The 70,026-nt window shown below is 50.5% G+C and overlaps 2 protein-coding genes and 1 long non-coding RNA gene across 8 annotated transcripts in view; 1 reads left to right on the top strand and 2 right to left on the bottom strand.

The window, feature by feature from the left end:
- Positions 1-758, bottom strand: part of LOC131405308 (uncharacterized) — a 9,871-nt gene extending 9,113 nt beyond the window's left edge. Inside the window, exon 1 of the long non-coding RNA XR_009219959.1 lies at positions 248-758. This is a non-coding gene — a long non-coding RNA (uncharacterized LOC131405308). The remainder of the gene's footprint in view (positions 1-247) is intronic.
- Positions 759-14,518: 13,760 nt separating this feature from the next.
- On the top strand, positions 14,519-50,040 carry TCF7 (transcription factor 7). 6 transcript variants are annotated; one of them, XM_058540401.1, is made up of 12 exons: positions 14,519-15,558; positions 15,728-15,794; positions 16,301-16,425; positions 39,169-39,280; positions 40,139-40,229; positions 41,710-41,802; positions 43,368-43,487; positions 43,951-44,113; positions 44,224-44,331; positions 44,871-44,919; positions 46,107-46,179; positions 47,450-47,513. In XM_058540401.1, exons 1-12 carry the CDS (start codon positions 15,109-15,111, stop codon positions 47,451-47,453), a joined length of 1,455 nt encoding a protein of 484 aa, XP_058396384.1. In that variant the 5' UTR covers positions 14,519-15,108; the 3' UTR covers positions 47,454-47,513. The 6 variants fall into 6 exon arrangements, with proteins under 6 accessions (XP_058396384.1, XP_058396392.1, XP_058396377.1 ...); XM_058540381.1 differs by having other exon boundaries at positions 14,521-15,558; positions 47,473-50,040; XM_058540409.1 differs by lacking the exon at positions 46,107-46,179 and having other exon boundaries at positions 47,450-47,564.
- A 7,738-nt stretch (positions 50,041-57,778) lies between these two features.
- SKP1 (S-phase kinase associated protein 1) overlaps positions 57,779-70,026 on the bottom strand; it is a 14,953-nt gene continuing 2,705 nt past the window's right edge. The window contains exons 2-6 of the mRNA XM_058540422.1: positions 69,745-69,841; positions 64,073-64,146; positions 60,657-60,800; positions 58,759-58,899; positions 57,779-58,067 (exon numbers count right to left, since the gene is read on the bottom strand). Of these exons, the coding sequence (XP_058396405.1) occupies positions 58,032-58,067; positions 58,759-58,899; positions 60,657-60,800; positions 64,073-64,146; positions 69,745-69,841 (492 nt within the window). The 3' untranslated portion in view covers positions 57,779-58,031. The remainder of the gene's footprint in view (positions 58,068-58,758; positions 58,900-60,656; positions 60,801-64,072; positions 64,147-69,744; positions 69,842-70,026) is intronic.

Below are 70,026 nucleotides of genomic sequence, written 5' to 3' on the forward strand. Positions count from 1 at the left end.
TGAAGGCCTGTGATCCCAGAGCCTATGTCTGTTCAGGAGCAGTGGGCAAGCCAGGCTGGACTCCGGGCTCCGATCCTGCAGCATGATGAGCAAGGAGATCAGGCGCTGCTGGGGCTGCCCCAGTGGCGGGGGTAAAGCTCTGAGGCAGAGGGGAAACGGAGCCTGACAAGGAGAAGGTGGGAGGGCAGGGAGAGGAGGAGGGGAAGTAGACAGACCCACAGGAAAGAGAGAACTTGTTGAAACTTACCAGCTCGGGGCCTGTGTGCTTCAGGTTGAGCCCAGACTCTCAGGAGGGCTTTTCAGGGGACTGTAATTTGGGTCACCAGAAAAAGCCAGCACCTGTCAGAGCCTCGCTTGGGGGACTGTTCTTGCTTGGCCTCTGGTTGCCGAGAATTGCCCCTTGATGGGACTGGCCCTTTAACTTCTCAGAAGTCAAAGCCCGCCTGCTTCGCGGGGCCCTGTAGGCCCCCTTTGGAGATAGGTCAGGAGGCTAGGGGGCCCATTGGGTTCCTCTCACCCCCTTCCTCCCCACTTCCCCCATCGGCTCATCTTCTCATCTGAACAGCCTGGCACAGCCTGGGTGGAGCAGGGCATCACGTCTGGGGAGTCTCAGGGGCTCTGCCAGCTGCTAAACAGCCCCCCACCCCCTCCCTGGAGTCAGCCTTTCCCAGCCACCTTCCTTGTCTCACTAGAATCCGGGCCCAGGGGTCAAGGCTGAGGGGAAGGAGGCTGTCCCACATCTCCCAGGCCTTGCTGGTACAGCCTGGCCCCTTGGCTGGCCTTGGGTCTATCTAGCAGGCCCTGTGTGCCCAGCCCTAAGCACAGGTCACAGGTGGAGAAAACAGAAGCAGCAGGATGCTTTTTATTTGTTAATTTAGACTTTATGTCCCACCCACTTCTCACAAGGATTTGAGGCCCCTGAGGAGTACTAAGTGCCCAGGGGTATAGACCCTAGCAGAAGCCAGGCAGGTTTCCAGGAGGAGGAGGGAGTGACAGTGGATCTGCCTGAGGCCAGGGCTCTGCCTGGGGCAAGATGGGTTGAGCATTTTCTGGAAGGCACAGGCCAGCCAGAGCTAAGTCCCCTTCACATCTTACCCAGCGCTGGGCTATGAGGGCACCATCTCATTTGCACATCATTTGCATTCTATTTGCATGTGATGCAAAGGATGGAAAATCCCCCCCAACGCTGGGCCCCAAGATTACAGTCCCTAATGCTTTGCTCCCATAGCTATAGCACCGGGCGGCAGACAGGGGGTCCTGCCCATGATCTGGGCCTCCTGCCTAGAGGTGGCAGCTGCTCTGAAGGTGGTGACAGCAGTAGACACAGGCCTCACAAAACAAGAGACTTTCACATGTGACTCACACACTGAGGAACAGAAGCAAAATTACAGTGTGAAAACCAGAGCTGGCTGAGCCTTCTCAGGGGAATCCCCTCCAGCTCACACTCTCTGTTTCACGCCTTTAAAAGGCCTTGGCATGGCCTAGCACTCTGGAACCCTCCATGAAAGTGCCATGCTCTCCCAGGTGTGATGGGCAGGGGCCATGCCACCTAGGCTGGGTCCCTTGATGCTCTCTCCTGGGAATGTAGGTCGCGGAAAGTACGTCTAAGCAGAGAAATACACATAAGTGAATTCATCCCTGGGGCACCGGGCTATTTAGCAGCTGGCAGAGGCCCTGAGACTCCCCAGACATAATGCCCTGCTCCACCCAGGCTGTGCCAGGCTGTTCAGATGAGAAGATGAGCCAATGGGGGAAGTGGGGAGGAAAGGCTGAGAGGGACCCCATGGGCTCCCCCAGCCCTCTTACCTATCTCCAACTGCTCATACCTCTGAGGAATTGCTGCCTTCCAGGCTCCAGGGCTGCTCCATGCTCTTTTTTTCCCAGCCTGGCTGCCTCCTTCTAATCCATTCTGTGAGCCATCCCATATCCTTCCAATAAACTCCTATTCTGCCCAAGACCACCAAAGGTGATTTCTGTTGCTTGCATCTAATCCCACCTGGCACATTCCTGGAGATGGCAGGATGCCCCGGAGCCCTTAGCAAAGGCCACCTTCAGCTCCTAACACAGCCCAGGGTTTTCTGCCACCCCCGAAAGACCAGCCTGGCTCCAAATCCTGCTCTTGCCAGCTACCAGTGGCCTGACCTTGGGGAGGCACTTCCTCCCTCCGGGCCCGTAGTTCCCTCACCTGTAAAATGAAGCTGCTAATTAAGAAACATAGGATTGGGATCAAGATTAAGTGAGATAAGAGAGAGCTGACATATGAGTGGGACTCAGCAAACCTCAATTTCCTTTAATTGTCATATTTCTTTGCAATTATACCAACTATCTATTAATTCTTCTGATTGCTTTATTTCATTATTATTTTCACTGTTATTGTTAGAAGCAAGAATAGCATGGTACACTCACGCATTATCCTGTGAAGCAGCAAAGCAGTCACTATTATTCCCCACTTTACAGAGAGGGAAACTGAGGCCCAGAGAGAGTGATTCAGAAGGTGGGCTCCCAAGTCAGACACTCTGGGCTCAAATCCCATCCCCATCACTAACAAGCTGCATGACCTTGGGCCAAGTCACTTGTCTTCTCCGAGTCTACTTCCTCATCTGTAAAAGGGGAGCAGTAAGAACACCTGTCTCATGGGCTGAGGATTAGGTAACACCAGGGAATTATTACTCGTTTTCTCAGATGCAATAATGGCTTTGTAGTTTTGTAAGAAAATGCCCACAGTTTTAGAAATCCACACTAAAGCATGCAAGGGTGAAATGACGTGATGTCTGGGATTTGATTTACAATATTTAGTTAAAAAGAGGGAGACGGTAAGAAAGAAAGAGAGACAGGAAGGGAGGAAGAGGGAGGAGGCAAGGAGGAAAGAAGAAAGGAAGGAGGGAAGGCAGGAAGGATGGTGGGAAGGAAGGAGGGAGAGAGGAAGAAGGGAAACAGTTGTGAAATCGGGATGATGGGATACACATGGGATCATTATACTGTTCTCTCTACCTTTGTTGAGATTTTTCCTTAAAAAAAAAGCCCACCTCTGGAGCTGTGGCGAGGCTTCGCCTATGCCGGTGACAGGAGGCACTCAGTAACCCTGAGCTAACGTTGTTTCTGCCATTACCGCCATTATTGTCCGGCCAGCCTGGGCAGCTGAGCCAGGGTAGAGCTGGGACTCTCAGGGACCCCTCGTACCCTCCGTTCGCTGTGGGGCCTCACCAGCTGTGTGCCACAGTTCTGCCTGAACATGAAGGCGGGGGTCAGGCACGAGGCTCAGGAACAACTGGAGGTTGCCAGGCTCTCACGCAGCCTGTCACCCCCTTTAGGCCCCATGTGAGTGACTTTGCTCTAAAAGATCCCCCTCTGGGGCTCAGTTGAACCAGCACATCTGGCCACCAGGCCTGCTCCAGAGCCCAGGTGAGAATCCTGTCACAGCTCCCTGATGACTGAGGGAGATGATTCTGTCAGTGAGACCCAGTGCCTATCCTGTAGTTTCCAGTGGTAACAGCTGTGGAGGGAGGCAGGGACCCAGTGTCCAAGCCTCACCCTCCTTACTCCCGACCCCTGCAGGTCAGACACAGCCTCTTCCAGAGCCAGCCACCAGGGGGTGCCAGTGCTCAGGCCCAACTGCCCTCCAGCGGAATGGTGGCCACCCCAGGACTGAGTGGGGAGGAGGCTGTGGAGGGAACCACCTGGTCACCCTGCCCAGGGCAGTGAGTGAGTGAGTGAACTGCTTGCGATGGAGCAAGCTCCTAAACCCTACCCTACCCCAAAGTTTTTATTTCCACCTGCATTTTTTATAATGGTTTTTTTTTATTATAAAAGCAACTCATGCTCAATAGACTAAACGCATGCTTTGAATTGTTGTTTGTTTGGTTTTGCTGCATGTTTCAAGATTTCCTGAGCTTAGGGCAGATGGCTTCTAAATACTTCGGGCTATGGAGTAGAGGAAGGAGCTCAAACGGCCTGTGAGACGCAGGCAGGTCCCTGCCTCTCTGGGCCTCAGTTTCTCCTGTCTGCATGTATGGGGGTCCTGGTGATCTGAGCCTCTCTGAGCTCGAGCAGTATGGCTTTCCTTAGTGCTCAGGGCTGGTCCAGGGAAGGTAGGATGGGGGGATCACCCTTCAACCTCCTTGCCCCCCATCTCCCTTGCTCTTCAGTGTGTAGCTCTGGCGCGGGGACTCTCCCTGACCACCCTGACCCTCACTGCTTTCCTCTCCTCTGAGGGCCTGCACAGCCTCGACTCTGCTGTCCGGAGCACTTAATGACGCCAGGCCCTTGTCCATACAGCATAATTCTCTAACTTCTCACCAATGCTCACCTGTTCTCTGGGGGCTCTGGTGCCAGCAGTGAGCAAGACAGGCTCAGCCCTCCCTGCACTGGCATCATAGCTCAGCTCCCAGACTAGCCTGTGAGCTGGTGCCTGGGCACCTTGGGGACTTTCTGTGGGTGCCAAGGAAAGGCCAAGACAGCATTTCCCACACTGGGGTGCAGGCGCGCTGTGGGTCTGTCTCACGCATAAGTCCCAGCAACCAAAGAGGGTGAAGGGCTTTCCCCCGCAGATCTGAATCTCATCCTGCAGCACAAAACGAAATGCTAGAGCTCAGCCACACATGCAGGAGTAGTTCAGGGACCAGCCAGGTCTATAATTTTGTAGGGTGAGGAATTGGAGCAAAAAGCCTTGGGACTTCTGTCCCTTCCCAGTTTGGGGTCCTGGGCGCAGAGCTGGGCAGGAAGCAGGGAGCATTTCTCTGGCTCCAAGGCAGAGGTAAGAATTCAAGTGAATCTCTGAGAGCCTGACGGTTCTCAGCTCTACACTCCTGCCCTCCCAGAAACCAATCGCTGAACACCGGCCCCACAATCAGGATGGAAGGGCCGTCCCAGCCCAAGGCCTGCAACCAGGAATCCGTTGTAAAGGGCCAGTCACTGTGGCCCAGCCTGCTGCAACTGAAGAAACCCCGCCCAAACCAGAGGGGTTGTGAATTTCAGAAGGGGAGTTTTTGGCCACAGATGTGGTCTAACAATGACTCAAGATGAGCAGAGGGGCCCCACAAAAGCCTTTTCCCATCCCCCATCTTGTCAGGATCTGCTCTGTGCCTATTTTCCCAGGGCTCTACAGGCTCCCAGAATTAAGGTGACTTGCTTACCGTCAGTGGGCTCAGCTGTTCTAGAAGCTTCCCCCAGCAGTGGGGCAGCCCTGAGGATGGAGAATGTTGGAGGGAAGAATGGATGGGTCTTGGCACAAGGAGGCCTGTATGTGCAGGGCTAGATACGCCAAAGCCCCCACTTAGAACAGGAAAAAGAACCACAGTTCAAAGGGCGCCCTCTCCCCCAGATGCTGCCCTCAGAGCTGGGTCCACCCTGGGGCCCCTCAGGCCTGCTGGGGGCAGGAGCAGGGAGACAAGGGATGGAGGGGATGTTGTTTTTAAACCAGCCCCCCACCTACTTCCTGCTTCAGCATCTCCCAAAACCCTGGGCTAAGAGGAGAGAAGTTCTAAATTTATAAAAACAAAAGATGAAGCTTGACCAGAAGGGGAAACCCTTTAAGATGTCGGTAATAATACAGCAGTGAACAAAAAGTAAAAACAGCAAAGCTGACGAGGAAAACCGCAGTCGTCAGCAGAGGCCCACCATGACCCGAGGGTGAAGAGGCACACTTTCACCCCTGCAGGGTGAGGCTGGCTCTGCGGAGCTGGCCCGGCACCCCGAGATTCCAGCACAGCTCCAGAGGCTGGAGGGACCAGAAGGGGGGTCCTGGACAGTTCTCTGGTGCTCTGTCTCCAGGAAACAGAATGCTGTTCCCCCAAACGAGGCGATGCTCTGATGTGCCGCCTTTGGGACACGGACTCGGACCTACCTCCCTGGCAGAGAGCTCCTGAGGGCATAGATCTGTCTATCCTGGCTCCCAGGAGAGGCTGGATAAGAACTCGCTTCATGAGTAAATGACCGTCAGCATCCCTGAGCCCCTCCCATCAGAAACCCTGGAGGCTGTGACTCTGTCCCACGGTAGTCAATAACACCATCTCCGCTGACCGTTTCTGAGAAGCATTTCTGTGCTGAAGGAGGCCATGGGGGCCCTCCACCAACTAGGGACTCCTTCTGCCCTCCCACTGTCCTCACACAAGGAAGAGGGAGCCATCTCTGTGGGCTGCAGAGCTAATGTTGATTTGGAGCCCAGAGACCGGGGTTTGAGCTGTATGACCTTGGGCAAGTCACTTCCTCTCAGCGGCTGCAGTTTCCTCATCTGTAACTGGGTTAAAAGACCTACCTCTCAGGGCTGTTGTGAGGATCAGAGGAGATAACAGATGGGAAGGAGTTTTATAGACAGTAAAGTACAGTGTGTCCACTGTCCAGTGTCCAGTGCATTTTTGGGTCCAATAAATATTTATTGGACATCCCCTTTCTGCCAGGCCCTGGCTCAGCCCAGGGGACACAGTCATGAGCAAGACAGAGGAATCCTGCTGAGACAGAAGAGAAAGTGGGAGTAAACAGGACACCCTGGGTGCACAGCCCCACCCACACCCAGAGAGTAGGGAACCCAGGTCTCCCAGCTCCTGTTCCTTGTCCCTGGAGGCTCTCTGGGGTGGCCTGGCTCCCTGAGCAGTGTCACCGCCAAGGCAAACACAGCCAGCCCACAACTCCGGCTGCTTCCAGGACCCCACGATGGAGATTACTCAGCTGGAGGAAGCAGGGCTGCAATTTGTAATCGGAGTCACCCAGCAACCTTTCCACAAATTAGTCAGAGAAATCTCTCCCAGGCAGCAGCCAGGAGAGGGGGCTTCCTCTTGAGCAAGGCAGAGGCGGGTAGAGGAGCCATCTCTGCCCTGCTCCGACCCGCTGATCTGTTGTTGCCCTACTCGGTGGGCACTTGACCTCCCTAGAGAGGCCGCCAACACCTGGCACAGCAGAGACGAGTGGCTGAGAGCCCAGGTCCCAAAGACAGACCATCCTGAGTTTAAACCCTAGCTCTGCCTCTAACTCGCTGGGTGACCTTGAGCAAGGAACTTGACCTTCTCAAGTCACTTTACCTAATAATAGTATTTCAACCTCATTAGGCTGTTGTGAGGACTAAACAAGGTGATAAGGTAAAGTCCCTTACATAGAACTAGGTTAGGCACAGGCCAGTTGCTCAATTAATTTTTATCTGTTTAACAAATACTTACATGGTACTTCCTATAGACCACAAACAATAACTCACTTAACCCTTACAAGAACCCAATGAGATAGGTATTATTATCATTCCATCTTAAAGATGAGAAAACTGAAGCACAGAGAGGTTAAGTGACTTGTCCAAAGTCACAAAGCTACCAAGTGGCAGAGCCAAAAGGCTCTCTCCTCCTTTGCTTCTTTCCATCTCTCTCCTTCCTGCCCCTGGTTTTAGCAGTTGAAACAAGTGAGAGGAGAATAATTTAAGAAGAAGACCCCTCCTACCACGAATCTCTGTCCTCCCCAACCCCAGCAGGCCTGAGAGGGGTGCCTGGGCATAGAACAGGCTCAGGCTTCATGCGGCCAGCCAGTGCACTAAGCTGCCTGCCCAGAACGGTGAGATTGTTGTTATTAACCCCCAGTGAGATCAGCCTCTTACAGCAATGCCCTCTCCCCTCCAGCCTCCAACCACCAGCTCCAATTTGGAGCTAGAGGGTCCAAGCCTTTGCCCTCACACTCACCTCAGAGTCCACTGTTGCTCAGACACCTGCAGCGGGCTCAACTGGACCAAATGAGGGGCAGAGCCTTCCAGGAACTACAAGGGACTGCCCGCAGCCTCGGAGGAGCCTGGAGGGTAGAACCCCCTCCTCAGTGGCTTCTTTCCCTTGGGAGCCCCCAGCCTTTGCTCGCACACTTCTGGTGACAGGGAGCTCACTGCCTCTGCCAGCAGCCTGGGCGGGCCACAGTTGGCCAGCTCTGACTGGTAGACATGCTTCCTGAAGCCGAGATGAAATCTCTCCGTGTAATTTCCTCCCATTAGTCCTGTCTCTGCCCTCAGGCCCCACAGGCCAGCCAGCTCCCTCCAGCCTGCAGACATCTAGAGATTGCCATCTCTTGGCAGGAGGAGTCTTCACTCAGGCTGAACACTCGGTGGCCTCTGCCTGGCCTCAGAAGGCAGGGTTCCTGCAGCCTTCCCCACCCTGGTCCCCGCTCTCCACCCACGACCAGCAGGACTGCAGGATTGCAAGGACAGCCTCTGCTAAGTGCCTCTGCTAAGCATTTCTAGGGGCCTGGTCTCACACTCAGGCCTGCTGGTGGGGAACGATAATAATAATTGACTCTGGTCGCCACTTAACAAGCACCTCCTCTGCACTAGACACTGTGCTAAGTACTTTACAAGCAGGAACTCATCCCATCTTCCCAGCTCTTTGAGACAAGTATTATTATTGCCCCACTTAACAGATGAGGAAAGGAAGGCTCCAAGAGGGAGGTGACTCGCCCTAAGTTCCACCCACGAGGAGTAAGCGGTGAAGCCCCAGTTCACTCACAGGCTGTGAGTTTCAAGCCCAGCTCTTGACCACCAGAGGACAGTGACGCAGCCGAGGGATGGGAGACTCACAGGAAACAGTGACAGAACAGCTCAGGAGAAGTTGAGTGGCTCCAATTCTAAAGGCTGTGGAAGTCTGGAAGGGAGAAAGTCTCTGTGGACATGGCTGGTGGGAAGTCTTCCCAGATGAGGGTGAGACCAGAGGTGAGTCTTGAAAAAACAAGGCATCTCAGACACTGCAGAATTCCCAACTACCAAAGGGAATAGCTCCCAGGAGCTTGAGGAACTGAGTTGGGTTAGACCTTCACACAACAGCTCCATCCCACTGGCAGCAGGCATTTATTAAGCAATAGTATGCTTGGTCCATATTAGCACTCTGAAAGGGCACAGATGAAGGTTCTACAAGCCCAAGAAGTTGAGTATCCAGTAGGGAAGCAACGAAGCCTGCTTAGAGCTGTGATGACCCATTTGGGGTTCGACTATTGCTCATTTGCTCCATTTCAGGGACACAAATTGGAATATGTTTTGGATAAGGAGTGACTTTCCCTGCCTCCTGAAACCAGGGATACCAGCATTCCCCAAAAGACTTTCAGAAGAACAATATTCTTTGGAAAATCACACATGGAAAAATCTCCCAAAAATAAGTTTGGGAGACACTTGGCTAAAAGAGGCTCGAGAGGATTCCTCTGGTGCAGGACTTCTCAGAGTCCTGACTGGTGTGTACAGTGGGACTGGCAGAGACTACAGGATCTGGCACAAGTCCTCTTTAAGTCCTCCCTGCCCACCACAACCTGTTGTTCCTCCCCCTGCCACCCCAGCTGCTAGAAATAAGAGGGGGCACTCTCCACAGGGCACTGAGCTACGAAAGCCTTGCAGCCCAATGCAGGATGGTGGACTACGCAGCCAGGAGGCAGTCTGTTCTAGGAGAGGGGAAAAAACGGAGAAAGCCAGTGTCTGGGGAGGGGTACTTGGGAGGAATTGTCCCAGGTGGTGGAGATGGGGGGACTGTACGAACTGGGACATGAAGATGTGCCATTCTGAGCAAGGCTCAATAGATGGGCAAACCCTTCCCCAGGATCCTGGCTCACCGAGGCCCAGAGACCCCATGGGGTCAAAGTCCACCATAACACAGAGTGTGGCTACTGCCCCACCTGATGAAGGCCCTATCCTCTTAAATCCTACTTGCCTCCTAGGCTGACCTTCTTCCTCCAGGAAGCCCTCCCTGACTGCCAGGTTGTGTGCCATGACATGTACACAACAGCCATGTTTCTGAACCCCTGGCTCCTGGAAACTCTATCTGGCCTGATGTCCCCCATAAGACAGCAAGTTCCTTGAAAGCAGATACTGGGCTTGCTACTCCCTCCCCAGATTCTAAACGATCACTGCCGTGAATGATTCACACACACATCCATCCATCCATCCATCCATCCATCCATCCATCCATCCATTCAGTCATCCATCCAAAAACTTCTGAGCACTGCAGTTTGCCAGCTCTGAGTCAGGCCCTAGGGATAAGCAACAAAGCCCTTACAGCCCTGTCTCAGAAAGAGATATCTAGTGGTACTTTCCTAGTAAGACTTTCCTTTGTCAATGCGTCTGGGGCTGTCTCCACACCCCAAACAGGAGTTAATGGGGGCTCGCTCCTCTGAGAAGCCGCAGGCAACTCCATCTGGATGCTTGCCCTCAGTATCCCCTTCTTCCTGCTGCATTTGTGACGCCTCTTGTCTCTCACCTCTGGTCTGGTCTCATCACTGTGGGCTCCTCATGCATTCCTGGAACTAGATAAGGGGCACTGGGCCCGGAGAAGGCAGAGGACTTACTTGAGTTCACCCAGCAGGCCAGTGGTGGAGCGGGGACCAGGACACAGGCCTTCCACTACCAAGCTCTTAGGAGACCAGTGCACCTTGGTGACACAGTGTGTGGCACATAGCAGCCACTTCCGGCTTACTTTTGCTGCTGACACCTTGGTGCCTCTGACTCCAGACACCTTCCTGAGGAAACCCAGGGCTATTTATTCCTCCTGGTGAGCGCCTCCCAGCCCCAGTCATTGGGAACAATGGCTGGCACCATGTGGGCAATTAGCCCATGGGAAACTGTCATAACAAGCCCTCTGAACCTGTGGGGCCGTTCTTTGTAATCTCACCACCACGCCCCTCAAGCCAATTTGGCCTAACTTCTTTGGGGTTTCATCGGGAATAGCTAACATCTAGCTTTATTGTTAAATTTTTATTTTAAGAGCAACTTTTTGTTATCGCATCAAATTGGGGGGTGGGGCGGTGCTGGGGGGAGAACCCACGGAAGATTATAAAGAAGAAAGAAATGACCAAACCATTCTCACTTCATTTTAAAGGCAGCTGCCTGGTACCCGACCAGGGCAGTTGCATCGCAGCAATTGTGTGTCTGCCATTCTGCAGGCCACAGCCACCCGCATGCACACACATGGACACACAAGCACGAACACGCAGTCAAACTACACAGAGTTTCCAGAGAGCAAACTGTGTTTCTAGTAACAAACCACAGTCTGCCTCTAGGACGTGTGAGCAGGCTTTGCCCTGAGAGAGAAGGCTCCACGGGAAGTGTTCCTGCCCGGAGCGGCAGCCCGGCCTCCTCGGGCGGTGGGCAAGCCCCAACAGGATGCCAGGCGGGCTGGCGGGCAGGAAGAGACGCCACTCTGAACCTCTCCCCATTGTAATTTACCAAATCCATCTGGGGCTCCTTTGAGTCGTTTTCTGCAAATGGCATATTTCAAGGGTCCCCGTTAGAAAAGGTCAGAGAGTTCACGCTGGCTTTTCATGTTAAAGGAACTTGAAAGAAAAGGAAAGGAAATGTATATTTTCAGCCTTAGCTGTGATTAAGTGGGCTCAGGCCATGAGAACATTTAGATGATTTACATGACGTTACATGAAGAACCAATTAGCCTAACAACTTCCGAAAAATATCTAGCTCAAGAGCCCGTTTATCACAGTGCTTGGGACATGCCAGGCCTCGTGCTAAGCTCTTCCTTAGGATACGGAATTCATCTCAACCTCAACCTCGCTCCCGCAGTGTGAGGCGGGCTCCGGTGTGACACCCATATTACCCATGAGGAAGCTGAGGCTCTGAGAGGGTCGGTGATTTGTCTGGGGTCTCCCAGCTAGCAAATGGTAGGACCGGGATGGAAACTCAGGTCTGCCTAAATCCAAAGCCAGAGCTCTTTTGCTCTGACCCTCAACGCTTACGAGCTCTGACTTTGTCCTGCAGCCAGGCTCTGAGGACAGCACATGTCCACCTGGTTCATTCGCATGAAGATGAAGCCTCGTTAAATCTCCAGCTCTTACCTGGGCTGCATGAGTCCAGAAGACTCTGGGGCCTCCCTGCAGCTAGCCCTGGTTCCAAAACTCCCCAGTCACCTCCAGGAGAGCAGCCACAGCAGATTCCACTAACCAACCTGTGGAAGAACCCCAGGGCCTATTGTCTCTGTATGGGATCCAAGTCAGTGCCCAGAGTAGGCAGTCTAGGGTGGGCCCAGGGGAGAGATGGTACAGACTGAGGTCTATCTGACTGAAGGGAGACCCTCTGGGTCCTCCCACCCAGCAAAGGGCTTGAGCCACCCTATATAGACTAGCCAGGGAGATTCCCCAATCTTCCTGATGGCCCCTCCATGCAACATGAGCCACCCAAAAAGTCAGGACTGTATTAGTGACAGCTCATTCATCAGCATTTGTCTGCAAAGACCACAAAGAAGATAAGGACCCCCTCTGGAATTTTAGAGGTACTAATGGAACACTAGAGTGTGGTAGTTAGGGTGTGAGCCCAGGAGTCAGACTGCCTGGGTTTGGAATTCTGACACTCTCACTTCCAAGCTGTGAGAACTTGGGTGACTTACTCAACCTCTCTGAGCTTTAGTTTCCTCATTCATAAATGAGGATAATAGTCCCCATGTCATAGGATTGATATGATGATTAAATGAGATAATGTGTGTGAAGCTCTTGACATGATGTCTGGCACACAGCAATCACTCAGTAACATGAAGTCATTGTGCAGATGATGATGATGATGATGATAGAATCAGTGCTGACCAGACAAGGGGCTGCTGCAGGGCGCACCTGCCTTTTGGGGATAAGCCTGAGCTCCTTTTCCTCCCTATCTCTCCAAGCCCTATAGAGCCTTCCAGGCCCAGATGAAGTCCGCCTCCTCCAGGAAGCCAACCTGATCACTCCACCCACATTGATCTCACCATATCTGAGCTCCTTCTGCCCATGGTCTGTATAGACTAATCCAGCAACAAACTCAGCTCTAATAATTCCTCAGCTTCTCAAGCAGCCAATGCCTCCTGGAAAGCAGGACCCCCTCCTCTCCCCCTCTCCTCTCCACGGCCTGAGCCCAGAGTTAGGTACACAGTAGTGCTCCCTCAGTAGGCCTTCAGGCTGATCTCAGTATGGCTGTGGATGTCTGTGACTCAGCTGGTCTCTCCCTTCCTTACCCCTCCTCACGCTCTCATTCTCCTTACTCACCTGCCCCCTCCCCTGGTTCCACCCAGCAGAGCAAGAGGTTGGAGCCGGGACCCCATAGGGCAGTGGTCCCCAGACTTAGGGATTCACAGCCCTATAAAAAATCCAGAGAAATTTGGAACAGAGAGTGGCCAAGTTTTTCTTTACCAAATAAGGACGTTAAAAAAAATGAATTCTTACCATCAATTTAGTAAAGAAAGGCTGTTTTCACACCAATAAAGCAGAAAGTTCATAATCTCTGATTAAAGGCTAATACTTTAAGCTGAAAAAAATTTAGCCTTATTGAGAAAAACAAACAAACTACCTCACCATTGCCCTGACTTCTCTCCTTTCTCCATGGATTGGAGAAAACTTCAACACCTACTGGCCTGTGTGCCCTAGGACCTGATGGATCTGGGGACCTTTGTCCTGGAGGAGGCTCCTGTTAAGCTGGCTGTCACCCTCAAATGCAGGAGGACCCCCAAAGCCTTTGGGTTGGGCAGATCCGTATTCCCATTCAGCTTTCCCAGGGGAGGCTCATGTCAAAGACAAACTGGACAACCTCAGGGGCTGAGATGGGGGAGGCCGTGGGCCCCTCCTCCTGTACCTTCTTGCCTCGCCTCCACTCCCGACTGGGTTGCATCGGGCAGGAGCCGCCCCCTTCTCCCCCACAGGGGACGAGGTGAGACTGGGCAGCAAGCTCACGCTCAGGAAAGGAGACTGGGGAGACCTAATGGGCAGGGTCTTCCCCACATCTCCATCGCCAAACTGAGCACTAGTGCAGACCCCACCCCCCAGCCCCTGGAAGGGAGGAAAAGTGGGCACTCCAACCCTGAGGGGGCAGGGCCGAGGCGTCCCGCTGGGCCGGCGCAGATAGGATCTGAATGCGGAGACAGACGGCCCTGGCTCTTTGATCCGCAGCCAGCCAGGCTGGGCCTGGCCCCAGAGGGGCGGCGTGGCCTTCTTCCGCCCAGCTTTGCGCCGCTGCCAGGGGTCCTGTGGGGCTCCGAGCGGGAAAGGCGTCCGAGACACCCTCCCTTCCCAAACACCCTCTGGCTCCACTGCTCCCGGGAGAGGTAGGAACGTCTACACGGAATCCAGCACAGAACCCTGCTGAGGGCTGCGGCTTACTGCACTGCCATCCAAAAGGACCGGTGTCTTTCCTAGATGCCGTGGCTGAGCCGAGGCTAAGCGTGCTGTGGAGGCCCGCGTGGACCTGACCCCTGGTGCCTTGTAGGTGCGGAGGAAGCTGGCGCCTGGTCGCGCGCTCCTCCTATAGCCCCTGCAGCCTGGATCTTGCGAGGGCCCGCCCGCGCCAGGCTCGGAGTCAATGGGCTCCGCGGGAACGCTACTTCCTGGGTTGAGTTGCTTCGGACAACCGAGCCCTCGTCAGAATTCCACGGCCCACGTGTCTGCCCAAAGCCTCGCATCCCCGGGCCGCAGGTTCCAGGCGCGGAACTGAGTTGCGAGAGTCCGGGGCGGGGGTGGGGGTGGGGGCGGCTGGAGGATGGGCACGGGGGAGGCGGGATACTTCCTCCTTATCCTCTTGACTGTGTTCGCGCCTCGGAGCTGCCACACGGCTGAGGGGCCCGTCACAGATGTGTGCTGTATGAGCCCCGCATGCGACAGGCGCTCAATAAATGTGCGAGGGGTATATGCTTGTGTTTGCGCTGTGTGCGGGCGACCTGGAAGAGGGTCCTAGATTGTCATATGGCTGGAGGATGCGGCAGAGAATTGGGCTTCTAACCCTCCCGGCTCGGGGTTCGAGCACAGCTTCGAGAAGCCCCCAAGCTCTAGGAAGCCCCCAGGTCCAAGCGCCCAGGACGTACTGGGCCCGGGGCACAGACGCAGTTCACACCTTGGCTCCCGTTTCCCCACAGGCCTGGGGACCCGCGCCCTCGGCAGCTGGGGGAGAAACCTGGGCGCGGAGCGGGAATCAACAAGGTGGCCAGCAAGCGGGGTCTGGAGTTTCTTTTAAAAAGAGTCCCCGCATTTCAGGAGAAGGATGACGCTTTTCAGGATCGTCTGACGCCTCGCTCGGGTTACGCCCGGGAGAGCGAGCCCTTTAAGACTGTGCCCACTGGGCGCGTCCAGGCTCTCCCGGGAGGGGGGCGGGGCTGGCGCGTTGGCTCCGCCCCTCGGCCGGGCCCGCCCCCGGCGTCCCCGCCGGCGGCGCCTTTGATGTTCGGACCCGCCAGCTCCCGGAGCGGCTCAGCCTGGCGCCCGCGCCCCACGCCCGCAGCCCGCCCAGGCGGAGTCAGCCCGCGCTCCGCCCGCCACGCTCCGGGCTCGGAGGTCCGGACTCCGGGCTCGCCGCCTCCCGGGCCGGCTCCGCGCCCCGCACTCCCGCGCCCCGCGCCGCCGCGGGCGGAGCGTACCATGCCGCAGCTGGACTCGGGCGGGGGCGGCGCGGGCGGCGGCGACGACCTCGGCGCGCCGGACGAGCTGCTGGCCTTCCAGGACGAGGGCGAGGAGCAGGACGACAAGAGCCGCGACAGCGCCGCGGGCCCCGAGCGCGACCTGGCCGAGCTCAAGTCGTCGCTCGTCAATGAGTCCGAGGGCGCGGCGGGCGGCGCGGGGGTCCCGGGCGCCGGCGCCGGGCCCGGCGGCGAGGCCGAGGTCGGGGCCGAGGTGAGTGCCGGCCCGCGCCCCGCTCCGCCCCCGGCGCTCGGCTCGGCTCGCGCGGACCCGCCCCCCCTCTCGCGGCCCCCGGAGTCCCCATCCCTCAGAACCCCCATGTCCCCGGTCCCAAGCCCCCGCTTCCCCGGCCCCCCTCACGGCCCCCTGGATCTCCCTGCAGGCTCTCGGGCGGGAACACACTTCGCAGAGACTTTTCCCCGACAAACTTGCAGAGTCTCTGGAGGACGGTGAGTTTCTGCACGGCCCGGCTCCCCTCCTCCCGCCAAGGCCCTGGCCTCGCTGGGAGAGAGGGGGTGCCGCCCCCACAACTGCAGCTCCCGGAGGCGGTAAAACCAGGGGGTGGAGGGAGTGGGGGGCGGGTTTCCCGGGCGCCGCCAGGCTCGAGTCACTTCCGGTGCCCTGACCTTTATAGGAGTAAACAGACCCCCGCCATCTCCGCCTCCCCTCCTGCCCAGGTGACTGACTAATCCCCTCGTCTGGAGGAGAAAGCGGTGGCCAAGGTTCCTTGGCCCGAGGGCCGGTGGGGGTCAAGTAGGGGCCGCGCGGGGAGACGCCTGGACTCGGGGGTCCTTCGTCAAAGCTTAGCACTTTGAGGACCCCCCAGCCGGTTCCTTCTCAAGTCACCAACTTGAAGGAGACTCCTTGGCAATTCTTATTTTTCCTCTCGAGAGCAGACAGTCTTCAGCCCGAGCTGCCCGGGCTGGCGCGTCTGACCCAGCTGTGGTTTTTCCAGGCCTGAAGGCCCCGGAGTGCGCCAGCGGCATGTACAAAGACACCGTCTACTCCGCCTTCAATCTGCTCATGCACTACCCACCCCCCTCCGGAGCAGGGCAGCACCCCCAGCCGCAGCCCCCGCTGGTAAGTGGCCCCGGCAGCCCAGCCTGCCTTGTGCCTGCTGCCTCCCTGACCACCGGGTATGTGAGGCATGGGCAAGAAGTGACTTTTGCCTACAACAAAATAGACACATGAGAACTCTGTTCTGGTCTCTTTTCCCATACACACCCAGCGGGATCTGAACCAGAAGGAGAACTTTGCAGAAGGAAGGAGGGACTGCTCTGGGCACCCCTCTTCCCTCTAGCTGTTGGCTTTTGTCTTCCCATCTTGCTCGCAAGCAGGTGCAGGCCCTGGCCTGGTGCTAGGTGATGCTGGGGTGGAGTCTTCTCCGAGAACTTTTGAGCTGAGACCACCCCCCACTCTTTCTGAGGGTGGTGTTCCGAGTGTGGTCTGAGCTGTGAGCTTTGCAGTAGGCCTTCTCCCACGAGCTTCCATGCTTGGAGGAATGGGCGGAAAAGCTGTTCTGCTTCAGATCTTCTATTTGTACAGGAGAAACATGCTCTACGCACGCTATTCTTATTGGCATGAGTGCCCCCTTGCCAGAGAAAGACCCTGAACACGATGTGTGGAAAGTGGGTTTTTATAAAGCTGACTTGGTCTCAAATGCACCAGGAAGGGTTTACAGAGGTGTTTCAAATCAGTAGTGCTGATAAAGGGCCTGTTTAATGAGTTTGCAAATACGCAGGAGGAGTACTGGGTTTAAGTACCCAGTGCTTTGAAAAGATTTCATGATCTTTACAAACCATGCTTTTCTGCCCATTGGTGAAGATGACCTAAAGTGTGAAGAACCTATTCTGAGTGCTTTGGGGCAGTAAAGCTACACTTTTAAAAAAATCAGACTAGTATTTCAGGTTGTCCTCAGTTGGCTCAAGTCAGGGGTGAGGTCAGAGCTCCTACAGTACATGAAAGGTTTGGGGGACTCTGATGGGCAGCTGTTGGGTGCATATGTGGGCCCAGTGTAGGTGGGAGGCTCATGTGGCTAGTGGTGGGGATCACCCAGAGGAAGGAGGGTGACTGCTGGGCTATTTAAGTTCGGGAGTGAGGAGGTTTGTTTCTGAGAGCTGTTGCATGCTGAAGCTGGTAGGAGATGAGAACACAGGTTGAGGCTTCGTTCCAGAAAACTGTCTAACGAACGGTAGATAGTTGACTCAAGAAATGAGCTCCTCGCGCTTTGGACCCCAATTTCCTCATCTGTAAAATGAGCGTGTTGGTTGAGTGGTCTGTCGGTTTGACTCTCTGCTCTGAGGTGGCTCCGTCCATGAGGTGTTTGCTTCCTTCCAAGTCTGTGGGGAGGGGCTTGCCCTCTGACCCTGCCAGTGATGCAGCAGTCTCCCCAGAGGCCTCCGCCCTGCATAAGCAGATGCTTAACAAGGATGCTTTTTGGGCCTCCTATAAGGTGTACACCCTTAGATTTTGGGCCAAGTTGACATAACCCACCACTGCCAAACCACCAGCAGGTGAGTTGCTTGGATGGGAGCTGGGGTCACTGTGATAACCATGACTAGACAGAGGCCTAGCACCCAAGACGGTCCTAGGAGGGCAGGCTCCCCTCCAGCTTCTTGTGATTCCACAGCAGGGTCAGGGAAAAGGCAGTGTTGCTGAGTTCTTTTTATGGGGTGGGCAAGTGGTGGGAGAGTGCCCAGAGAGGGAGGGCCTCGTTCTCTGTAAGGGTGTGGTGATGGGACCATTTGGTGTCCTTTAGCTCACGCCCGTCAGAGAGTAGGTGGACGGATGGCCGACTCCAGCAGTCAGAGTTGAGAGGAGTGGGAGCCGGGATAGGCACACCACCACTTCCCTGGCGGGGGTCATTTATTTTTTTCAACTTTGGGATCTTTCTCAAGCTACAGAAGATGCGTTTCTGTGTGTCACACCCTCTCCTATAGGGGCGAATCCTCTTGTCTTCCTCCCTACCCTGCTGCACCCTCCCACTGCTTCTGGGAACACAGAAGGAGGAAGATGGCTCTGGCACTGACTTTCTGTGCCCTGGCACCAGCTGCTTCACGGGGCTGGGGATGAGGACAGAGGAAAGGGCCTAAGTTGGGGTGACGCTGGGTGAGGAAGATGTCCATGAATGCAGGAGAGCCTCTTTTAAGCAAAGCTGATAGTTAACAAACGAATAGCAAGTAAGAACAATTGGCTTGTGCTACCGGAAGAGTTGTGTGGACATTTAAAATGTGGTTGGCTTTTAAAAAGCAAAATTGATTGAGCCCATGTTTGGGAGCACATTTATCATGTGATTCAAAGTTCCTGTGTCTGGAATCAGAAGTGGGTCGGGAGCCCCTTGCAGGGGCTCTGAGGAGAAACTGCCTTTGGAGATTTTTTCCAAAGCTGTGCTTTCCTGAGCCCGTATTCAGGGGACAGAGGACACGCTGCCCAGCCCTGCCCGTGGGCCTTAGAACTGGGACCCCCTCGCCGTTTGCCCAGCCCTCTCTGAGAGAATCCAGTTGGTTAGCAGTTGTGCTGAGGAGCTCACGGCCAATCACTTGGCCTCCCAGACAGGGAAAACCCATGCCAGGGACCTCCTCTGCCCATGTGTGGGTGGAATGCCCATGTGGCTACCGTGTTGGATACCTTAGAGCAGGCAGACTCGAACCTTGCCAGGAGCAATGGGCTGAATGACCATCTCACAGCCAACTGCCAGGGGGCAGAGGAAGATTTTTTTCCAAAAAGGTTGCTTCTTTTTGTACTTGGCTCCTGGTAAACTCTTTTGGGAAGGGGGAATTAGGTCAAAGCTTACTTCACGGCTGATGTTTGTCAGGCATCTAATGTAGGCTTGCAGACACTTAGCAGCCTAGGTGAGTAGCCACTGCTTGTTTTTGTTTTGTTTTGTTTTGTTTTCTTTGTTCTGCTCTGAAATTGGGAGGGCGGGTGGGAGGGCCAGTGAGCTGGTCCAGGGCCAGACTTTGAGGGGATTCTGGGATGAGTAAGGCATTGCTCCTTAGGGGAACTCAGGCTCTTGGATGTGCGGGACTGACAGTCTAGCGCAAATCCTCATCTCAGAAGGGACGTGCAGCTGTGTCACTCCTGTGGTCCCTTCTGTGGGCTCCACTAGGAGCCTGTAGCCTAGAAGGCTGCTTAGCCTTTTGCCATTTAGATAAAATGTCCAGAATAGGCAAATCTGTAGCGACAGAAAGTAGATGAGTGGTTGCCAGGGGCAGAGGGAAGAGGGGAATGGGGAGGGACTGCAATGGGTATGGGGGTTTTTTGGGGGCTGATGAGTATATCCTGGAATTAGATAGTGGGGGCGGTTGTACAACCTTTTGAATATATAAAAGCCATTGAATTGTACACTTTAAAACGGTGAATTTTATGGTATGTGAATTACATCTCAATCCCCCAAAAAATCTGAGCCTTTTGGCTCTTGCAGGGCCTCAGGGCTGTTTGCCTGTGCCTGCCCTCCACAGCTGCCCTGGTGCCTGGGTGTACCCCAAGCCAAGGGGTCAGGCGTCAGCTCCAGTGTGGAGCAGCCCAGTTGAGGCAGTGGACTCACACCTGGGCTCCTGGCCATCGGGCTTCTGTTCCCTGACTCCAAGGTCTGAGGTCCAGGTGAGGGTTATGCGAATGAGCCCTGGAGGAGCAGGAGGTGAGGCTATGAGCAGGACGTGAGCAGAGGAAGGAAGTGCTGCTGACACACGGCCAGCCTGTCTGGGGAAGCTCTGCGGAGATGCACCCACCTAGCCTTCCACACCCGTCAGAGAGAGAGCAACAGGGCCTTGCTAGGGGGGCGGTTAGTGATGTTGATCACCAGCACTGGTTGGAGGGAAGCCTGTTAGGAGGGAGTCTGGCACAGGCTGGGCACCAGGTTTTGTGCACTAGATGGACCAGAACCAGCCTCTGCCTCTGGGAGTGCCTGGCTGAGTAGAGACAGATGCATAGACCCGAACCAGGCCCTGGCTGGAGGAGTGCTGTCACAAAAGGCCCTGCTGGGGGCATCTTGGGCAGAGCTGACCCCTGCCTGGGCTGTGGCGGAGGATCCGCTGAGCAGCTTCCTGAAGGTGCCGAGTTGTCTGACAGATGAAGACAAAGAGGGGACTGGCAGGCACCTTGGCTCCCCCCGAGACATCCCAAATCTTCCACTTCTCCACTTCAGTAGCCACCCCCAAGCCCAAGCCATCGCCATCCCTCACTCAGATGGCAGTAAAAGCCTCCTCCGGGGTCCTTCTGCCCCGACCTTGGCCCCCACCCTAACCCCCAATCCAGGCTCCACAGAGCAGCCAAACATAAGTCAGATCCCGTCTCTTGGCTGATTAACCCTGCAATGGCTTCCCATTGCTCCTGGAGTAAAGTCAGAACCACTTACCACAGCCTGAGTGCCTGGGTGGCCGGCCCCTGCTGCCACCCCTCCTCGTCTGCACCGTACTTTTCTTCTCTCCCCAAATAGCAGCTGACTCAGTGTCCTGATATGTTTTACAACCATCGGGTTCTTTCCCACCCTAGGACTTTTGCACTTGTTCCCTCGGCTTGGAGTTCTCTTCTCCAGCTCTTCACATAGCTGCCACCTTCTTATTCCTCATTCCAGGCTTCATTCAAATGTCACCTCCTGTGAGAGACCTCTGACCCTTCATCATCCCCTTAGGCCTCTGCTGCCTTGCCTGCCCTGGCAGGTCTGCAGGCCAAGGTGGTTGGCGCTGGTTTATGAGGGAGTTGCCATGCTTGGACCAAAGACAGCCCATCTGTCAGAAGTGTCTCTGAGCCTGAGTTTCTGCACGATGGGAGTGGGGAGCCCTCCTCCCAGAGTTGGAGTGAGAACTGGAGGCAGTAGTGCCAGGGAGGTGCTGGCATGGTCTGGGCTCCGGGAGTGGGTGTTTGGCGATAATTGATCCCTTCTCCTTTGTTGTCGTGGCTCCTCTGGGGCCACTGGTGGCTCAGTGGTAGGCCCCACATGAATTCCCATCTGGAGGGCAGTATCTCCATTTTTGGCCGCAGGGGTCTGGAGATCTGAACCTGGGAGCGGGACTCAGGTGTACAGGCCCCCTCCTCGATGGCCTACCTTACCCAGGGACTCTTGGGAGGGTGAGTGCTCTTCCTGGGGCCAGGATGAGGGCCATAGCCACTCACTCCATCCTGAGAATCCTCCCCCACCACCCCAAAGATTTATATGAAAGGGGTCCCCCTTCCCTAGCCATATAGAAGGTGTTAGGGGCTTAAGCTATTTGGTAAGAAAAAGAGGGAAAAGACCCACGTGGTTATTAGCCTCCAAACCACTCTCAGACCTTTTCTCACATGGTCACCCCTGCATCCACCCCCCATTCTTGCCCCGGTGCTTCCCCTGGTTTGGGGGTGCGTGTCTGCAGGCCTCAGACAATGCCCATGTCAGATTTTTGTATGTTTCTTGTTTGTTTATCCGTTAGGTCGCTTGCAGTTTGCTCACAGGGAACAATGCTCTGAACAAATCACTCCTAGTATCCATTTTGATTATTTCCCTGGAGCATATGTCCAAAGAGAATTCTAGGGTGAAGAGGTAGGGAGAATCCTGGCATTCTGCTTCCCTGCAGCCCCAGTTCGCTGTGGTTCCTTGCAGAGAGCAAGCAAGGCCAACATGGAGTTGCCTCTTTTTGTTGTTCATATAATAGGTTCATGGTGGGCACTGGGACTTACAAGTTATTTGGACTTGTGTTCTTTCCTGACTTGGAAGGCTGTGTGGTCCTGGCTGCAGTATTTGGGAAGTCTGCACTGCTGCTCCCAGGATGGGACTGGGCTTTCAGGGTGCCCCCTGGATGGCTTTCAGGGCCAGGAAGGCACTGTGAAAGAAGCCTATTCTGCAGACCCCTGCCCCATCTTGACCCCAGGGACTGCAATTTTAGGGGACAGCAAGGTGGAAGGGCTGACAGGGAGCCCTGAGTTGGCCACCAGGACCCAGATATTCTTCCCCCAGCCCTACCAGGGTTTCACTGAGCCAGCTTCCACAGCCAGCAAATGGGGATATTCATACCAGCTCTGCCCACCTCCCCAGGTGCCCTGAGAGTCAGGTGTAAGTAGGGTTGAAGGCGGGGAGGGCTTGTGGTCCCCTCCTGAGGCTGCCAGCGGCCCATGGTCTCCTGAGACCACACCCCACCTGCAGGAAGGGAGGTTTAGCTGAGCTGTAAGAATGGGTTCCAGGGGCACTGCTTTCTAGTCGCATAACTGCTGAGGTCAGGTTGGATCAGAGTGGGTACAGAGCCACATGGAGGGGCAAGGGGAGCCACAGCCTCCCTCTGAGCCTCCTTGGGCAGCTGCGGTCCCGAAGCCATACAGTCACACTCCCTCGTACCTTGTGACTGGCTGCTTCCTGCCACTGTGTACAAACAAGACTCCGTTGGAGGAAACAGGTGTTTTATCAGGTCACAGGGGCTCCCCCTCCCCCAACAGTACAGTGCACAGATGCTCGGATAACAACCCTCCTTTTGCAGGTGGGGACAGTAAGGCCAGGTCAGGGAAGGGACTTGTCCAAGGCCCCTTAGAGGAGTGGAAAGGGAAGGCATTGAGTCTGGAAGAGCCACTCTCAAATACCACGTCTGCCACTCCTTGGCTGAGTGGCCCTGGGTAAGTTACTTAACCCGTCTAGGCCTTAGTTTCCTCATCTGAAAACAAGGATAATGAGGATTGCTACCTCCTTGGGTTACTGTGGAATGGAATGAGATAAGAGTATGTGAAGTCCCTGGTACATAGTAGGTGCGTCACAAGTGGAAGCCACTGTGGGAGGGATTGTTAACACTGGGTGTAAAGGGCCCTCGTAAAGTATGCCGTACCAAGTAGGTGGAGTACTCCTGAAGCTGAGGCTGGACTGGGGCCCGTGACGCTCTCCCTTCCTCAGCTCAGCAGCCAGCTCCCCTGGGGCAGCACAAAGAGGACAGCTGTCTGGCCCACCTGGCCCTTGGGCCCTCAGCTGGTGGGCAGCATAGTGCCTGCTGTATCTAGAATCCTGGGTCCAGATCCCTACTGGCATTTACTGAGCCTCCCTCTACCCCGTATACTTGCCCTTGCCTCAGCCCAGAGACGACGGCTGCCTCTGCCCTCCTAGAGCTCAGTCCTGGCAGGGCAAGGGGTCCTTTGAGTCCTGGGGGCTCAGAGTCAACTTTGAGGTTCTGCCCAAGTTGGATAAAGGGCACTGAGGAGGGAGAGAGGCCAGTTGGGGCAGCCAGGAATGCTTCCTGAGAGAGGAGGGTTCCAGCTGGCCCAGAACCTGTGCAGGTGAGAGTGGGAGAATGCTCTAGGTCGAGGGGACAGCTTGAGCAGAGGAGGAGAGGCAGAAATTAGTATGTTCTTGATCATTGGAAGGGTGGCCTGAAGCCCGAGGTCTGTGAGGGGCGTGAGGTGAAGCTGGAGAAGGGCCAGCACTGAGGGCCCGGCATGTGACCTTGATGTCCAGGCAGCGCTGCTTCCAGAGCCTGGGAGTGGCTGGTGGGCACATGCAGTGTGTTGGCAGTACGAAGGGCAGGGGGGTGCCACCGGCAGATGGTTTGAGTTGGACATGGAGGGTGAGGGAGGCAGAGCCAGCAGCTGGGGCAGGGTGGACGCTGTGAGGCACAGGGGTGATTAGAGGAGTGCGAGCAGGGCCAACAGAGAGAATGGGCTTTGGTCAGGGAGACCCGAGCATGGTGGCACATGCAAGGCCAGAGTGCCTCAGAGGTGGAGGTTTCCATATTTGTGTTATTTCATTGACTCTCAGTCTCTCGCCGGGGTCATGAGTCCAGGTCTTGCCCCCTGTTTACTGAGGGGAACTGAACCCCAGAGGCCCGTTGGTGATTCAGCCAGGGTGTGGAGAGCACCTCTCACCAGCGCTGTCTCCAGCAGGACTCCAAGGCCCCAGGAGTCTGGGGAGGGTCTCTGAGAACCCAGGACACTGTTAGCTTCTTCCTTCAGGCAGTTTGCTGCCTCAGCTCGCAGACCTAGGATGCTTGGGGTTTGCACCTGGGTGTCGCCTCCCTCCCTTAAAAGGGTGTGGCCCTCATCAGCCTTGGCATGCGTAGTCTCCGAGCTGCAGCCCTGGTGGGTTTGTCCTGGTCAGAGGGTTTGGCCTCTTCTGGTCCTGCCGGAACACTGGGCTCCCCTTGGTTCAGTCCCCTGGTAGGTGGAGGGACTGTCCCTTGCTGGATAGGGGCCCCAGCCTGGGGTGGGGCCAAGATGGGTGTGAGTCTGGCCCTCTCCTGTGGGTGGCTGCCCATGTAGCCTGTCCCACACATGGAGACGGCCTGCCTGGGCTGTGCCAGCAGACACAGCTTTAGAGCCCAGAGGGAGACTGGTGACACACAGCCTTCATACCTCAGCTAACTCCACAGCCAGAGCTCCCTGGAGATCAGAGGAAGCAGACGCTCTGCCAAATAAGCTTCCCCCTACCCCACCACCCCTCCCATTAAAACAACCAACTTCTTTCTCTCCAAGGGCAGGAACACACTATCTGTTTCCAAATGACAAGCATGCGACTAAGGCTGAAGGCATGGATGGGCAGGATGTGGCCCCAGGGAACAGTGGGCTTTGGGGGTTTGCATGGTTAGGGCTGCCCCACCCCACAATGTCTGGGCTGTTCTAACCAGGGATGGCAAGTTGCCCCCTCCCAGAAAGCCCAGTTTGCCTATGAGGGCAGGGGGCTGTGATAGGGAAGGAAACCAGGGGACCAGGGCCACTCTTCCCCTGGCTGTGTGATCTCGAGCAAATAGGTTAATCTCTCTAGGTCTCAGTTTCCTCTTCTAAAATGGGGCTGGGGACCCCTGGCCATGGAGGATTTCTGAGATTCAGGTAAGTGTTGGCTGGAGAGGCTTGTTGCTCAAGTGGGCCTCAGGTGGGGCTTGCGGGGCATTGCAAGGACTGCTCCAGGGCTGGCCTCCCCATCAGGCAGGAAGAGATTGTGGGGAGGGAGGGACAGGTGATGGGAGTCCAGGCTGAGGGTATTCTGACTAACTCTGGCCTGGCTCTGGTGGCAGCAGGCCCAGCCTCCCAGTCTGCTGGGCTTCCATCTGAAACGCATTACCGATGCTTTGTAAACTCCACATCATTTGGCCACATGAAAGCCTGGGATCTAAATTTAGAGACTCCCAGAGGACGCCCCGCATTGGCGGGGCTCAGCTGACCTCTGCACGCACACCCACCACCAGGCCACCTCCCTTGCCAGGCAGCCCCGACTGGCAGGGCCACACCTTCCCACTCTGCCAGTGTAGGCAGCCACTGCCTGGGGCCACTTTATCTTGGCATAGATCTCATCCAGCTGGTCAAAGCTTCAGGCCTCAAGGCCTTACCCAGGGCAGAGTGTCTGGAAGGGCCAGGAGGAGGCAGCTTGATGGCCCCAGGACCCCATCCCCAGCCCCGTACATGCCTCGAATGTCTGTGGGAAGCCAGTGGAACCATCTTACAGATGAGGACACTGGGGCCCTGTGGAGAAGGAGCACAGGAAGAGGGAGCTGGCCACTGTCAGATGGTGGACATGAGGGCCACTGGTTGATGTGCTGGTGTGAGCAGGGTGGGGGCCTGCCTGGGACTCCTTGGTGTTGGTGGAGAGCCTGCCCCAGCAGAAGGCAGGGTGGTTGTGGGGCTCCAGGCTGCTAGGGTTGACTCTTTGCCCTGCTTTCTGTGGGTTCCCTCTCCCTATGCTCTCTCTGACCAACAGCAAACCGCTCTTTTCCCTAAAAATAAACATGCTTATGGGATTGGGGGAAGCTTTGTAGCTATCAAAGGAAATAATAGGGTGTTTAAGAAAATTACATTGCGTTTTAAATAACCAGCATGAAAGTCATTAAGTTTGAAGTTTCATTCAAATCAGATGGCTCTGTGGCTGGCCTGGTGGCCAGGCAGGCAGAGGGTGGGTGGGCCCTTGGGGACGCTGAGAGGCAGCCTGTGGAGAGCTCTGTGGCAGCAGCAGTGAGGGCTCTGCTGTATAGTGCTGGAGTCCAGGCGGGGCGGCCCTGAGTGTGCGCCCGGCTGCTGCACCCACCCCAGAGCTTGCTGGCAGGCTTTGAAGCAGTGTGCAGCCCGGGAGCCGCCCAGCTGTGGTGGGCAACCCCATGGGTTGGGCGGGGGGTGGCTGACCACAGTCCACAGGGTGTGGGGACAGAGGAAGCTGGGATTGCCAAGGCCACAAGGCTTGATGGCGGTGTTCAGATGGGGGTTTCAGGAATAATGGTTTGGATCAAAAAGGGCTGGAGAGAATCTCCCGGGCCAGGGCCACATCTGTCCTCTTCACTACTCGAATCTGAGTGCCCAGTACAGAGCATGACACACAGTAGGTGCTCAGTAAACAGTTGTGGAAAGAACAACAACAGCCACAACAATAGCACATGTGTCAAGAATTTCCCCAGGCCAGTCCTGTGCCAGGGGCTTTTAATCCCAATATCAAGATCCTTACAAGAAGCCAAGAAAGTAGATACTATTATTGCTCTCATTTTACAGGGAAACTAAGGCTCAGAGAGGTTAAGAATGTGCTAGTACCTGGCAGAGTCAGGACTTGGACTCGGGTCTCTTTCACCCCAGAGCCCATGCTCCTTGCTGCTCTGCTTCTTTGCTCTTGAATATAAGGAGGTGGGAGCATTGCAGGCCTCGAAGCTGAGCATTACCCCCACTCCTGTTGGGTTCGTGAGCTGGATTCAGCTGGATGCTTCTGGCCCCAAGGACAGGCTTGGCCCTCACTGCCCCAGCTGGGTATGACCTCATAGCTCTGGGCTTGGGTCAGGGCTGGACCCTTTCCTCCCTGGACACCTGGCAAGGTCAGGGCTCCCAGGGCCAAAAGGTTGTGTTTCTTGGTTGGAGGCAGGAGCCCAGAGCTTCCAGAATAAATGTTACCTGGAAAAGTGTTTATAAATGACATTTAGGATTGAATCAGGTTTGGTGCATGACGCAAGGACAGTTAAGAACCGTCTGTAGGTGGATTCTTTGCAACTTCTAACTTTGGTCCTGGTCCTGGCTTAGCTCAGAGGTCACTGTTGGACCTTTCTGAGCCACGTGCCCTCCTCTGTGTGGTCTGGGGTTGGGCTAGAGGGTTTCCTAGGCCCTGAGTCTCTGGGAATGGCTGGACTGAGGAAGCTGAGTGCCTAGGCATGGGTGTGCCTCCCCCACACCCCCAAGGGGAAAGATGCTTGGGAACCAGAGCTGCCTGCCAGCCCCACTAGGGCATTTTGAGAGCAGTTTCTTCCTCTATTGCTGCCCTCCTCTGCCACCTGCCCCCTGGCTGTGGTCATCGAAGACCAGTTGGGAGCTCAGCAGTCTGGCCCGATAGCAATCAGGCAGCGGTCCAAAGGGAATCGAGGGCCGGCAGCCCTGGCCTGGCACAGAGGCTAGCTTTCCTGAAAAGTCTTGATCTAGGGACATGTTTGTTTTTGTCTTATTTTTTTCTTTTATTTTTTCCTTCATTAATTTAAAAAGTATTAGCAGACACAAAAATTAATGCATGTAATCCTGACATCAACCCATGAGACATGGACATTGTACAGATGGGGAACCTGAGGCATGGTGAGACTTGCACGTTGCAAGTGCTGGAGGGGGGATTTGAACCCAGGCATCTACCTCTGTGTTCCTTGTCCTTACCACCATGCTCTCTTGCCTCTTAGGCAACATATCTATCCACTCATTTTTGAAAAAATGAGTTCTATAGCTAGAGCTGGGTCCCCTTGGCTCCCCCTGTCCCATCCTTTCCTACTCCTCACCCCCCAGGAATTTGGTATTTCACTCTCTCCCCTGCGTTTTTATACTGTTATACCCAGGTGTGTATCTGAAAGAGCTATTTGGTGTGGTTTTTGAAACTCCCTAACTCAACCTCATCAGGGGGCTCTGCCTCCAGAGGGCCCCTGTGGCAGTTGGAGCAGCCCTGCCCTCCTCCCTCTGCTTACACTGGGCGTGAGGGGCTTGGGTGAGAGCGTGCTGGGGCCTGAAGCCTCCAGCAGCTCCTTTCCACTCCTTGTCTTGTTTCCCTTCGGATGAACTACTGGACTGAGTTCAGGCAGAGCCCCAAGGGCCTTAACTGGCAGGAGCTGCAAAGGTTAGACCTGAGTGAGCTTCCTGACTGTTCCCAGGGCAGAACTGTCCTCCTGGGGCTGGTGCAGGTAGCTGAACAGACCAGGTAACTCAGAGACCCCTGTCCAGTCTTTGCTCCTCAGAAGCTGCTGGAATTAATCAGGGCAGGCATTCAGTGCTGGGGACGAGATCTCCAAGTCTCCTCTTCCTCCCACTCTTGAGCCATTGCTGACCGTCAGCCTCCACCTTTCTGGGCCCTGCCCGGGCTCTTCTGGCTCTCCCTCCTAGGAAGCACGCATACTCTTCTGGACAAGCCCTGGGAAGAGCCACCCCAGCTGCCAGTGGCTATCCCACCCCTCCTTCTCGCACGTGGTGGACGGGGAGAGCACAGGCCAGACCCTGGGGGAGGGATGACCTCTCCTGTTTCCTTTGTTTACGTTGTTTACGACTGAGAACCGAAATCACCTCCTGCGAGGACAGGGTGAAGGCACCCTTCACGTAGGGCTAGGTGGAGGTCAGAGCCATGCTGCTAGTCACTTTGTTCCAAGAAAGGTTCTTGGCAGGGTGTCGCTGGCAAAATCAATGATCCCAGGTCCCCAGTGGGCTGGAGGTCTTAGTGGAGAGACCCAACATGGGGGATGGGGAGAATCTGGGAACCACTTGGCTCCTGGGCCTCCATGTGTGGTCTCCATGTTAGCACTCTACCAGCTGGCTTGTCAGGCCTGTCGCTGAGTGATAAAGATCTCTGGCCAGGAATCCCAAGGGGCTGGATTCAAATCCAGATCTGCCACTACTTGCTGTGAGACCTTGGGCAAGTTGTTTAACCTCTCCGGGCTTCCCTTTCCTTATCTGTGCACACATCACAAAGTGGTTGGGAAGACTGGTGGGATTCTGGGAAGGGGCAGAACTCTGCAGGGTACTGAGCACACAGAAGGCTGTTACTCGAGGGGGCTGCCATCTCTCAATCTGCACCTCTGCCATTTTCTCCCTGCCTTTTCTACAGAGCTTTTGGGCTTTGCTCCCAGGGGGAAAAAGCTCTGAATTCCTCAAATGCCTCCTTCCCCAGAGCCTTGCTTTCTCTACTGCCAAAGACAGGCTGAGCTCTGAGCTTGTGTCCTGGCCTGCTTCCGCCCACGGTGGGCTCCTGGATGGCCGGGCACTGAGGACAAGCTGAGTGAGTGACTGCCTGGGCGGGGGGGATGCCTAGCCCTAGGGCTGCTGCAGCGTCCCCAGACAGTATGTCGGTAGCATCAACTAGCAGCTCGGCTGCAGCAGCTCCCGGAAGCTTATATTTTCCTCTAAAAACATCCTGTCCTGAGGGGCGTTCACCTCAAAGAGGAGGAAGGAAAACACAAGTAAACGAATGCATAGAAACCACTGGAGGCAGTGGGCCAGGCCACTCAGCTCAGGGAGGTTCAGCTAGCTCCAAGGGTGCCCAGGACTGGGCTGGGTCTAGAGCAGGCCTGTGGGTTGCCAAGGCTACATGCAGGGACTCCAGTCCTCACTTCTGTGTGGCAGGGCCCTGTTATCTGATGTCGAGGCCAGGCAGCTGGTGGACTGGCCACATGCACATGGCAGGGCTCTGTGCAACTATAGCAACAGCTCTGTGTTGGCAGGCAGGACGCAAGCCTCCTGGTCCACGAGGGTGTGGCCCAGCTATCCCGCAGCCCTCCAGCTCAGCTGGCCACACGGCCACGGCTCCATGCTCTGTGGTGGGTGTCTGGCACAAGGCGTCCAGCACGCTGTAGGTGGGGAGCTTGCGGGCCGTCCTCTGGAGAGCACCATGTCCTGGGCAGGAGGGCCTAAAGTGGGGGCTGGGCATAAAAGGGCATGAGCCTAGTTGGGGTATATCTGCAGAGGTGGGGTCTGCGAGAGCCCACAAGTTGAGGCCTGGTTGATAATGCAGGCAAGTCCTCTTTGGCAGGTCTGGGGGGCCTGCCTCCTCCTTTTTTTTTTTTTTTTTTTTGTGAGGAAGATCAGCCCGGAGCTAACATCCAATGCTGATCCTCCTCTTTTTGCTGAGGAAGATTGGCCCTGGGCCAACATCCGTGCCCACCTTCCTCTACTTTATATGGGACGCCGCCACAGCATGGGATCCGAACCTGCGAACCCTGGGCCGCCGAAGCAGAGTGCGCACACTTAACTGCTGCAACACCGGGCGGGCCCCCGGCCTACCTCCTTCTGGGAGTCCATACTCATGGTTCCCACTCAGCACTGGTTAGACTCCTTGGCAGTTAAGCACCATTGGTGCTGGACAGTGGATCTCCATCTAGACACAGAGGTCTGAGAGCTGTGGGGCTGCCTGGTGGGCCCTGGATCTGGGAGAGGAGCCTGACCAGAGTTCTTCAGGGCCAGGCCCTGGATGGAGCCTGGCTGGGAGCTGTCAAGCCTGGCTCCTGGCAATATGGAGAAAAGAAGTGAGAACTGGAGGGGGCCTTTTGAGCAAGGCCACTGTGTGGGGTTGTGCAGGGGAACTGGGCCAAGGAGCCGCAACCCAGCCTGCACTAGGCTCCCCAAGCCGTGTGCCCTGTCGTGGGCCCGGGTGTCTGTCCAGAGGAAGCGTACTTTATCTGATTAGCACAAAGGCGGCATATGAACTAGTGGTGGCCCTGGCTTTGACTGTCTGGTCATTTTTACTCTCAAAGTATTGCAGGCAGAAGGAGACAGGGGTAGGAGGAGGTGCAGGGTCTCGGGCGCCAGCAGGATGTCCCCGACTCTAAGTAGTGGCCCCAGCTCCTCTCAGCCTCCTCTATGCTGCTGTGACCCTGTGCCTAGCCCCAGCCAGGGTGCTTTGTCCAGTGCTGCCACATTGTCCCTAAACACTGGCTCACACTGGGCCCCACCCACCCATACTGCTGGAGACCCAACTTTGAGGGCCCAGCTTTAATTCACATAATAGAAACAGTGCAGGGCACAATCTCAGACCTTGGGGAGGGCATGAAGACGGACAAGTGAACAGACACAGTGCACGGGGGTCAGTGCTGAAGTTGGCGGGCCATAGCAGGGGACCCCTACTCAGATGAGGAGGGTAGGAAAGGCTTCCAGGAGGAAGTCTCATTTATGATGAGGCCTGAGAGATGGATGGGAATTGGCCAAGCCAAGTTGGGGGAGAGTTCTCCAGGCAGAGGGAACAGCATGGTCCTGGGGGCCAGCAGCCCTCAGTGGCTGGAGCACAGAGTAAGAGGAGGGGAGAAATGGGAGTGTGACTGTCTGGCATCGCTGAAGACCCCGAGAGCCCATAAAGGGGCCCTGGGCACTGACTTGATGGAGGGCTGCATGACTACAGGCAACTTCCTCAACCTCACTGAGCCTCACTTCCCTCATGTGTAAAATGGGAAGGATAATGCCTGCCTTAAATAGGCTGTCACATGTGGCACTTCACCTCTGTGCACTTGGCGGAGAGAACAATAACTGTATCAATAGCCCACCTTTCTTTTTTTTGGTGAGGAAGATTAGCCCTAAGCTAACATCTGTTGCCAATCTTCCTCTTTTTGCCAAGGAAACTGGCCCTGAGCTAACAGCTGTGTCCATCTTCCTCTATTTTATATGTGGGACGCCTGCCACAGCATGGCTTGATGAGCAGTGTGTAGGTCTGTGCCTAGGATCCAAACCTGCAAACCGCGGGCCGCTGAAGCGGAGTATACAAACTTAACCACTACGCCACCAGGCCAGCCCCAATAGCCCACCTTTCTATCTAGTCAGCCTCTGCCCCAGAAGGAGCATGAGGCTTGAGGTGTGGATTTGCCACTCCTTCTGTGGGCTCGGCCCCAAGGGCCTCTCCCTAGCTCCAAAGCAGGTATCAGGAACAACCCCTCAGGAGCCAGGAGCCGAGAGACTGAAGTCAGCTCCATGGGAGATGAGTGGGTGGGGCATGCAGACGTTCTGAGACACCGGGGATTCTAGAGGCCTTCATTCAACAAGTCTTAGTGAGCATGTCAAGCATAGAACCTGGAGAGGCAGAGATGGCTAACGACAATTCTGCCCTCCAGGACCCCCAGGCTGACCTCTGCACAAAGTGGGCATCTCTGCCTGCTGGGCTGGTGAAACGCCACCTTGGTCACAGTCCTTTCCAAGGAAGCGACCCTTGGACTGAGGTCAGGATTAGAAGGAGCCAGCCTGGCAAAGAGCAGGAGGAAGTAAGGAAAGTTGTGAGGAGAGGGAGAAAGAAGTGGGTAAAGGCACTGAGGCAGAGAAGAGCTGGGCGTCTGGGCAGGAGAGGAGCAGGCCTAAGTGGCTGGCCATGGCTGGGGTGTGGCCATGTGATGGTGAGCAGGGAAGATGTGGGCTGGGGCCCTGGGGGCCATGTCCAACTATCGCCATCAGGCTACCAGTGCCAGCAGCCCTGGCAGGCAGGCAGGCAGGCAGGCAGGCAGGCAGGCAGTGTGGCCAGCACCCCAATCTCAGGAGTCCCAGAACCTGCTGGAGCATTTTTAGGGTCAGGGAAGCACTGGCTCAGGCAACTGACCAACCAGGCTGGAGAAGGGACAGACTGGGCTTAGGACTGGGACTCCCTCCCCTGCTCACCTTGTTCTGTCCATGATAACCATAGGCCTTTGCAGTACAGGGGTGGAATCCCAGCTCTGCCACTTACTAGCTGTGTGGCCTTGAGCAAGCTCTGTGACCTCTCTGTGCATCAGTTTCCTCATCTATCAAATGGGGATAGTAATTGTACCTACATTATAGGTTTGTTTTCGGAGTATATGAGTTAATCTCTGTAAGGTGCTCAGAACTGTGCACATGGTAAAAACTCAGGTGTCATTAGCAGATGCTGTTCTCTCTGCCTGAAACACTCTTTGCCTGGTAGGAGCTCAGTCAACACATCCTGATTGAATGTGTCTGCTGATAGCGATCAACTGAGAATCCTGGTGTGTGTGTGGTAGGGTGGTAGGGGTGTGGGTGCTTCTCCTGGCACAGTCCCCTTCCATGGGGAGGCCTTCTTGGGAGGGCCCGGTCAGGCCTCATAGGCTCCCCAACCCCCAGGCTTGAGGCCAGAGGAAGCGGCAACTTTCTTCGCTGGGAAAGTGTTGTGGGGCTCAAGTGTTTGGGGGTTTTCAGAGTCAACCGTCAGAGGCGAGGGAGTTTCTCTGCTGGCGGTGGCAAGAGCTCTCAGGGTGCACACAGCCTGTGAGCGGACCGCTGCTGCGGTCTGCAGGGAAAATGCCGACTGTGTTTATTTTTCACCTGAGCCTGCAGGAAGTGGGAGGGGGTAAGGGGGAGGGGAGGCGGGGGCAGCCCAGCCAGGCCCAAGCTCAACTTCAGAGCAGAGGATACCTACCTCAGGAGTCCCCCATCTCCACCTCCTTCTGCCTGGTCCTGCCCTTGGCCCCCTTCCTGGCTCCAGCCTGCTCAACAAGAGGAGGGCATGCTGTGGCACCAGAGTGAAGATTTCCAGCTGTGGGCTAACAAAAATATCCCAGAAGGATGAGGAGCACCTTTGAGACAACAGATTTTGGTGCAGGGAAGAGCATTAAGAGCAGTGCAGTAGCAGGAAGGACCACGTCTGCTGAGACTATAGTAGGCATGGCCTCCCCAGCCTAAGGGTCTCAGGGTCCTGGACTCATCCTGGAGTGCTGCGGTCTGGAGGGAGGATTGGGGAGGGGGGCTGCCACAAAGGCAAAGAACAGGGGTCCTGGAGTATCTTGATTAAGGAGTATGGACTGCTGTTGAGTCTTTCCCTCATTTATACATTCCGCCATGCTGTGAGCACTTACTGAGTGCCCGGCTCTGTGCTTGGCACTCTGCCCTCAGAGGTAATGAGAAATGAAGTTGTGCAGTTGAGATGCTCAGGGCCTGGTAGGGACAACCAAGCCAGGCCTGCCTCCTTCCCTTAGAGGCTGGGCACAGTCACCATCAGCGGGAGGAGAAGAGGGGAGCTCCAGTCACTAGGCTCCCCATACACACACCAGGCCCCAGGCAACCCCACCCTGTTGTCTGGGCAGCCTGGCCCTGGGACAGCCTTGTGCTGAGGCTGTGGAGCGGGACGTTCCACTAGCTGAGGCGGCATGGGGCACTGGGGCCTTGTGCCAGACGGTTCCCCCTGCCTACCAGTACCAGACATGGAGGGGGCTGGGGAGTGAGGCTCAGAGGCAGCCTGCATGAACGTGGGAAGGACTGGCCAGGCCCTCAATGCCCTGCCCTGGAGCTCTGGCCACCTGAGGGCCTCTAGCTGCCAACAAGCTCTCTGCCCCACCCCTGCCCACTTGGCACCTCTCCTGTGGTTGGCTGCAGACTCCTGTTTAATGAGGCTTTTCCCCAATTCCAAGGGAAGGCTGGTGGACAGGATGAGCCCTCTGCCCACCAGCCCCTCCCTGCCCCCTACCATCTCACTGCCCTTGTCACACACATACATACCAGGCCAGAGGCTGTAGGCTGAGCTGAATTCTGAGGTTTCCTAGGCCTAGCCTGAGCTGTGCTGCAATCTGGGGCTTAACAGGCCTGGCCAAGGAGAGTCAGCTCTAGCTTTCCCTCAGGTGAGAGGGCTCTCCAGGGCTTCCTGGCCAAAGCTGGCCCTCTCCAGGGAGGATGGTTTGCTGAGAAACCTGCGTGGAGCCAACTTCTCCCTGCCTTGAAGCAGACACCCACCCCACCCCACCCATAGCAGAGTGGGACTCCAGAAATGTCTTCCTAGTGCTGGCACCTTGGACCCCAGGCTCTGCTCCTAAGACTTCCCAGCGTCAGAGCTGCCCACTCTACCAGCCAGGCTTATAATCCTGAGGGCTGAAGAGCCAGAGCAGGGCCTTCTGTGAAGCAGAAGCTTAGACTTGAAAGCCTGGTTTGGAGGGACTTATGGAGGGTGTTCATTCCACCTATTGGGCCATCCAGGCATTTGTGCCCTTAGGCAGTAAATGGTGGAATGCCTTCCCCCAAGGTCCCAGGTTCCTGAGGGAGTGGGCCCTGAGGCTTAGTCTCCCTGCCTGCCATGAGGCCTGGTGAGGGCTGATGTTGTCTGGTTACCACTATCCTGGGAGCCTATCAGGACAAAAAGGCCCCAGAGGTTTCCAGGATGCTTCCCACCTTCATAGGCCCTTGACTTCTGCTCCCAAAAATAGAATAAAGCAAGATTTTTGCATCTGTGACCAATGAGGTAGGCAGGGCTAATATTCTCATCCTCATTTTACAAGGGGCAAACTGGCCCAGGATGCTGTGAAAAGGTCAACGAAAAGGTCGGTGAGCATAGAGCTGGGCTTCCTAACCTACTTCACATTATGGCACACTAAAAATTATCACTGGAATAACTAGAGGAGGAGGCTGGAGGCTGAAGCACCCATGGGAAGTCCTGGGCATAGTGAGCAAGGAGGAGAGAGGAAGGTAATGGGGTTAGAGAGGGAGTGGGAGCCTGATCATATAGAGTTTTGTAGGCCTGGGTAAGGCTGTTGGAGGCTCTAGGCAGAAGAGTGACGTGATCCATGTGGCTGTTGGACGGAGGACTGGCTGAGGAGGCTGTAGGAGGCTGCTGCAGTCGTCCAGGTAAGAAGTGACTTTGGTTTGGACTGGGTGGGGACAGGGAGGAAGAAAGAAGTGGTTGTATTCTAGATATATTTTGAAAGTAGAGCCATTAGGATTTGCTGACAAATTGGACGTGGGGTGTGAGAGAACAAGAGAAGAGTCAAGGATGACTCCAAGGTGTTTGATCTGAACAACTAGAAGAATGGAGTTGCCATTAAGATGGAGAGGAGCGTTTGGGGCAGAAGTCAAAGGTTCTGAATTGGACATGTTTAGTGTGGGTAGTATTTTAGACCTCTGAGTAGAGCTAATGAATAGGCATTTGGAGAGTGGAGTTCCTAGGAGAAGTGGGGCTGGAGATATAACTGTGGAGTCATCAGATGAAGACATTTAAAGCTGTGAGCCTGGGCCAGCCCGGTGGCTTAGTGGTTAAGTGCGCGCGCTCCGCTACTGGCGGCCAGTGTTCGGATCCCGGGCGCCCACCGACGCACCGCTTCTCCGGCCATGCTGAGGCCGCGTCCCACGTACAGCAACTAGAAGGATGTGCAGCTATGACACACAACTATCTACTGGGGCTTTGGGGGGAAGATAAATAAATAAAATTATAAAGCTGTGAGCCTGAATGAGAGCACCCTGGGAGTGAGAGTAGATAGAGAGCTGAGGGCCAATCTCAGGTCAGGTCAGGAAGAGGATGAGGAGCCAGAAACAAAGCTGAGAAAGAATGGCCTGTGAGGTTGGAGGAAAATCAGGCAAGCGTGGCATTCTAGAAGCCAAGTGAAGAAATATTTCAAGTCAGAGGGAGAAATCAGTTGTGTCCTATGCTGCCTAGAGGTTAGGTAAAATGAAGACTGAGAATTGACCATTGAGTTCAGCAACTTGGAAGTCATTGGGGACCTTGTCGAGTCATCTGGTGAAGTGATGAGACAAGAGACTGGCTAGGTTGAAGGGAGAACGAGAGCTGAAAAATAAAGGCAGTGAATGGCTCTGACGAGGTTTGTAGTAAAGTGGAGTGAGACATAAGGTGGTAGCTGGGGGAGGATTTACAGATGGGAGAAATGGCAGCCTGTTGGTACCCTGGTGGGAACGAGACTGGGCTTGCAAAGTGCTTGGTGCAGTGCCTGGCATGTAGCACGTACTCAGTACATGAAAGATTTCACATGTATCCACACATCTCACAGCTGTCGTAGCTCATTCATCTCTCTCTGGCCAGCCACCTGCAGGCCTGAGGATCCTACATTCCAGCTTCCATTCCCATACACACCCCAGCCTGTCTCAGTTGTGTCTAGAGTCAGTGCTGGGGATAAAGGAAACCCTGAGAGTGGCATGAGCCTCCCTCAGCTTGCTCAGGAAGCCTGGCTTGGAACAGCAACAGGAAAGTCACAGCACCCAAGGCCTGAGGACAGCATGGCCCCGTCAGGGCCGGGTGATGCTACCAGTCGGCAGCCAGGCGTGCCTGCCTTCTTCAGGCAAACCTCCCTTTGGCATAATCAGACCCAAGTGTCTGGCCTGTGAGGCCCAGCACTACAGGCCTATGGAAGCACTGTGAGTAGCATTTCCTGTGCACCTGTGAAGGCTCTTCAGGGTGAATGAGGGGTTTCCTACATGTCCCTTCCTCATTACCTAACCCCTGAATAATTGAGCTCTGAGGTGTTGTCTGGCTTTATCTTCACAATACCCCTATGATCATCTCCATCTCCATCTGACAAGGCAACAGATGCTCAGATATTGTAATAAGTTCTTGAAGACCATACGTTAGAGCCAGGATCTGAACATGTTCGGCCAACTCTTCCTCAAGCTCACGGTGGAGAGCCCTCCCTGGGACTGACAGAGGGAAGCTCTCCTGCCCTGCCCCAGGAGGCCAGGAGGGGGCTCTAGTCAGAGGTGGGGCTTCAGGCTCAGGAAGGGGCTATGGTGCCACATCCACCATAGCTGCAAAGAAGGGGCTAACCACTATTAGGACATCAACCCTTGTCTGCCTGACGACAAAAGGAAGGCTGATTATTCCTGGAACATAAGGCTCCTCCTGGTGGGCAGATGGATGAGCAGGAGACTGACAGGTGGCAGGATCAGCACCTTCTCCAAGCCCTGAGGGGAAGGGTGTTAAGTTGTAGCCCAGCCTCAAGCTCCTCTGGAGGCAGCGATGGGGGAAGATGGTTGCCAGGGCTCTTGCTGGGAGGTATGGGACCCTGCTCACCTGGGAGCCTCACACCTTGGCTACTGTGTGGTTCATACTGGGCTTCCCTCTAGCCTCACCTGGGCCCCCAACAGCCAGTGCCAAGGGACCTGTGCCAGGCCGCCTCACCTTGAGCTACCCTAACCTTCCCCAAAACCTGGTGATGGAGGGATCATGAACCCCATCCATTACACAGGAGAGGAAACTGAAGCTCAGAGAGGTTAAGGAGTCTGGCTAAATTCACCCAGTGGGAAATTTCACCCACAGGGTGAGGAGGAGCCCAGGCCACAGCCTCTCATTACTGTCTTGCCCCAAAGATGTCCTCTGTTTCTTCTGTGCCACGAGTCAGACGTCAGTCATCTGTGCTCCCAGCCAGTAGCATCCCCACAGATGGACTTTTCCGAGTGGAAGCTTAGCTTCAGTTGTAGATGATGTCTTTAGGGCCCTTGCCTGAGCAGGTGGACGCTGAGGATATGCAGAGCTGGGCCTTGGCCCTGAGCAGCAACTGCCTGTGGCTGGGTTGCATGGGGAGCCCCCTTCCCAGCCTGACTGAGTCATCTCATGATAGATCCATGTGACTAGTGTGAAAAGTAAGAGTCCTGCGGTGTTGAGGAAACAGGAAGTGCGGGGGCTGGGCAGGTTGGCCCCGGAGGGAGCCAGGCCCCACCTGGCCCAACCTCCCCTGAGTTAGAGGGCTGAGGGGAGGCCTTCCCTCTGTCAACAAATCCTGTTAAGCCTGAGGTGGGACAAAGGGTCAGACTTAGGATCCTCAGTCTCGGGGCTGGAGGAGGAGGAAAGAAAACTTTAGGCTGTCCTGGGGTACACCAGGTCCTCAGACTATGCCCTGATGTTTGGGGCCAGAGGCTGTGAGCAGCCCCCTAGACAAGCCATACAGCTTCAGAGAAACTGGGGGATCTGTGAGATCGCGAGGAAGGAAGAATTTCCTGGACAGGGGAGATGTGCCTCAGAAAGTGCACAGAAAGACCGAGAAGCTCTCTAGGAAGTGGGACTGCTTGGGCGATGTCTGGGGGGTGGTGGTCAGGAGGGCAGGGCCACTGGACACAGGGTGGATTGTGTGGTATCCCCTCCCACGAGACCTGTGGTTTTGACCACCGCACTTTGCTTTGACAGTTGGGCTGCCTGTACAGGGGCTCTGCCTATATGTATGCCCCTAGCCCCATGTCTTCCTCCCTCAGGTCTCCCCACTTTCACCAATCCTCCTTCTCATTTTTCAGCACAACAAGGCCAGTCAGCCCGCCCACGGTGTCCCCCAACTCTCTCCTCTCTATGAACATTTCAGCAGCCCACACCCCACACCTGCACCGGCGGATATCAGCCAGAAACAAGGTATGGGCCTGGGATGGGGAGGGGCCCAACAAGATGCAGAGACTAGGGGCCAGGTCTCTGTCTTCTGAGACCAGGTGGCTGGGCCCTTTTTACAACTGGAGTACCTGGGGCTGTGTAAACTCAGGGCCCAAAAAACAATGCCAGAAAGAGGGATTGGGGAACCTGAGGGCACCAGAGGGCTGGGAGAGGTGGTGTCAGGTCAAAATTTGAAGGCTTCCATTTGAAGCAGGAGCCTAAATCCTGAGTGACCCACCCAGTGCCATTATGGCAACAGGTATTTGTATAAAGCTGATAACTATAAAACTTGTAGCCTTTCCCTCCCCACAGTGAGAAAATGGAAAGTGGTGGTTGTGATGGCTGATTCACCTCAGCCTCAGACAAAGTCATTCTGAAATCAGCCATTGTCGGCTATGGGAAACCTGCTGACTCAACCTTGGGCAGGGTTGGGAGGGGGTAGGCCCTGGCTCCCCAGAGGCCAGGCTCCCCCAGACCAGGGGGCCTGCCTCCTGCCCAGAAAGCCAGGCCAGAGCCCCCAGCAGAAAGGTCCCAATTGCAGACCAGCAGTGGACCAGGGCATGGCAAGGCTTGGCCTCCCACTCCTGAATGACTTCAGCTTTACCACTGGCCAGCCAGTGCCCTTAGGCAAGTCACCCAACCCCTCTGCCCTTGGTTCCCTAGCCTGTAAACAGGGTACTGTTATCACACTGGGATAGTCCTGAACAAACCAGTATGTCTGGTCCTCCAGCAAAGGGGGGTAGGATCTTAGAGGCCCCCACAGGAGGCTCTAGAATGCAGTAACTAGCTGAAAGTAGCCTCTGGGTCAGGCTAGCTCACGTACTCCGTCCCTCTTCACTGCAGGAGTTCACAGGCCTCTACAGACTCCTGACCTCTCTGGCTTCTACTCCCTGACCTCAGGCAGCATGGGACAGCTCCCCCACACCGTGAGCTGGTAAGTATGGGCCCAGTGGGAAAGGGGCATCTTGGGCTGGTTGGACCTGGACCTGCCCTTCCATTTTCCTCCTCTATCCTTCTCTACTGAGCACCCTGCTGCCAGCTCTATATAGGTACCAGGGGCTGGCCTGCAGCTCTATTTATTCCCCAGGTAGCCTGACATATTCTCTTTGGGAAGGCAGGAGACCTGGCTCCTGGTCCCAGTCCTGTGACACTTGAACTCTGCCTCAATGTCTAAGAGACTTGAATGGGGGAACCCTGGGCTGCTCAGGGCCATATGAGGATGTGAGGAAGAAAAGTAGGCCTGAGCAGGGAGGTGACAGCATGAATGGCCACAAGAGAGGCTGTTGCTTCTCAGCCTCCTGGTGGGCAGGGGGATACTTTCCACTTGCCTCAGTGTCTGCTGCTGGCTGGTCCCTTTCTTGGCTGAACTGCTTGAGGGTCAGGGTCCCTCCTTGCCCCTGTGGTGCCTACTTGAGCCCAAGCCCCCGGCCAGCCTGCTTGGAGACTCTAGTAAGGCTGGGCCAAGAAAAGCCAGCCTGGACCCCAAGTCAGTAGGCCCAGTGTAGGCCAAAGGACCTGTCTTCAGCTGGAGTTGGGCCTCAGCAGGGTCTTTGGCCCTTTACTCATCAACTGCAGTGTGACCTGGGCAGGTCTCTAGTCTCTGGGCTGGGGCAATCACCCAACAGCAGGAAAGCTTGGCTTCCCAGGAAGGCCCAACCTGGGGCCTGCCTGCCCCTTTCTACTTGCCCTTTATCCACGTTCAGCTCACTCTTCCATTTCCAGATTCTCCTTGGACAAAGCTCCACTCTGAATACAAATCAGGACTACCCCCACGAGTAGCTCCAGGATTCAGGTGTGCCAGGCAGGGTTCTGGGCACCAGAGAAGCACTGCTGAAGCTGGCTGATCCTCAGGTCCCTGCCCTCTCAGAACTCAGTCCACTTAGTGCGCAACCCAGGCAGGAGGCCAATTACAGGGCAGTTAGCAGTACTTTGGGGACTGTAGGAGCCCAGAAGGGTGCCTCATTCAGCTTGGGATCTCAAGGGCTTTCAGGAGAAAGGGTCATTTAGCCAAGCAAGACCTGAAGGATGACCAGGAGTCGAAGCAGGCAAAGTAGGGTAGAATAACAATCCTGACAGTGTCAACAGTGGGTACAAAGGCCCTAGTGCAGCTATCAACCTTGTATTGACAGGGAACTTTCAGGAAGCGAGGCTGGAGGGGACCTGGGGCCCTGCTAAGCTAGGTCCCCGGAGAATGCTGCCAATTCTACCCCTTAAGCACCAGTACAAGCCTGTAGAGGGAAACTGGTGCAACACATGTTGCCCTCTGGTGGCAGATGCTTAAAACACAAACTTGAGTGGTCAAAGCAGAGGCCGATCTGCCTCACACTATGGGTAAGGCCCAAGCAAGGTGGGGAAGTCCTTCCCCACATCTGGCCAGTAGCCAGACTGCTAACAGCTGTCTCTCCCAACCACAGGCCCAGCCCTCCTCTCTACCCCCTGTCCCCTTCCTGCGGATATAGACAGCACTTCCCTGCCCCCACCGCAGCCCCTGGCGCCCCTTACCCCAGGTGAGTCCCCTACCCTGCAGCCAGACTCCTGCTTCCTGTTGCCCAGGCTTCAGTGCCCACACGAGGCCATGCCCAGGCCAGTGCTTGCCCTGTGCTAGTTGCTTGTCCATCTGTCCGTCTGTCATTCTGCAGCCCCCTGCTGCCCTGTGCCTGAGAATAAGCAGTGGGAGGGCAAGAGGCCTACACTTAGTCCATACTGTGCAACAGAGAACAACACAGAGCAGCCAGACAGTGCATGCACATGTGTGCTTGTGCCTCTGCCTCAGCCCATGTGCAGGTGTGTGTGCATCCCTGTTATGCATCCCTGCTGAAGGAAGGGCTGGTCAGGACGACTCTCCTGGGCATTCCCTGAGCTCTACCCAAGCTGAGGTAGCACCTGTTACATGTGTCTCCAACCTCTGGCCCTTAGAAGCTGCCTGCTCAGGGACACCACACCTGTGCAAGCAGCAAGGGGCAGAATGGTATTCACAGAACAGCAAGAAAGTGAAGTGGGAGGTGTGTGTGTGTATGTGTGTCCCTTCACTTAGCTCACTCCCTCAGTGACACACCCATGCGAAGTATGGAACAAGGAATTCAGCAGACAGTTCCATCCCTATCAGAGCTCACAGCCCAGGGTAGGAGGTAGAGAGAGCACCAGCAGTTGAATAAGTTCTCTGGGTAATGGGGAGGCTCCAAGGAGACCCCAGCCAGGACTGATGGGTCAGCAAGAGCTTCATGAAAAGGGTAACATTTTCTGAGTGAGAGGAACAAAGGGAACAGCAGTAGTTGGGGATGGCTGGGGGGTGGAAGTGACGGGAAACAGAGGGGAAAACATGGGGCTAGAAATGTCAGCAGGGATGGTAATTCAGGGCTGTGCAGGCCCCAGGGAGGAGGCTGGGTTTTATTCTGTGGGAACTGGGGGAATTTCAGTAGGAGCGGCCAGGAGCACTCAGGTGTTTTTATTTTTTTATTTTTTTTATTTTTGTGGGGAAGATCAGCCCTGAGCTAACATCCACGACGATCCTCCTCTTTTTGCTGAGGAAGACTGGCCCTGGGCTAACATCTGTGCCTGTCTTCCTCCATTTTACATGGGACGCTGCCACAGCATGGCCTGACAAGTGGTGCATCGGTGCACACCCAGGATCTGAACCTGGGCCGCCAGCAGTGGAGCGCATGCACTTAACTGCTACGCCACGGGGCCGGCCCCCTCAGGTGTTTTTAAAAGGTCACTCTGGCTGTTGTGTAGAGGGAGGCCTGGAGGGGTCAAGTGGGAGAGTGAGGAAGCCCACAGGGCAGCCACAGGCTCATGAGGCTAAGCTGGTTAGGGCAAGAGGTGAGAAGGGAACAGATTCAAAAGCTCTTTAGGACTTAGTAACCACCTGAAGGATGTATATGTAGATTTCGCAACATGTCTGTGTAATGTGTTGGGAGCAGGTATTTGTATGTATCTCGGTGTACTTGTGTGCAGACCAGTGGGGGTGGGGTATGTGTTCACCTGTCCTCGTGTACTGTGCAGGGGCCTCCGTGTGTCCAAAGCTCTGGCCTCTACATACCTGGCTCAGTATTAACTCCCCTCCTGCCTCCAGGTTCACCCACCCATCCCTGATGCTAGGCTCCGGCGTACCTGGTCACCCTGCAGCCATCCCCCACCCGGCCATTGTACCGCCTTCAGGGAAGCAGGAGCTGCAGCCCTATGACCGCACCCTGTGAGTGAAAAGGCATACGTTGGGGGGAGGGGGAAAGGTGAGCACATCTCAGGTTCCTCTTGATTCATCAGTCAGGACTCTTCCCAACAGGCCGAAGGCCTGCTGCCTAGAAGCTCCAGGGACTACCAGAGGAGGCCTCTGGTCAAGTTGTCGATGGCTCTTGCCAATGACCACTGTTTCTTGACTCTCAGAAACAGGAGGGAGTGGGTGGGGTAGAGAGCAAGGATTTAGTTTGAGTCAAGAGGGGAGGGCAGAGAAGTCCTTATACATACTTTTCTTACTTAGCTGCAGTATTTCTGTAGGGAACAGTTATTTAGCTCTGCTCATCCATTTCGGGGCAGCTAAAAAAAAAAGATTCCGTTTACAAAACCCTAGTATACATGCACTCACACACACTAGAGGAGGGTGGTAGCATTAGGTGCACACTGTGGGGACTCCCAAGTGACCTGGACATGTTTTTCAGGAAGACACCGGCAGAATCCAAGGCAGAGAAGGAGGCCAAGAAGCCCACCATCAAGAAGCCACTCAATGCCTTCATGCTGTACATGAAGGAGATGAGAGCCAAGGTCATTGCAGAGTGCACACTCAAGGAGAGCGCTGCCATCAACCAGATCCTGGGCCGCAGGGTAAGGCCACGGGCAGGTGGGCTGGCAGGGGCAGCTCCTGACCATCTTCACCCTGGTGCAGCCTGCTGACACCCTGATGCACCCCACCTGCCCCCCCTTCCCCATTGCAGTGGCACGCGCTGTCACGGGAAGAACAGGCCAAGTATTATGAGCTGGCCCGCAAGGAGAGGCAGCTGCACATGCAGCTTTACCCAGGCTGGTCGGCGCGAGACAACTATGTGAGTGACCAACAACACACAGTAGGGGCGAGTAGGGGAACCTTTCAAGATGTCATGCCCCAGGCCACAGTTTCAGCAGGGAAGGCAGGACTACTGTCCTGAAGGCACAGATGAGGAGGGAAGGTGATGGAGTGGAGGGTCCAGGGTGTCCCATGGCTAGCTCAGAAGAGGGCCAAGCAAGGGGAGCTGCCCCTAAAGGCCGGCCCATGTCCTGTTTTCTACCCCGACACAGGGCTGTTACCCAGTATTTGATTGGGCCACATGGGCAGAAGGGGAGAAAGGGGCCTGGAAGTCACCCCCTCCATTCAAAATGGAGACCAGTGTGGGAAAGGGAGGAGGAGCACCTAACTGCCCCATGGTAACCTAGCAAAAATTGCAATCAAGAAACATCAGGGCCCCCAGGTAGGAGGGGACCGGGTACTTGGAATCCCAGTGGCAGCCAGGCTAGGCAGAAGGCTGCAGGTATCCCAGCCACTTGCTCACTGAGGTTATGGCATCCACCTCCCAGAGCTGAGCATCCCTCCTTTTGTTCCCTGCAGGGGAAGAAGAAGAGGCGGTCAAGGGAAAAGCACCAAGAATCCAACACAGGTGAGGCCTTACCTCAGCAGTAATGGAGGTTCCTTTCCAGGGCTCCATTTGACAAGTAGCCCTGCTCTTGCCAAGAGTACTCCACCACAAACCTTCAGGGCCTGGGCCCCCTAGAAACAAGGCCTGCATCTCACAAGTCAAATCCCCACGTGAGGAACAGCTATACTAAGTCCCAGGGAAGACCAGCAAAAGCCAATTCATGTAGCAGTGATGTGTTGACCCACAGCCCTCCTGCCACCTTTGCTAGCCCTTGCCAGAGCAACTAGTGAGGAACTAGTTGTTTCAATGCTAAACCTAAACACTGCATCCTGGTTAGTTCTGCTGAGGTGGGCAACAGGCTGTCCAAGTGGAGGCTGAGCCAGGCCTCCTAGGCCCAGTAGTCACACGGTCTGGTAGCTGGTGCCCAGCAATTTCTCTGTCACTGCTCACCCCCTGCCCCCTCCCCGTTTTTCAGGCAGTGCAAAGTGCACTGCATGGAGAACCCAGGGAGCCCACACCCTGCTGCAGGTCTCCTTTCTGTGGGTGAATTCTTGCCCCAACTCTGAAAATGCAGACTTCACATCCATGAAGGACTTTCTCAGCTGTGCTGCCCCCACACGGGGAAGCTGAAGGCTAGGATGGGGGCAAGGCAGAGTCCTCAGCCATTTTTCTGAAGTTGAAGAATGGGCTCGACCTTCCATCTGGAAAAATGTGTAGAATAAGCTTAAGCTACAGCATGAGGAGATAAGAGTCAGGCACACTGGGCATTGGCAAAAATGAAGGAAAACTGGATAAGATCTTCGGGCAGGGAGTTGGGGAGGGGGGTGGGCAGCCCTAAGGCAGAGGAGGCTGGATCCCCATAGGCCTCCCTGGGCTCTTCTCCCACAGCTCTCATGCTGCAAGGGGCCGTATAAGCCACAGAGAAGAGCAGCCTGATAGGGTCCCCTCCCTTCCCACCCTCACCATTCTTCCCACTGCCTCTACTGTCCAGCTGGGTACCCACCTTTCCTGATACCTTGGCTCTGGGCCTTAGGACTCCCACTGGGGCTGGCTGTTCCATGGACAGGCCCACTCTGCCTGTGGGGGCTGTGGGGTATCTGTGACTGGCTAACACTGATATTACCTCTTCTTTCTGGGCCCTGCTCTGCCCTGCTGCCTGCCTGCTCGCCCTCTGCCCTGCTCTGCCCCTCTGGCATGGCTGTGAGCAGACCCTGGCTCGCCTAAGAAATGCCGTGCTCGCTTTGGCCTCAACCAGCAGACGGATTGGTGTGGTCCGTGCAGGTGGGTTTGTCCCCACCACCATCCTCTCTTTGCTTCCAGCTGCTTCCCTGACTCTGCACATGTTCTGCTGGGCCTGCAGCCCTCCTTTGGCCCCTCAGCCCCCCAGCTACACACAGATTGGGGAGGCCATGCCTCCTAAGAACAAGAGTGAACACAGCTTGTGGGGAAGATCACTTGGGTCTAGGTGGAAGGAGGGGGGAAAGACAGAATGTTTTAGAAGGGAAGGAAAGGCAGACTCAGGAAGGTAGTTCTGGTGCCTAAGGTCTTCCAGTAATGATGGTCAGGTGCTAACTAGGGCTAATGGGTCCTCAGCAGACAAATCTTACACACACCATTCAGGTGGCCTAAACCCGTTTCCAGGCCTGAACGTCATCTTGGCCCACCAGCTCCCTCACTTCTTTAAGTTGGGATCCCTGCCTATACCATCGTGAACCCTTAAATCTAAGAAAAACAAGGTGACTATAGTAGAGAACAACCTGGTTGCCAAGTGGTCATGTGACTCATTATCTTATACCTACTGAGACCAGAGAGCTGGAGAGGTAGGGAGAGAGGAGCAGGAGTACCACTGGGCTATCCTAGCCAAAGGGCTATACTCAGGCCCTATGGCACTAAACCTGTGTATTTTATCATACAACAGAGAAATACTTGGGTATGTGAAAAGAAGGTCGTATACCTACCAAATGGCTCTAGTTGCCTAGCTTAGGTTCAGGCCAGACCTGGTAGGGCCGAAGCTGAGGCTACTCCAGGCAGTTGAAGTTCACTGACTCTAATCTATTGAATACTCTTCCAGCCCCTCAGAGTGCCCACCAATGCTCCCAAGTCCAAAGGCAAAGAGGAATTCAGAGGAGTAGGTATATGTATATACACATGATGGGAGGCAACCCTGTCCTCAGAGGAGGTGTTCTTCCATCCATTCCACACTACTCAAATTGTGGCCCAAAGAACTAAGATAGTAAGAATAGGTGAGCTCCACAAACACACAAGAAGCAGAGGCTCAAAGGCCCAGACTAGGAGATGGCCCCCCTGGAAAACAGGAGGCAGCCCACAGACCTAGCTACAAAAGGTCCCTGTGCCACCTTGTGGCTGTCCTGGGAACTGCATGTGGCCCACGTCTGGGCCAGGCCCAGCAGTTACAGTGCTGATTCAGGTCTGAAGGCACAGGTACATAACCCAAGTCATGGGGAGAGGGGACAAGAGGGCAACTAGGCCTATGCAAGGACAGCATTTTTTGGTTGTGGTGTATGACTATGAATTCACCCTCTGTTTACAGATAACTCTCTTCACTATTCCTAGGAGGAAAAAGAAATGCATTCGGTACTTACCCGGAGAAGGCCGCTGCCCCAGCCCCGTTCCTTCCGATGACAGTGCTCTAGGCTGCCCCAGGTCCCCAGCCCCCCAGGACTCGCCCTCATACCTCCTGCTGCCCCGCTTCCCCACAGAACTGCTTGCTAGCTCTGCGGAGCCGGCACCTACATCACCGGGTCTCTCAGCCACTCTCAGCCTCCCAGCCCCCTGGGCCCCCACAGGACCCCCGCAGCGCCCTGCAGAACACAGAGGTACAGCAACAGAAATCTCAGAGACAGGCAGCCTAGCATGCACAGGACACCTGGCTTCCTCCAGGGGCCCACCCTCTGAAAGGAGGCGACAGAGCCCCAAAGCACGTGGAAACCGATTAGGGGCCCTGTTAACTCCCTCTGAGGGTCCCGGCCCTGGAGATTTCAGAGGCTGCACAACTTCTGCCTGAACCTGGGGCCATCAATTCAAACTGCTCCAAGTGGTGGGAATGAGACCTGTGTTGTGCCATCTGATTAAGGGTATCCCTTTGTGCCCCTGGCAGCTGCATCCATTCTTTTCACCATCTGTCTTGCTAGCCAGATGCCCCTTGCCTCTCTTGCTTTTCCGCTATAGGACATAGATGGGCTGGACTGAGCCCAGCGGCTTTCCCTACCCTGCCTCCCCACCACTGCCGTGCCCTCCCCACACCAGACACTTCATGGACCAAGAATGAGCTGGTTTATCAAACAACATGTGAGCATGGTCACAACCACAAAGCTCAAGACGACAATGCTTCTCTCTTAAGGGCTTGGAGAAGCCCTGTTTACAGAAAACCAGCTGCTATTCATAAGCTGGACAAGAGGAGGCCTCTTGCCACATTCTCAGCTTACAAGAAGAGGAGGGAATGGAGTAGGTTAAGTTTAGGCCTATCACCCTAGGCAACATGAATAACCTGACACTACCTGATCAGGCAAAAGTGTGGGTGGTGGGGGGTATCTGGCTCTAGTTCAAATTACTTGGAAATGTTTCCTGAGAAACTCAACTGCCTAAGAAGCCTTGATACCAAAGTCCCAGGCCTGTCACTAGTGGTTGCAATCAACAGTTCAAAGAAGTCATGGCCCAAAATCTGGTGTGCATCCCTCTCCATTCTGAGAGCCTTTTTCACAGCTCTATTTCCAGCTTATCCACATCAGGCTAGCCAGCTTTTGGGCAGTCAGTTGTAAGAGAGGGCAAACCAAACCTCACGACAGCCAGTGCCTATGTTCCAGCATGAAACCAGGCCAGCTTCAGTTTCCCTATGGGGCTGTAGGAAGGAGGACCATTACAGCCAAAGCAAGGAGCCCAGAAAACCTCTAGTGGTGGACAGTGGGTTTTCACCAGAGCCTACTTTAACTCATTTCTGAGCCAAGCTTCAACCCTGAGCCTTAAAAAACAAAATTTTTAATTTAACTTTGTTGTTTTTTTGCCTCCTCCTCACTGTACATAGCCTGAATCCAAAGAAAAAGGGCTGTCCCTGTACCCACACACCCCCCTCAACAAAAGCCTTTAGTTCCTACTTCAGCCACTGGTTTCTCAGAATCCAAAGATCATATATTCTAGTATAGTGTTGCAAGAAGTCTTGAGAAAGAAAAAAGGACCATTGTAGTGTTCAAAATATTTTTGTATTGTTAACGTGTCATCATAGAAAAACTTTTTTAACATGAGAATAAAGATACTTTTTACTGGGTTTCTTTTTCAAAGCTTGACCCTGAGAAATAAGCTGTTTTAGTAATAGCATGACACTCTTTCCTTTTCTTCTCTGAAGCCATGAAACTTGGGGTTTACTCTCTATTATGGTACACATGTTCTCAAGATTTTCAACCTACAGAAGCCAGGGATTTCTCCTGTCATCTCCGCTTAAGGGGCTTGGGCCCTGCCCCAACCCTAAGAGCTGGGCTCATGCTGGGTATAAACTCACATTCCAAGCCTTGCTCTTAACCCCGCAATCCTCTGACCTCACAACCGATGCAGGTGCGGGCCAGCCTGCCCCACAGTGCTCATATGAGAATGGGTTGGAAACTGCCACCCACAGACCCTAAAACAAACAATCTAATCAGAAATAGGTGCACATGACCACTAGACTCCATTTTCCTCTGAAGGCAAAGAGAAGAAAACACCCACAACATCCTATTTCGAGGAAAACAAGAGCAAACGGGTCTTTTATGACCTGGTATCATCATAAAATCCAAAAGAAGGGTATGTGAATACCACCCTCCCAAAGACTGTCTTTTAAGGTGCTTGAAGTGTCTTCATATTTTTATACGAAATCTCTGAAGTTTGCTAAATCTACAACCTACTTTTTTACACAGCAGTGTCCATCATGTTAATATATACTGTTAACTTCCTAAGACACACCATGAATGTAAAAGGTGTCATAAAGCCACCTCAATAGGTCGATCAACCATTAGATACAAATGTTGGGCATCTGAAGTGTATCACAACAGCCAGCCACTGGGCCACCATCATGCATTGTAATTTTCACTTCACTGAGTTATATTTTTTGGATTTTATGTTTAAAAATATTTATAAATAAAGTCATCTTCCAGAGTAGTGTCTGTTTAAAGTAGGCCACTGGAAGTTGTAATCCCAGACTTGCTTTTTTCTGGAAGGGTACTAGAAGAGACCAGCTATTCTCTCAACAACTGTCCCATTTAAAGAAAGAATCCTGCTCTGGCTACTGGCCTGGTTGTTTCAAAAAACTACATTCTAATCAAGGCTTACGCAAGACTGGGTTGCTGCATCTGATTTGGTGTCTTATTTAGAGTACACTGGGTACATGAACAATGCACTCTTTGTGTGTGTGAGGGTAGAGGGGGGGCTTTGCCAACTTTGTTAAAATCAAACCAGCCTTTTAAAAAAAGTGACTTCAAAGAAGAAATTCAAATCCTCCCAGATCATACCAGCACATTCCTATGAGGCCACAGGGTGACTTAAGAGTGCAGCCCCGAATTCAACTTCAAATACCACACCAGTCCCATCTCAGTGCCAGCCAAGAACCAGCCCTGTTTTCTTAGACATAGGACAAGATACCGCACCCTCCCTTACACATTCCCAGACAACTCGCAGATTTGCTTCAAATATAGACCTTGACCCTTTGCTGCAGCTGTTCCCCCTGCCCTCCTGTGCTCAAAGGATATGGTGAGGGCTCAGCCCAGCAAGGTAGCGGAGCCTTCCCAAGTCTCCCAATATGAAGGTGTTTCCCCTTTTTACAGGAAGCCCCATGGCCAGACTATTCTGAGCTGTAAATATCTTTTGAATGGCCCAGAAGCGCTGCTGCCCAGCTCTAGTCAGTGTACAATAAGCCTGGCTATGAAGGCCACAAGTGCGGGGTAGCAGAGAGGTTCTTTACATTGTTTCAAAGAAGAAAGGGAATTGGTTCTTGCATGCATTGCTAGAAAAACAAACAGTGCAGAAGGGGCAAGGGTAATGAGGACTTTTCAGGCCTATGTATCAAAGTAGAAGATTTGAGGGGCCCGACCGGTGGCGTAAGGAGTTAACTGCGCATGCTCCACTGCGGCGGCCCGGGGTTCACCGGTTCGGATCCCGGGGGCGCACCGACGCACCACTGGGCAAGCCATGCTGTGGCGGCGTCCCATATAAAGTGGAGGAAGATAGGCACGGATGTTAGCCGAGGGCCAGTCTTCCTCGGCAAAAAAAAAAAGAGGATTGGCAGATGTTAGCACAGGGCTGATCTTCCTCACACACACAAAAAAGATTTGAGATCAAAAACTAATTCATTATATAAAAAAGCTGAATTGGCTTTTCTTTGAAGTTAAAAAGGCTGCTTTAGCATGACTTTTTCAGGTCTCTTGAGAGCTTTAAGAGTTCACCAAGGGTTCTTTGAAACAGAGCTAGCAACCCAAGCAGACCCTGGTTCCTAGATTGTGTCAACTCCCCCAAGCCCAACTATTCCAATCACCTTCTGTTTCAGATCTCAAGTCACCATGAGTCTCTTTATAACTTAGACTCCTGGGCTCTCTAGTGGTCTGGAGCAGCTAACAGACCTTCACTGGCCTATCTGTCCACAACGCGCAGTGGGGGTTTGAGAGGAGCCCTAACTTCATGTAGTCAAACAGCAGGGAGTTTTAAAACAGAGAAGAACACAGATGGGGATGTTCCCATAGCCAGTTCCCTAGAATAAAAGCCTAGCTCACGTCAGAAGAGATTTTAAAGTTGTTAACGACAGTATGGGACTGGGCACAGAGTTAACTGGAAAGGGCAAATTCTGTCCAGGGGCTAGGAACTATCCTATCTCGAGCAGTCCTCATGAGTAAGGTCACTAGCAATAGAAGGAAAGGGATATTTCAGCAGCTATGAATTATATGGGAGCGGGAGCCTAGTTCAGGCTGACACTTCTTTCAAGTGTCACCAGGAGCTCTGGACCAGGTCTTCCTTTTTCATTCAGGTGTTTTCTCATTCCTTTATCTGAAGTCTTGTTCTTTCAGGCATGTGCAGTCAATGTTGGCAGGGGAAAGAAACATGGACGAGAAGGAATTAAGTAACACACACACACAAAGAGCCACTCTGGAAACTCCTCTCAAATATAGTCTTCTGAGAGTGTAGCCCTCTGGATTCTCACTCCTCCTTATTATAAGCCTCCGGGGACAGAAATACTGCAAAACATTTGAAGCAGTTAAAGAGTCAAAGTTTGTGAAATGGCACACTCAGCACAGAAAGGACAAATATGAATTTGCACCATACAGGTGAGAAGTATTGAAAGGGAGAGCACTTTTATGGAATAGGCTGATCCTGAGAGTGCAAGAAGAGGCTGGCATATAGCAGGTTAGGTGCTCAGTAAATAAATACTCAAAATTTCAAAATTGAGCAGTGTCAGAAGGTCATGAGAACTAGATAATGTGGAAGCAGATATCGTTGTGAGCAACTATATTCTTCCCACAAAATGCCTCTCAGTAGTGGCACAAAGACCAGATGTAGTCAACAGTGTACAATACTGCAAGGCAGCAAGTATGTCATCCATGAGTTAAGAGACTGTCACTCAAACGAAGTTCCACACTGGAAATCTGTCAAACGAGAGAACACTTTCACCAACACCTTTATGCCACCAACAATGCTTGGATCCACTGACAGCTCAACAGGAAGGACAGCATTCAGTCTACCCTGTTTAGGTATCCATACAGCTCAATCCTGGGCCAAGGGACACGTTCTAAACTACTTCTTACACCATTCTTTGTCTTAATATGCACAGCCAGTTCTCTTACTCATTCTCTCTGCCTTTTCAAGGTAGTGATTTTAAATAACAGTAAACAAGAAAAAGTCATCAGGACTCAAGTTGTAAAACCTCCAATTTTCAGAATACGTTAGTTCAATATTAAAAAAAGTTTTAGTTCAAATACTCAAAAATTGCACTGCCTAACATGAGTCTGATGAATACTCTTCCTAGAGTGTCACCAAAATTCTGTCACTAATCCTCCTCTAATATCTCTTTCCAGCCTATAGTCCCCAGCAGACCCACCGACACCCAACCTTCTGCTGCTAGTTCCAGACTAAGCGCTGCTTTCCCCTTCAACTTGGCATCCCTCCTCCCAAAATAAAATCAACTTGACTTTTGAAACCAAATTAGTTTCTCCTCATGGAACCTTTCCTAGACCCTTCCAGCCCTGCAGCCCCCATCTTCTTCTTAATCATTTTTCCCCTGCTCTGAGGAAGATTCACCCTGAGCTAACATCTGTTGCCAATATTTCTCTTTTTCATTGAGGAGGATTCACCCCGAGCTAACATCTGTGCCATCTTCCTCTATTTTATATGTGGGTCACCATCACCTGCTGACAAGTGGTCTATCTGTAGGTCTGTGCCCGGAAACGAACCCAGGCCGCTGAAGCAGAGCACACCAAACTGAACCACTAGGCCACGGGGCTGGCTGCTCGTCAATCTTGTTCCGTCCAGGAACATTTTTATTAGAGTTACTTATTCCCTCCCAGCGGTATTATGCTTTGCCTCCTTAACTACACCAAAAGCTCCCCAGAGGGCCACCATGTCTTACAGTTCCTACAAAGAAGTCAGGAGCTACACTTTAGGGAATTCAACCATTTCATATGCTTTCCCTTTACTTGCAATCTTCTCCCTTATTCTCTACTTCTTTCCTAGCTGGAAATCAGTTTTCACACAAATCCAGATAATTAAAGATTATCATGTTTTTAAAGCTCAAACAACTTTGGGTTTTGTTTTGGTTTTTGTTTTTTGTTTTTGGTGAGAAAGATTAGCCCTGAGCTAACATCTGTTGCCAATCTTCCTCTTTTTACTGAGGAAGATTGGCCCTGGGCTAACATCTGTACCCATATTCCTCTACTTTATACATGGGACGCCTGCCACAGTATGGCTTGATAAGCGGTGCGTAGGTTCGCGCCCGGGATCCAAATCTGCGAACCCCAGGCTGCCCCCACTGAAGGGGAGTGCACGAACTTAACCACTAGGCCACCAGGCCAGCCCCCTCAAACAACTTTGTAGGGAGAACATTTATTTGTTTGATTCCTTCCCACCTGAATGTACACTGAGCTTTAGAAAAAGAAAAGTCAGAAAGATCTTCAAATGAAAGTGCTGAAGCAAAAGTTAAGCTTCAAAAGATAACTGGGATTCTGATGGCTGTGGATAAGGTAAAGAACACTCAGAGCAAGAGGTCTGCTGCTCTCTCAGTTCTCTCTCTTTCCTGGTGGAAGCTACTTCCTATCCCTGTTCAAACTGCCCTATTAAGAGCCTAGACAACTTATCTAATTTCTTCTTAATTTACCTTGGATCAGAAAACAGATTACACGATTGGCTAATTTAAATTAAGAGATCATGTGGTTTGGAGTATCTGCCTGCCCTGAGTCACATGCCCATAATGACTCACTGTTACTCTCCTCCCTCTCCAGCTAGTCCCAGGCTAAGCTCAGCATTACTATGACATCATGTTAGAGGGCTGCAATCCTAGCAGTCCACCAAGTTAAAATATAGATCTTGCTTAATTCCAGCAGCTGGTGTGTTCAAACAGCTGTAAAACAAATTACAGCTATTATGCCACCCAGAGATCTCTAACTTAAAAGGATGCCTTTGTCAGTCTTTGGAAAACTATAAAAATTGTAAAGCAAAAGCTACCTTGTGTATTAAAGGCAGATTTATGAAGGCAAGCAAATAAAATGTAACAGCACTTCAAAAGAGGTAACTTGCTTCTACAATGTAAGGATTATTAGAATCTGTTTGAGTGGGCACATCCTTAGTCTGTGATAATGTTAGGGAAAGTAATAAGCTAACATTCAGAAGAAGTTTGGTTTACTTTTTGATCACAAGTGACACAGACAGTCAATGATAAGCTGAGAAGCCAAAGAACTGACACAGGAGTCTTCATCACCAACAGCATCACACTGCAAGTAGCAGGTATGCATTTTCTGTGTGTACAGAGGAAAGTGACAGATGTTCTTCAGTCTTAGCTAGCAATCACCCAAATCTGCCAAACACCTTCCTCTCATTCTCTTTCTTGGCGAAATAAAGAGCATTTCCTAATTGAGCCCTGAGGTTAATCAGGAAAGATTTCCTTCCCTCTCCTATGTTATACAAGTACTTAGAGAGAGCCTTCATAATTCATCATCAGTAACCACTTTCCAAACAAGATTATCACCAGTTTTCCCCTCCCATGCATTAAAACAGCTATCGTTGTTTTTATTATGCCCTATAACCTGCATTTCACAAGGATCGTAGGTTCCTGATACAAAAATTCATACAGCAGTGCTGCTAAATACAAGTTAAGTCCTGCCATCAAGTGGCCTCTAAGTCTGAAACACTTAATACAAAGCAAACTGTACTAGACCTAGCAGAAATACTAGCTGCTATTTCCATCTTGCCCAAGGCCATGTAGGCACTGAGAGGCAGAGGCAAGACTCCAGCCTTACAGTATGACCTCGTGCCACACTATTAGTTTAGAATAGCTGGGAAGTGAGAGGGTAGGCAGGAGTGAGTGTATCTTTGAAGACAAGTTGGCTACTACAGATAATGGAAAGGACCACTTACTTGCCCTGGATAAGATGAGAACCTGGAAAACTCTTTGTAGACATACTAAAGAAATAGCACACAACAGAGAAGAGAAAAGAGTGCTGTAGCCAGCTTGAAGGGCCTCTTAATACCATGCCTATAATTTATTTGGGTACACAATGTCCACAAATGGCCTATCTTCTCTTGGATAAGCTATCAGATCTCTATTAAACATGAGAGTTTAACATTATCAGGACTTTTTGTTTGTTTCAAGACTAGAGCCACAGTCTACAGAAAGTCAGGAAGGGAACAAAAATTTAAACTACTAGGTTGTCTGTCCACTCAATCTTATCTATTCAGAAAGATCCCAGTATCCTTTAAATATGGGTAGCGACGTTATTTAGTCCTGCAATTCTAACAATTCTTGGGGGTGATACAGATTGAGAGCTAATAGTAACAGGGCCCTGTTCCTAGAAGGTGATATTTCCTTTCCAAACTAAACACTGCATATGCTAATAATCCTGGACTTTCAGTAAAGATTTGTTTGTCATGATAATGCTAGGGATATACTTGGGATGGATAAGCTTTTTGCAAGAGTTGATCATTATAGCAGGAATTAGCAGATGAGACACTCCAAGTAGGACTGAACTCTGCTACCTTCTCCACTAAAACTAGGACAAATGGAAAACAAGCTTACTTCCTGAGATTAAAGGGAACCAGGAATTCAGAAGTAGTCACAGAGGTTGGCAAACTTTTTCTCTAAAGGGCCAGAGAGTAAACATTTTAGGCTTTTTAGTCAAATAGTCTCTGTGTGTATATTTTTTAACAATCCTTTAAAATTATGTAAAAACCACTTTTAACTCCCAGAATGCAAAAATAGGCTGTAGGCTGGATTTCACCCACGCACAGGTTGTAGTTTGCTATCTCTGGTACAGAAAACAAATGGGAATTCATCTAAGACAGCATATGGGACTTCATTAAATAAGGTAGATTTGGGACAAATAAGAGGTGAAGAAGTAAAGGCAAACTACTATCAAGTAATAATCTGAGCCAGATCAGCTCACATTAAACATAAAGAGAACACAGTAAGACTGCATATGAATATACAGGATGCTAGCTGGCAAAGGAAGAAAAGGGAGCCTAAGGAGCAAAGAAAAAAAACAAAAAATTTGTGAGCCATCTCAAACCATCAAGAAAACTTCATTCTACCGTAGGGGGGAGTATGGAAACAACGGCAATGCAGTTTTGTGTGCCTGAATACACCAGTTAAAAACTGAAGCACTGGCTCTAGTGAAACATATCAATGACAATTAGAAGAGCCAGAAGTCTGTCAAAACCCTATTGTTATGTCAGCAGCCTCCAGTGAGCTAGAACATGAACTACCTACAAGTCCTCTCCAGCTAAACAACTGTATATAAATTTAACTCATTTAATATTAAGTGAAGAGACACATTTAAATACACAAAAGCAAACCACCTACTACCTACTATGTAACTTACTTTTTATTGAAAATAGCTTGCATTTGTGATTGATGCTTTCTGGATTTTGCCACGTATTTTAACGTTAATTTAAAGGTTAGGGCCGGCCCCGTGGCTTAGTGGTTAAGTGAGCGCGCTCCACTGCTGGCAACCTGGGTTCGGATCCCGGGCTCGCACCGACGCGCTGCTTCTCCGGCCATGCTGAGGCCGCGTCCCACATACAGCAACTAGAAGGATGTGCAGCTATGACACACAACTATCTACTGGGGCTTTGGGGGGAAAAATAAATAAATAAAATCTTTAAAAAAAAAAAAAAGGTTAAATTATTTTTTACATGCAAGTAGTGTAAATAGTTTTCCCCACATGGGATCACTGATTATAAAAAGATGACATACCACATGGGTTAAGTGTCTTTTTTAATTGAAAAGCTAACAAACTGTCTAGTTATATTTCCCCCAAAACCACAAACTGAGTAGTAACTGAGTCTCTAGCTAACATATTCAAAGCTGAGAGGATTAAAAATGCAAAAACAAGTCCTCAGATCCAATTAAGGGAGCCCTGCTCCATATAGGCTAATCAACACTAGTAGCACTCCTCGACTTCAGGAAGCTAGAAGACACCCTAATAACCCCACTCAGAACATTTACCTCAAGTAGCCTTTTTCCAGTTTCCAACTCATGAATAAAGATAATACATTGTTAATTCTATTTCAGAAAACTTTTTGCAAGTTTTTTTATTTACAATGCCAACTTGTATTTAGAAGATCACTAAACTAAAGTTAACTGGACAATAAACTAGGCAAAAATCACTTTACAAAAAGAGGGAAAGCCCAAAATGCCATGCTCTATAGAGAACCCACAGTTTAGTTTTATTCAGAGCAAAGAAAAAAGAAAATTTTGATCATACTAGAAGAAACTCAGCCATAAGTTTCAAATCTGCACTCAAACTACACATGCAATGAGGACAATATGCTGCTAATACAATTGATTTGCTGCTGCATTTGTCTACTGTTTGTCTAATATTAACAATTATAAACAGAGCAGTGCAACTAGTATTTGGAACAATCCTTACAGTGTTAACAGTGTCAGGCACAACATTTCACTTCTCTTCACACCACTGGTTCTCTTTGCGTACCTAGAAAAAGAGAAAGATATAAGGAAGTACCTTAACTTAAGCAGTCTTTCCTAAGACCACTACCTACTGACTCATCAATAGGCTGTGAGGTAGGTCAGAATGGGACAGACGGAAAACTGGAAAAACACCCAGTTAAGAGTACACCTCCTGGTTACCCTTCTTTGCCTCCCCAGGTTTTTATTCTGCCCCACTGAAATTATCAAAAAAACAAAGGCAAAGGGCAATTACACCAGAGTTGACAGAGCAAATTCAAATAGTTCATTCACATTATTTCAGTTTGTAGCTGTGTCAACAAAATCATTCCAATGTATTCATTCATTTCTTCCCCATTCACTAAGTTGCTCTGAAGTATCCCAGCCTACAACCAACCATAGAGCCTGATTTTCTGAAGTCAAATATTTATGGCTTACATGTAAGGTTCTAGTTGCCACAACTAGTAACTGTTAAGGAATAAATATCAAAGAGCACCTTTGGTTGAAAACTACTTGTTCCTATGTTTATAAAAGAGCAGTGTTTAGACTCATAGAGACATCAGTCTCTAAACAAGGATATTTTTAGGACACAGAAGGTATCTATCATCCTTCATGTAAGATCAAGATTCCTTGATACAGGCACCTCTTTTCCTGGCATGTTATGGGTTTTAGTCTCTTTCAAAAAGCATGTGATCAACAACAAGCTGTGGGCTACCTACCTGGGCTTCCTCTTCTTCAGTGAAGTCATTTTTGATATTGAAGGTCTTGCGAATTTCCTCAGGAGTTTTCCCCTTGATCATATTGGCAACAGTCTTGCATGTAACATCAAGCAAACCTTTGATGTCTAAGTAGTTTGCAGCCTGTAAGGTGATTATTGTTTTCATTAAAGTATACTTGATGTTACAAACTAAACCCAAAGTTAATGATTGACAATCCATATCTAATTAAGCTTAAAATGCTAGTTAATTTTAAGAAATTAAAGGAGAAGAAGAAATCAAATTCTTCTGTGAAAGATTTTTGTAGGTCACCTTCTTTGTTATACCTCTATAACACTGAGTCCTTGTACTGCCTTAAGTAAACTACACTATCTCAAACGTTAAAGAATGGCCACTACTGGCGAGTGTGTGTCTGTGTGTTAGTGCATGTGCACAAGCAATACATGTCAAATATTGACTATTTGAAGAAATATTTAAAGAATTCAAATGTAAACAGTTATAGCACTACATTTTATTGATCTGAAAGAATCAGCTTTTGATTTGATTTTTCTCTATCGTTTTTCTGTTTTCTATTTTATTGATTTCTGCTCATCTTTAATTTTATTTATTTATTTTTCCCCCAAAGCCCCAGTGGATAGTTGTATGTCATAGCTGCACATCCTTCTAGTTGCTGTATGTGGGACGCGGCCTCAGCACGGCCGGAGAAGTGGTGCGTCGGTGCGTGCCCGGGTTCCGAACCCGGGCCACCAGCAGCGGAGCGCACGCACCTAACCACTAAGCCATGGGGCCGGCCCTCTGCTCATCTTTAAATATTCCCTTTCTTTGGGTTTAATTCCATCTTTCACTAGTTTCTTAAGGTAAAAGCTTAGATAATTGATTTGAGACTTCTCTTCTTTTCCAATATAGGTGTTTAGTGCTATCAATTTCCCTCTAAATATTACTTTAGCTGCATCTCACAGATTTTCATGTGTTATTTCCATTCTGTTCATAATACTTTCTAATTTTTCTTTTGATTTCTTCTTGAATCATGGGTTACTCAGAAGTGTGTTATTTAATTTTCAAACATTTGCAGATTTTCTGATAGCTTTCTGCTACTAATTTCTAATTTAATTCCATTGTGATCAGAAAACAAACACACTTTGTATGACTTGAATCCTTTCAAATTTGAGACTTGATTTATGGTCCAGAACATGTCTATCTTGGTAGTGTACACTTGAAAAAGAATACGTATTCTGCCTTCATTAGATGTAATATTCTATAAATGTCAATTAAGATAAGTTGGTCAATAGCGTTATTCAAATCTTCTATATCCTTACTGACTTCCTGTCTACTTGTTTTATCAATTATTTAGAGACAGGTGTTGAAATCTCTAACTATGATAATGGATTTGTCTATTTATCCTTTGAATTCTACTGGTTTTTGTTTCACTTTCTGGAAATTCTGCTTTTAGGTAGATAAACGTTTTGGATTGTTACATCCTCTTAATAATGAACTGATCCTTTTATCATTATGCAATGACCCCCTTCAAGCCTTGTAATATTCTCTGCTCTGAAATCTACTTTAATATAGTCACTCCAGTTTTCTTTTGTTTAATGTTAGCATGATATATCCTTTTCCATCCTTTTAACTTAATTATGTCTTTATATTTAAAGTGAGTTTTTTGTAGACAGCACAGCTAAGTCTTGCTTTATTTATCTAATGTGACGATCTCTACCCTTTAATTGTGGTGTTTAGACCATTTACCTTTAATATGATTATTGATACGTGGATTTAAATATAGCATTGCATTTGAGTTCAGAGTGTTAAAATTTAGTATCAATGAATTTAACAAATTTAACTCTAGAAGAAGTGCTAAAGGTTCTGAACTAGATATATCTTACAGTATGCATTTAAAAACATACCAGAATAAGTTCAAAAAGTGTTCCTTGGTCAACTTTCAGGAATTCTTGGTCCCAAACAGGGATATCATCTGTTCGCTTTTCTTTGTTCTCATCATCCTCAGGAGGAGGGGGGTCATCCTTGTGGTGGGTGCACCACTGAATGACCTACAACAACAAAAGTGCATTTCTTTGTGGCATTTTGTCACAAGGTACTCATTCCACTGTTAAGGCAAGGTTATTCTTACACTGGGTCAAGAACTAGCTAGAAGATGACTTGAATAATAAAGTTGGTAGCCAAGCTTAAAAAGCAAAAATGAAGCTTGAGAAATCTTCACAACCCTAAAGAGTGGAAGATCTTAGATAAGAATGAACCATGCAGACAGATAACTATAACTATAACACATTAAAAAGCTCCTGTGCAAAAAAGATTATATACATAAAATCAGACAAGACAATGACTAGAAAATGCCTGCAACATGTACCACCAGGAATGGACTAGCCTATAGAATATAAAATCTTAAAAATCACTACAAAGAAATGGGCTAAAGATATGAACAGGCAATTCACAAATCTCAATAGTCAAACAGAAGGAAATGCTCAGCCTTGTTAGACATAAAATTAACACTACAGTCAGATACCACTTTAGATTGCCCCCCCCCACACACAAAAAAACAAAAACATCTCTAAGATTTTGATACTAATCATTGGCAATAGTGTGAGGGAAACATGAACTCTTCTTCTGAGAGTGTAAATTGGTATAACCCCTCTGAAAAGTAATCTAGCACTACCTAGTGAAGCTGAATATGTACATACATTATCACCAAGCAATTATAAATACCCTAGACATGTGCACAAGACTATTCAGTGTAAGAACAAAGTAGGAAAAGGCCAAAAACGTTCCCTTAGTAGGGGAATGAACACATTATAGCTGAAGTTGCAGGAAGCTGATTAGCTAGACTATGTGCACCATCATAAAGACCAAAATCAACACTGAAAGTGTTAAGTTGTAGAATCTAGGTGATGGGTAAATGGGTTTTTGCTGTATAACTCAACTTTTGTGTATGATTAAAATTTTTTCATAGTATAGTGGTGGGAGAATAAACAATGCTGAGAGAAAACTGCAGAGCCAAGCAATTACACTGCCAGGGTGCAAAAAAAAGGAAAGAACTATTTCTGAAAGGAAAAGCCAAGCATAAGGGACTTGAGCGAAATAAACAATAGCTTTTTAAGAGTATTCCAGTTGTATAAGAAAGAAACAGCAATTAATATTGGCTTATATAGGTATTAAAAAAAAGTCTTAAAAGGATATATAAGAAATTAATGCTGACTGTTACTTATGTGGGTTTCTGGTCAGATGAGAGACAAGGATGGGAGATTTTATTATATACTTTTACAGTTTTTGGATCATGTGATTATTACTCAATAAACTTAAGTTTAAATATTCACAAGTAATAATGTAAATATTAAAAAAAAAAAACTTCTTCTCAGAAGTGGGTCTTTATCACCAAGCCCATTAACTCTGACCTTCTCTGCTACTTCCTTGCTTATTCACTGCTCTAGCCACCACACTAGCCTCCTTACCTTTCCTCAAAAGGTAGGGCATGCTCTTGTCTTTAGGGTCACTGCACTTGTTCCCACTGCCCCAAATTCTCTTCCTTCATACATTCATGTCTTGGTTCAAAGATCATCTTCTCTGTAAGGCATTTCCTGACCATATTTATTCTAAAAACAGCTAACTCTCCACCTACCAACCCACTTATACTCCACAGCTTTTCCATCTGACCATATTTCTTATGTTGTACATTTCCTCCACATCTTTAAAATGTAAAGTCCATAAGGGCAGAGATTTTGTCTCTTTGGTTCACTGCTGTACCTCCAACATCTAAAAAATGTCTGGCATTTGAATTAATGCAATCAAAAGTCTTTTTAGAAGCATTTTACATTAGTATAAAATAGAATGTTAACTGTAAGACAATACCCAGAAGTCATAAAGGAGGTCTAACGAGACAAAATATAAAGCTTCTACACCAAAAAAAAAAAAAATGAATTGACGTAACACAAGCAAACTGGTGGAAATTCTACACAAAGAACTCCCATAAAAAGCCCACTAGACTACAAATGGATGAACCTTAAAAATATTATGCTAAGTGAAATAAGCCAGACCCAAAGGGCAAATATTGTATGATCCCATTTATGAGGTACCCAGAAGAGTCAAATTCATAGAGACAGAAAACAGAATAGTGGTCACAAGAGGCTAGGAGGGAGGGGTAATGGGGAGTTATTGTTTAATGGGTACAGTTTCAATTTGGGATGATGAAAAAGTTTTGGAGATGGTTAGTGGTGATGACTGCACAACAATGAAAACGTACTTAATGCCACTGAATTATACACTTAAAAAAGCTAAAATGGTAAAGTTTATGTTATGTATATTTTACCACAATTTTTTTAAAAAGCCCACTAGCAGGGCCAGCCCCATGGCATAGTGGTTAAGTTTGGTGCATTCTGCTTCAGTGGCCCGGGTTCATGGGTTCAGATCATGGGCGTGGACCTACACCACTCATCAGCCACGCTGTGGCAGCGACCCACATATAAAAGTAGAGAAAGATTGGCAACAATGTTAGCTCAGAGCTAATTTTCCTCAGGGGGAAAAAAAAAAAAGCCCACTAGGAAGATGGGCAAAAGAAAACAGACAATGCAGAAAACACAAATGGCCAATACCATATGTAAAAAATGTCCAGCTTTAAAAAATCACTTTTTACCTGGTCTAGGGCAATTAAAAAGACTGGTAATAGCTAATCGTGGTAAGAGTATGGAAAAATATGCAGTGCAGCCACATCTCATGCCAGGGTCAAGAGAAAGCATAAGATGAAACTGCATATGGTCAACGACCTCCAAAAATCCCTTAGGAAGAGGCCAACTGGAATCGACCATTCCCATTTCTAAGCCTAGCCAGTTTTCCCCGCAGTGTGGAAACTGGTTGCTGTTTCTTCAGATGAGCACTGAATTAAATGGCTGGCTCTTTTAAAGAACCACGTGCCCCGAAACACGAAAATCCTATTCAGTGTAGACACAAGGTAAGGTGATCAACTGAAAACAAAACAAAACAACAACAAAAACAAAACAAAAGCACATTTCTTGTTTTCAAGCTCCCTTTGAGGCATACCTATTCAGTGGACAAACAATACAAAAATTTTCCTTTCTGCTAAGCACATACTGTTGTATTTCAGTACTTTAAATGTCTTAGCGAAAAAGACTAGACAACTCAAATATTCACAGGGCCTGGGTTAAATGAACTACAACAAATATTTAGAGTCATACTCACACTATGTAGTTTTTTTTCCAAAAAGGAAGCTATTTATCATTATTGAAAGATCACAAAGATATTGTTAACGAAAAAAGAAAAGTATATATACAAAGTGTATAGTTTGCTACCTTACCTTTTTTAATATTGCTGCATTAACATTTGGTAGAGGAACTGGGTCATCATCTCCTTCATCATCCATTCCCAAATCTAAGAAAACCAGAAGAAAGTTGCCATGATTTCCTAACTCCATTATAACATTTACACCAACCAAACTATGTCTCAAACAAGTAACTTGCAAGACATGTTATCTGAAAAGACCTACTAAGAATAGTTCTCTTAAGAACATCTAAAACTGTTGGTTCCTATCAATAGATCCATGAACCACCCAAAACTATATAAAGTTGTGTGAGTGGACAAATACAGAAATATTATATAGAGTTCTTAATTAGGAGGAAAAATGACTTAATAAGTGGAGTTGAGATGACTGGGCAGCCATTTGGAAAAAAAATTAAAGCCAGACTCTTATCCTCACTCTTTATACCAAACTCTCGGACTGCATTTAGAAAAATAAAACAACGAAAAGTATTGCAAGTAACAGAATCTCAATCTATTAAAATTTGAAGCCCAAAGATGTATACACACACACACAACAGATCATGCAGCCACTGACAAAAATAAGGCAGGCAGCTCCACACATACTGGTCTGATTTCAAGATGAAAGTTTTAAAAGCTAGGTATAAAAAGATAAATGTTATCTGAATAAAAATAAGAATATATTTATATATTTATATTTAAAATATCTCCAGAAAGAAACATAAGGAACTGTTAACAATATTATGTCTAGGGAAGTTAACGGGTATGTGTGTTGAGGGACTTAATTCCAGTGTATACCCTTTAGTGTTCTTAATCACATACATATTACCTATAATTTTGAATCTATAGGTTTTTCTGATAAAAAGGTCTAACTTTCAAGATTCTCAAAGTGGTTGGTGAACTCCAAAGAAAAAACTTAAAATCCATATGTTAAAGATTTTAAATAAGAATATTTTTCAAACCAAATGGGTCTGTCCTTCAGTTTCTACATGACTGAAAAACGGCTGCCAAAGAAAGTTACTTAACAGTTAGCAAGTACCAAGGTTAGAGACCAAAAGTTACTATAGTACTACGTTGGTTGTAGCAGAGGATCAGTAATGCTGATATGGCCAGTGGTGAGTCAAACGTTTGAGTCCTTGATACCTACCAGGTGCCGTTCTAGGCAGTGGCGAGTCAGCAATGAATACAGGAGAAAAGGAATAACTGTTTCAATTTTAGATAGAGTTGCTCAGGATGCCTCGCTGAGAAGATGACATTTTAGTAAAGTCCTAAAGGAGGAGGGAACACCTAAGCAAAGGAAATGGCAAACGCAAAAGCCTTCTGACAGGAGCTGATAGGAGTTTCTAGAGTGTTCTAAAAACACTAAGGAATCTAGTGAAAGGAGCAGAGGCAATCAATAACAAGGGGCCTGATATTCATAGGGCCTTGTGTATTTTGGATACTGTGTTGGGAAGAGACAGTGGAGAGCAGCGGGGGAAGAGGGAAACCAATAATGAGGCTGCCAATAATCTAGGCACAAGATCGTGGCTTCGACAAGGTTTATCGCTATGGAAGAAATAAGAAATGGTCCAATTCTGTATGCACTTTGAAGGTAAAGCCAATAGGATTTGCCAACAGATGGTAAGCAGAATGTGAAAGGAGTCAGGGAAGACTAAGGTTATGTATGACACATGAGGAACTAGATGGAAGGAGTTGCCATATATGGAGAAGGCTGTCAAAGGAATTGTTATTTTGAGGGGCAGGGAATTGAGAATTCCAGTTTCATAAGTTTGAGATATCTATAAGACATCCAAGAGTAGACCAAGCAGTCGAATATACAAGTCTAAATAGCAAGAGAAGAGATAAGAACTGTAGCTAAGTTTGGGAATTGGTGTATGGATGGTTTATAACACTATGAGACTAGATGAGATGACCAAGGGAATGAATGAGTATAGATATAGTCAAGAGGTTCAAGGATTAGGCCCTGGGGAGCTGGGCCTAATAGTAGTAAGTGAAGTACCCTGGAAGCCAAATGTAAAAGGGAATAATCAACTGTCAAATGCTGTTAATAGGTCTAGATGAGAAATGAAGCAAACAATACACTTGACGACACGGAGGTCACTGAGCTTAACAAGCAGTTTCAGTGGAGCAGTAAAGATGAGAGTAGATTCAAAAAGAATGGTATCTGGGGCCGGCCCCATGGCCAAGTGGTTAAAGTTCTGCGCACTCCACTTGAATGGCCCAGGTTCGTGGGTTCGGATCCCGGGCACAGAGCTACATTACTCACCAGCCATGCTGTGGCAGCATCCCACATACAAAATAGAGGAAGACTGGCACAGATGTTAGCTCAGGGCTAGTCTTCCTCAAGCAAAAAAAAAAGAGGAAGATTGGTAACGGATGTTACCACCGGGCAAATTTTCCTCAACAAAAAAAAAAAAAAAAAAAAAAAGGTGTCTTACCCTGTACAGATGGATTCGCTTATCTCCCCTCTCCTCGTTCCCACCAATGACTTACCCTGATTCCATCTCAGCCTAGAGTAAAACTATAAAATGACAATGTCTCAATTTGGATCAAGTCACTTATGCTTTTCCTAAACTAATATGAAATAATTTTTATTTATTTTTTTTTTGTGAGGAGAGCAGCCCTGTGCTAACATCTGCCAATCCTCCTCTTTTTTGCTGAGGAAGACTGGCCTGGGCTAACATCCGTGCCCATCTTCCTCCACTTTATATGGGATGCCGCCACAACATGGCTTGCCAAGCAGTGTGTGTCAGTGCGCGCCCGGGATCCGAACCAGCGAACCCCAGGCCACCGCAGCGGAGGGCGCACACTTAACCGCTTGCACCACCGGGCCGGCCCCTAACATGAAATATTTTTAATCAGAGGGGAGAGAAAGAAGTTACACTATATAAAATATTTGTATTTGGGGAATTAAGATATTAGAGGAAACATAATACAGAAGACTAGCTTAGATCATTAGATCCAAATGTTATTTGGAAGAAGGCTTAAGTCACATTAAAAATATGGGCCTTGGGCCGGCCCCGTGGCTTAGCAGTTAAGTGCGCGCGCTCCGCTGCTGGCGGCCCGGGTTCGGATCCCGGGCGCGCACCCACGCGCCGCTTCTCCGGCCATGCTGAGGCCGCGTCCCACATACAGCGACTGGAAGGATGTGCAGCTACGACATACAACTATCTACTGGGGCTTTGGGGGAAAAAATGAATAAATAAAATTACTTAAAAAAAAAAAAAATATGGGCCTTATGGTTGTAAAAGATTACTTCTCTAGCATTTAAACTAAGGATTGAAATGTTTTTTTACTTTTAGACTGAATGCACAAGTAGCAACAGTCATTCCTTTAAGCTCTTTAGTTTCAAGGACTTCTGAAAGACACCTGTACCCTGATACCACACTCTGGACCTGAACAAATCAGTCAATCCACATGTACACATGCCAAGATTTTCACTTCTGATTGTCCTGTGATTAGAAGGTTTTATTTTTGCTTTCCAAGTCACAAAAACCCATCAGCAGAGATACTGCAGATACAAAACAAGGAAAGCATTAAGTTGCTGAATTCAACAGACTCCAGTCCTCAAGAGGCTAGAATTCTATATAAACCACTGACACTAAAGATAAAGCCATTCACCTCTGATGCCCAAAGGCTACAGAGGGAAAGAATCATTTAACTGTTGCTGGCTATCAGTCCACTTGCTCCCAGTGATCAAAGCTGGCATGGAAAATCTTCAAGGTGCCCTATGTTCTTACATCGGCAAATGCTTCTTTGAAGCAGCACAGGACAAATTAGTGTGCCAGGCACCAACTAAGATGAAATCAAGAATACTTTCATTGCCAAAGCAAGTATTCAGGCAGCAATTTTGGTATCAGTTTCTACATCTTCTAGATAAAGCCTTACTCACCTGCCTTTAGGGACCCTTGGATTGCTTTCACACTCTTTATTAGTGACCATACCATAGTTCTTCATTCAACAGGTACTTGATGAACAGTGACTGTGGGATGTACCAAGGGGTTTACAACTTAATAGAAGTGATCTATGTATGTAAGTTACCAGGTACAGTACTGTAAGTGCCACATGATTGGCATCAATTACCAAAAAAAATATGTTCAGCTTTTATCAGCAAACAGAAGTCACCTGCTTAGAAAACAGAAGACACATCCTCTGCAATTCAGCTTCTGCCTCTAACTACACCTAGTATCTATTAGAAGTTAGAACTTATTAACCGTGAAATCCTAAGTGACCAGCCTATAGTATATGAATTTGATAATCACTCTGGTCAAAATGCCCCCTCATTCCCTTGGCTTCCACAAATCCTACTCCACTGATTCTCCACTTCTGACTTCTAAAATCTCAACACCCACCCTCCTGCCCCAGTATGGCTGCCTGCCTGCCAACCTCGTTTACTCCCATAGGTATATACTCCCATACAAAGTATACAAAGTAAGTTTATTTGTCTTCAGCAGTCTACAACTGGGGACCAAAATCCACATACTCAACTGCCTAGTAGATTGTTACAAAGAACTTTTGAAGGAATTGGAAACATAACATGTTCAAGCTCTAAGTTATTTTCTTTTCCATTCCTCTCAAACCATCCTTCAGCTCTACCAACTATAGTATCATAATCTCATCCCACTCCAATAAACCCGAACAAAAACCTCAATTTTACTTTTTTCTAACACACTCTGTCTAAACTCAGAATGATCTCCCAAAACATCCTAGTTTTACTAGACTTGAAATATCACCTCACTAGTACTACACATTGAAGTCTCTCCACAAGCCGGAAGAAAAACATTAGCCAAGATGTTCCCACAGCACCACCTGGCACACGACTTCATTAATTCACTAATTATACTATGTGACAGTTTGCCTTTTTTGATGTCTGTCTCCCTTCCTAGTTTATAAATTATTCCAAGAGCAAAGACCATTTCTCACCTTCTTTTCATCAGCAGATAGCTACTGCTTGGCCCATAACTCTTAAGTATTTATAAGCTACAGGTCTTCCCCACATAAAAAAACTTTTGATATTTAAGTACTGAAGAACATTCTTATTACTAAGTCTTTTTTTCCCACCAATTCTAGATGCTGATTTTTATGTCTCCATGTACTATTAATGTCTACCAGTCCATTTTAGGTAATGCTAAGAGATCCACGTTAACTAGTAAAAGTTTCACAATATTTCAAGACCCGTTTTCTTGCCTTATTACTTTGCTGTGCTTCATATATGCTTTGCAGCAGTTTCAGAGGAACGACCAAAACAGACAAAAGGGAAAACTTGGTTAGAAAAAACCAACGACAGACATCTACTCATTTTACAATCTACTCAGCTTACTCCTATTGAAACAAGGTGCTCTATTTTGCTCCCATATAGGAAGGTATCTCTTTTCCAAAGGCTTTAATTTTTGTCATTAGAAATTGTGAATCCAAATTTACCTAATAGAAATGGGCCATTGTCTGAGGCTTGGAAATCATTTCAATATTACCTTATGGTCTTATCTATTTAATAAGGGAAAAAAACCTCATTAATTTAGACAATGCAGAAAGGATGACCTGTATCAGAAAAATGCAGTTAATACTTCAAAGAAAAAAAAGGAAACTTTACCCCTTCATCCTCTTGAGCACTTTAAGACAGATTTTTACTGGAATAAATTCAACGTTCACAGGTTATCTCAAACTACATATTTCTTCCTCTTTCCCCTGACCCAGGTTTTCTAATAAACTTACCTTCTAACATGGTCTTGATAGTCACAGATTGTTTGGCAATTTCCACATCAACTTCAAATATCTCTCCATCAGAGCTCTGCAACTTAATTGAAGGCATCTAAAAAAAAAGTACTATATTGAATTTGAAATTTAAGAGATATTAGTTCTCTACATTTCATCAACTACAGTCTGTTAGAAGCCCTCTAACTTATTAACTATAAAATCCTAAGGAACTGTAGTAGATACCTCTGTAAAACACTGTAAGTGGTAATTCACAGGCCAGCATACAAGTGTTTCTATAAA

Source organism: Diceros bicornis, chromosome 1, assembly GCF_020826845.1.
Source record: "Diceros bicornis minor isolate mBicDic1 chromosome 1, mDicBic1.mat.cur, whole genome shotgun sequence".
In the NCBI taxonomy this organism is placed as follows: domain Eukaryota; kingdom Metazoa; phylum Chordata; class Mammalia; order Perissodactyla; family Rhinocerotidae; genus Diceros; species Diceros bicornis.

Excerpts from the sequence above, each read along its gene's own strand:
- TCF7 (XM_058540381.1), top strand. The coding sequence starts at position 15,109 with ATGTTCGGACCCGCCAGCTCCCGGAGCGGCTCAGCCTGGCGCCCGCGC. Across the intron at positions 15,559-15,727 it reads AGGCCGAGGTCGGGGCCGAG|GCTCTCGGGCGGGAACACAC; the intron begins GTGAGTGCCGGC and ends ATCTCCCTGCAG. Across the intron at positions 44,920-46,106 it reads GCACCAAGAATCCAACACAG|ACCCTGGCTCGCCTAAGAAA; the intron begins GTGAGGCCTTAC and ends GGCTGTGAGCAG.